Source organism: Pipistrellus kuhlii, unplaced genomic scaffold (genome assembly GCF_014108245.1).
Source record: "Pipistrellus kuhlii isolate mPipKuh1 unplaced genomic scaffold, mPipKuh1.p scaffold_m20_p_1, whole genome shotgun sequence".
Classification (NCBI taxonomy): domain Eukaryota; kingdom Metazoa; phylum Chordata; class Mammalia; order Chiroptera; family Vespertilionidae; genus Pipistrellus; species Pipistrellus kuhlii.
In genome coordinates this window covers 33,586,209-33,656,960 of record NW_023425404.1, presented here as the reverse complement: position 1 = coordinate 33,656,960, position 70,752 = coordinate 33,586,209, and the positions used below count along the sequence as shown (strand labels likewise).

Sequence of the window (70,752 nt, the reverse complement as noted above, 5' to 3'; positions counted from 1 at the left end):
AGAGGCAGGTAAGGGCGGGGCCGCACAGGCTCACCTGGCCGGCAGAGGAAGCGCACGGTGTAATTGGAGCAGTTCTGGCCGGGCCGCTGCTCCCGGTTGAGGCACCAGAAGCCCTCGCGGGGACTGCCGTGGACCACCTGGCCAGTGCTGCCTGCAGGTCTCCAGTCAGTGGTCCGAGCCTCCAGCCGCAGGGGCCGAGCGCACACACGGTCCCCGTAGTAGAAGTGAATGGCATCCAGTCGCTCAAAGTCACCCTGCCCGCCTGGGTGGTCAACGTTGAACCATGTTGTCCACTCGCCTGGAGCTGAGAGATAGAGCCAGGTTGGGGAGGGGCCAGGCCCTGGAGCCCCAGGTGAGCTCCCGTTCCTTTTTCTGCTCAGTTCCTGGGAGTCATCCCTCATATCCCTCATGCTCCCACCCAACGCCCTCTATTGGTCTCAGGGCCCATTGCATCTGTCTCTCCAGCATCTCTCCAATCTCCTGCCCTTCTGCGTCCCTCCACTTCTGCCATTAGCAGCCTGGCTGTACCATGTCAGTAACTTTCTGCCTGGTCTCTCTACTTCAGTTTCTCTCTGACCCCATCCCCAACACAGTAGGCAGGGTGAGCTTTCTTCATGTGGGTTGATTCCACACTCCCAGCATTTAGGGTGGTATGAGCTGGCTCTCCACCCTCATCTCCCCCATTTTCTCCCCACCAGCCTATGCTCTGGCCCCAGCAAGCCCTTCTGCATTCCTGAAACATATCAGGCATATTCATGATTCTGGACTGTTCTATATAGCAAATGCCTCTGCCTGCACCAAGACGTAGGCCAAATGCCTTGTAAACGTGGGTTTCCAGCCTGGCCAACGTGGCTCGGCAGTTGAGCGTCAATCCATGAACCAGGAAGTCACGACTGGATTCCTGGTCACAACGCACACCCAGTTGTGGGCTCAGCCCCCAGCAGGGGGTGTGTAGGAGGCAGCTGATCCATGATTCTCATCATTGATGTTTCTACCTCTCTATCCCTCTCCCCTCCACTCTTTGAAATCAATAAAAACATATCTTTTGAAAAGTGGGTTTTCCTACAACCCGGAAATCACGCCCAAGCTCAGTAAACACCCCCCTAGAGGCCCCTCCCAGTTCCAGCCACAACTCACTCTCCAGGGGGCTCGCAGGCTTGGCAAAGTTGCTGAGGGTCCTCTTCCCAGGTCGGACTCTTCTCACAGACTGGCTGAGCATCATCTGTCTCCCTGGGGCCAGGAGGGGAAGGGAGAGGCCAGAACGGTTAGTTATCAGGGGCCAGAGGGTCCTCTGACTAGCCTCTCAAGAGTGGTGGATGGAGCATAAGCACAGGACATGTGTTCAAATCCCCGCTCTGCCACTTACTGGCTCTGCAATCTCATTAAGAGCTTTATTCCTCTAAATCTGTTTCCCCCACATAATAGAGCTGTATTACTAATCACTGCCTCAGTCAGGGCCCTGGGGCATATTCAGGGCGATAGCGAGTGGAAAGGGAGCTGGCATGTAGTGCAAGCTCAACAAGCGGTTATTTTCTTTTTGCTCTTGTTCTAGAAACAGATCTTTGGAGGATGGGGAGCAGCTCCTATGTTAGGATCCAGCCCCGTCCTTGCCATAAAGAATGGAGGCTTGCTGAAATCGGTTTGGCTCAGTGAATAGAGCGTCGGCCTACAGACTGAAAGGTCCCAGGATCGATTCTGGTCAAGGGCGTGTACCTTGGTTGTGGGTACATCCCCAGTGGGGGGGTGTTCAGGAGGCAGCTGATTGATGTTTCTAACTCTATATCCCTCACCCTTCCTCTCTGTAAAAAAATTAATAAAATATATATTTTTAAAAAGAATGGAGGCTTATTTTTCTCCATCTGCAAGATGAAGATATTAATTCCCACTTCACAGGGTGGTATGACAAGTCTGTGAGGTAACACGTGAACATCTCTAAAGTATATGAAGATTGAGAACATGAGATCCAGAGACTCTGCCACTTCCTCCCTGTGTGACCGTGGCCCAGACACTTAACTCATCTGACCCCTGTTCCCTCATCATAAACTGAGGATAATAGTAGTTCCTGCCTCAGAGGACTGTGGGGATTAGACAAACTCATTCATCAAATCCACTTAGAACAATGCCTCGTACATAGTGCCTGCTGAATAAGCATCAGCAACTCCTCTTAGCTCAATGCCTGGACAATAGATGTCCATTTCCCTTCTCTTGGCAAAGCTGGCTTTAGAGTCCATCCTCCCCCTAAAGGACTTACTTGGCCTAGTTGGGGCAGTAGTTGTCCATGTTTTGACCGCAGGACAGAGGGTTCTGCCTTGGGATGCGTACAAGATAGCTTCCAGCCCCACCCACCTGAGGCCCGGTTGGGGCTCCAGCATGGGGAAGAGAAAGGAGAGCAGAGGGCTGCAAAAGCTTTGAAAGGCAATTAATTTTCAAGTGAGGAGCCAAATCAGAATTCTTTAATTGGGGTGATAGGAGCTCCTTTAATCACACGACTCTGATTTCCCCTCAGATGGTTGAATATTAATCAGCTACAGCAGCAGCTGTCAGGGGGAAACGAGCAACCAGGCAGGCGGTGGCACACAGGGTTTGGCAAGACGCGGAGCTGCCTTTGTTCCTGCATCTGTGGTCACAGCGCCCGCAGGCCATGCAGCTTTAAAAGAGAGGTTTAAGCACTTAAAAAAATGTATATATTTTTTGCTTTACCTGAGTATGTGTGTAGAAATCAGGAGAGAAAGGGCGGGTGGGAGGGAGCATACAGGACAGGGCTAGGAGTTCTGACACTTAAATGCCTTGGAGAGTCTCATAAGCAAATCCTCTCTACCTATTCCTTCTCCTCAGTGTCACCAGAAGATGGAGTTAGAGGACAAGAAGACCAGAAGGGGTTCTCCAGTCTGTGAAATTTGGGTCTAAATAATAGAGCTTTAGACAAAAAAAAAAAAAAATAAATAAAAAAAAAAAAAAAATTCATGAAGCTAAAACCAGATCGATCCTCAAATCTATTTCTGAGAAAATAATCTCCTACAATTTCCATCTGCTTTGGCTGCCAGGAAGCTCAGAGCTAAATTTATCACTCAGGGGTGGTAGCCCTCCTATTTTTTTTTGTTTTTTCCTCCCTCTAAATGACAGCTCGTTCTCCTCACTTAAAATATTCTGTTCTGTGCATTTTAATATTGGGAATGATCTCAAATCCTTTGGAGAAACAATCAGGGAATAAACTTTAAATACATCTATAAACCAGCCTCAGGCCTTAAGGCGGATGCACAGTTGAGTTCCAAACCAGACATGACTTCACTGTGTCAAGTCGGGGACTTGGGAGACAGCAGATACTTAGCCTGTACCCAGCACAGCGGTGAACTCCAGCACCAGGACGAAGAAGAGCACACAGGCCTTGGTCCCCACCATCTTTCCCCCAGGCTCGGTGGGGAGCATGACGGAAGTTGGGTGAAGGAGCTTCACAACGTCAGGTCGTCCCTGGAACGTGGTCCCCTGGGAAGCGTCTCAGATCCGGTGACCTGCAGAAAAACAAAGCTTGCCAGGTTCCATGTTTCTGAGTCACTTCTTATGGCTACAGCAGAAAGCAGAATTGTTTCTTGACCTATCAAGGGTGGAGGAGTGCACGGAATGAAGTCTGTGGGAGGTGACACCTGCCAAAGTTGCAAATGCAGACAGCTACAGGGGTGCAGCGGCTCAGAACCTGGGTTCAGCCGAAACCGGTTTGGCTCAGTGGACAGAGGGTCAGCCTGCAGACTGAAAGGCCCCAGATTTGATCCCTTGGTTGTGGGCACATCCCCAGTGGGGGGGTGTGCAGGAGGCAGCTGATCGATGTTTCTCATCCATGTTTCTAGCTCTCTGTCCCTCTCCCTTCCTCTCTGTATAAAATAAAAAAAAGAACCTGGGTTCAGATGAGGCAGACCCGGATTCACCTCTGGGGTCCAGGTGTCAGGGCCCCACATCGAGATGGGGCACAAGGGAGAGGAGGTTCCTTGCCAGTGAGGAGAGGCCTGGGCTCACTCCCAGCCACTTCTGGGTGACTCATTAATTACTTCCGAGACATGGGTGTGGGGGCCTGTTTTTGTTACCCTTTCGGGGGGCCCCTCATTCTTTCATAAAGAAGCTACAATAGTAAGGCTGTGAAACCCCAACGCCAACTGCAGTGACCTCTCACACGGCAAGCGAGCTGGAGGGCACCGATGCTTCAGACATACCACCTCCACGAACACATCCCCAGATGTTCACAGGCTGCAGCTGGAACACATTTCTGGCCTGTTTGTTTGGGGTCTAGCTGGGAGTTACACCACCAGGAGCCCACTGAGGGAGAGCAGGAGGGCTGCGCTGCGAGAGTCAGGGCTTCCCAGGAACTGCTGGCTGTGGGTCAGGGGCTGCAGGAGTAGGAAGAGGAACGCAGCCAGGCAAGAAGCACAGGGGCCCGTGGGGCATGGCCCAGGCTCCTGATGTCTCTCTCCCCAGAGCTCTCGTCAACCCAGAATCTGGCCAGTTCTTAGAGATTAAAAAAATGGCTCCCTCCAACCTCCCAAGTCCAGTGTACAGTGGGAAGGGAGAAGATTCCTCCTTTCTGGAAAAAAGATCCGAAAGTACTCCGCTGTCCCAGGGGAAGCACAGACCCATCCCACACTGCGGACCGTCTAGCTGTCCCCACCAGCAGCTGTTTCTCAGCCCAGGGAGCAGCGGCCCGGGCCTCCCCACCGTCTCCAGCTCTTGTGTGTCTTACCCCGAGCTCCGGGCCCTGAGCAGGGAGCTGAGCGCTCCATGGGCCTGCCCGGCGTTCAGTCCGAGACCGCTCCGGGGCTGTCTGGGAGGCCAAGGTGGCCGGAGGCACCTTGTGGAAAAACCATTTCCCATCTGGCAGCCCACGGAAGTTTCCTCGGCACATGTCTGCTGGGTAGGCTCCCCATCCCACGCGCCTCGGAACACTCGGACAAAGCAGGCTGGCTGACCGCAGGAAAGAAGCTGGGCGCCCAGAGCTACAGAGATCCTGACTGGGGTCATTTGAGGGCCCCTGACCTCAGACGGGGGAAGGAGAGGACTTTGGGCCAATGAGGGAAAAGAGAACTCTAAAGCAGCAAGGGGGGGTCTTGTTAGGGGAGCAGACGGGGTAGTTAGGGGAGGGCAGGAATAGCTGAGCCGGGCAGGGGGTGCGGGGTTGGAGTGAGGAGAATGGGAGTGGAGCTCACCGTGTCCTGAGTGGGAGTCCTCAGCTGGGGGGTCCACGTCTCTGCCTCTCCAGCGGTCCAGCCTCTGGGCCTTATATAGCACAGCTGGTGGCTCAGCCTGTGGCAGTGCGCCACGGGAAGCGGCGAAACCAGATCTGAGCATAAGGAAGCTCAGCCTCTCTCTCCCCTCCCCACGTCCCAGGCAGCTCCCAGAGGCTGGGATTTCACTTCCAGATCCTTATGGGAAGATGCCGCGGGGCCTGGTGATGGGCCAAGTGGACAGCGGCCTGGGGCTCCGCGGGCCAGAGCAGAGGGATGGGTGGGGAGCTGGGGTGGGCACTGAGACGCACTGGGAAGGGGCCAAGGGTAATTGTACATCTGGGCAGGGTTTCATAGCTCAGGGGGTGGCGTGCTCTTGCCTGAACTTTGCTTGCCGATCCCCCCCACTCCCCTGGCCGTGGCCCACTCATGCTGAGAAAGGACTGTTGGTTTTATCGCATAATCCAAACTCTCTCAGGCACACAGGCCCCCTGACCTTTCGGCCGGGGCCTGCCTGGTTGGAATTGGACAACTCCTCGGCTTCTCTGGCCTCTGAGGGTGCACTCAGAGAACCTCAGAAGGGATAAGGGACTAAGGCATGGTGGGGCACAGGATGTCACCTGGTGAGAACAGCTCTTCTCTGACCCTACCTACTTCCATCCGGGTGCCTGTCTGTGCCCACTGGGCCCCAGACCCCCTGCATGTGGGTTTCTGTGCGGGTCTGTGAGTATGCGTCTGCTCTGGCATAGATACCCACCAGCAACCGAACAGCCTGTCTTACCCACAGGTGGCCTATGCAGCTGCCTGTGCTCAGGACTCCACCCACGTCCCCCTCAGCATGAGTTTGCCTGATGCCTCAGACAGTGCTTCTACAATTTGAACACTTGTCAGAACCCCCTGGAAAGCTTCTGAAAACACCGATTGCTGTGCCCCGTGCCCAGAGTTTCTGATTCAGTAGGTCTGCGTTTCTAAAAGCTCCCAAGTGCTATTGGAGCTGCTGGTTCATGAAGCGCACAAGGATAGAATCCCCATAGGAGGCAGAAGATGGGGAGGGGAGACACACAAGCTGCCAGGGCCTGCCTCAGGGCCTGGGCTCATCTGGCCCAGGTGGTCTTCCTGCCTCATGCCGGGCCCGGAGATGGAGGCCTGGCCCCTGTGGCCTTGCCCCCACCCCAGCGTCAGCTCTCTTTTCCCACAAACCCTCGCTGAGCTCCTGTTTGGGCCACGCTCTAGGCTGAGCACTGAGCGGCCACAGGATCCTTTCACGTCCCCAAGGGGGCCTGAGCTGTGAGATACACGGGGCTAGATTAGGGGAATCTGAGATTACCCCAAACCCCTGCTCCAAGGACTCCTTGGAGGGAGAGGCTGCTGCTCTCCTGAGCCAGAACCCCAGGACAGACAGGCAGACAGACAAGCAGACAGACAAGGCTTGGGAGGCAGCCACGGGTCTGGACTGCCCGGGGCCTGACCTGGATGGGTCAGCCCGAGCCATGAGTGCCCCCCTGGGGCTTCTGCAGGCCAGGCTAGTCTGCAGCAGCTCCAAGCCTCTGCCTGGAACACGCTGAACACCCATCCATCACCCCGCCCCTCTCCAGAGGGTTGGGGCCGGGGGCTTAGAGCCCAGCGTAGCCAGGCCACCGGTGACCTAAGCTTATGGCCAGGGGTTCTCATGCTGCTGACGGGAAAGGAGCTTGTGAACACTGGGAGAGGTCTGGCCTGCTGCTGGTGGCTCTGGAGGAAGATGCTATCTGAGCCCTCTCCCCTGCTCCCATCATCGCCCCCTGTGGCCTGGGGAGGCGTTGCAGGCCTGGCTAGAAACAGGCCACAGATGATCCCTGAGGACTGGGAGACTTGACGAAAGCTCTGAGTGATCCTCAAGGGCTGCCCACCCAGTACCTGGGAGCCCAGAGACCTGGAATCCAGGATAGTGGGAGAGATCTCCCTTCCTGTCCTGGGTACAGTCTGTCTCTGTTTCACCCTGGGCCTTCATGGTTTTATTGCCCAGCTCCCTAAATAGAAATATAGCCCTTCTTCCCCACCAGTGTGAATCCAGGTTCAGACATCGTAAGGACTGTTCTCTTTCCATTTCTCAACTGCTTCCTCTGAGATTGCTTCATTTTCAAGGAGACTATCGCAGTCGGTATTTTCTAAGATGGTCGCAATGATAGCTTCCATTCCAAAATAACTGATTTCAGAGAGGAAGGGAGAAGAGAGAGATATACATCAATGATGAGAATCATTGATCAACTGCCTCTTGTATGCCCCACACATTGGAGATCGAGCCCACAACCCAGGCATATGACCTGTTGAACTGTGACCTCTTAGTTCATAGGTCAACGCTCAACCACTGAGCCGTGCCAGTTAGGCTTTTTGCACATGTTCTTGTCCAATATGACTGCACTATTCCTCCTATCAAGAGGTTGAATCTAGGTAGCATTTTAGATCTTGCTCCCTGGCATATGTCATCAATTTAGCTCTATAAACTCTTATAACAATTTTTTAAAAGAGGCAGCATCCAATTTCCCTTGAATCTAAGCTGGCCTATCACTTGCTTGTATAAGAATGAGGTGGGCCGAAACCGGTTTGGCTCAGTGGATAGAGCATCGACCTGCGGACTCAAAGATCCCAGGTTCAATTCCGGTGAAGGGCATGTACCATAGTTGTGGGTACATCCCCAGCAGGGGGTGTGCAAGAGGCAGCTGATCAATGATTCTCTCTAATTGGTATTTCTAACTCTCTATCCTTCTCTCTTCCTCTCTGTAAAAAAGCAATAAGATATATATTTTTTAAAAGAAAGAAAGAGAGAAAGAAAGAAAGAAAGAATGAAGTGGGTCTCTAAGGTGAGGTCAGAGGAGGTCATGCAGCTTCCACTTGGCTCTCTGGGGACATTTGCCTGGGGAAAGCCAGCTGGCATGGAAGAAGTCTAGCTGCCCGGAGACCACATATGGGGGGGGGGGGGGGAGGCTGCTGCAGGTGTTCCGGTTAGTAGCCTCGAGCCTCTCAGCCCTCACCACCAAGACACTAAACATGTGAGTGTCACCGTCTTGGACCCTCCAGACCAGACTAGCTCCTCTCTCAGATAAGTGCCTCAATCGATGGCACAAAAAGCAGAATTGCTCAGTGAAGCCCTACATAAAATCCTGACCTACAGAATTCATAGGATGTAATAAAATGTTTGTCATTTAAGCCACTAAAATATGTGGTAGTTTTTATAGAGCAACAGTAACTGGAACAGAGGCTGAATCCACTTGGTATTTCTAGAAGCTCTAAGCTCCCTCCCAGCACATCTTAAATCTCCAGTGGAAAGAGAGTCTCTTTCTCATTTGTTTCCGGGAATGTCTCTCACGGCTCATTTTTGACCCAGTCACTGTAACTCTGGGTATGGGAAGCTCTGATTAGCTCAGTTCTGAAGCTGGGGTAGATAACCATACTGGGATCACGTGGACTGATTATTCCCAAAGGCAAATTGTGGTGCAGTCACCAGGAGTAGGAATAATGGATGCTGAGAAGTAAAAAAATGATATGTACCCACTAAAAATACAACCGCAGCTGAAACCGGTTTGGCTCAGTGGATAGAGTGTCGGCCTGCAGACTGAAACGTCCCGGGTTCAATTCCGGTGAAGAGCATGTACCTTGGTTGTGGGCACATCCCCAGCAGGGGGTGTGCAAGAGGCAGCTGATCGATGATTCTCTCTCACGGATGTTTCTAACTCTCTATCCCTCTCTCCTCCTCTCTGTAAGAAATCAATAAAATATATTTTTAAAAAATTTAATTTAATTAAAAAAATAAAAATAAAAATACAATCACAGCCCAGTTGACATGGCTCAGTGATTGAACATCAGCTTACAAACCAAGAGGTCACAGTTCAATTACCCAGGTTGTGGACTCGATCCCCAGTGTGGGGTGTGCAGAAGGCAGCCTATCAATGATTCTCTCTCGTCATTGCTGTTTCCATGTCTTTCTCCCTCTCCCTTCCTCTCTCTCTAAAAACCAATAAACATTTTTTAAGAAGAGTGACCTCACAGTCCCTATGGTGTATTCACCACCGTCACAACCTTATGTTCATACATAGTGTCTCTACTTTTCACCACCCCCAGAGGCATCAGTGTTTTCACCACTGACTATGAGATCCCCTCTGGTCACTATGATGTTCACCAAGCTTGCCTTGGTGTGCTCATAGTCACCATACTTTATAGCTTGCTCACACCCAGTGACATGTTAGTGTTTATTGCACAAACCAATGAGTTCACGTTCTATATATGGACATCGCAGTGTCCCCATGTTGCCCCCTATATTTCTCAGAAACATCCACATTCATAATTTTGTATAGGATTAAAGGTATACACTTATCAGGGTGTCATCTCAAGAGCGTTCACACTTTCCTCCCCTGACTAGTCCCATTCATATGACATGTTTGCCCCAGTTGTTCATCAAATTCATCCCCACGAATTTACCAAACTTGTTTCCCATATTTTGAGGCCTCTTTTCATGACTCCCCGGAGAGGCCGCAGGTGGTTCTGGGTGTGGTGTGGCTTCAAGATGATGGCAGCCCAGAAGAACTCGCAGCACTGACGAAGGCAGCCTTGCTCAGGGAATGGGGCAAGGCAGATGGCGAGTAGACGTCCTCTCTGGTTGTGTGTTTCCGGACACGCGACTGTTTTATGGGCTAAGAGTGTGAGGAACCTCCCTCTTTCCAAGCAGAATCTTTCACCCACACAGCGCGTGAGCCGTAATGGATTTAGTAGTCCAGATGGCCAGGGTGAGCAGGCGGGGAAGGAGAAATGGAGGTTAGAATGGTCTTAGTGAGCAGGCTTAGTCAGGCAAATGGACCTAGGGAGACGCATGTGTGGGCCACAGAGACTGTTCTAGTGGGTTGGCCTTTTGTTCCAGAAGCAAAGCCATGTTCAGAGGGTCTGGGTCAGGCCTTCCTCCTCTCCCCGAGGAGAATGTGACTGTGAGAACAGGATGTTGGGCGGTGACAAGGAAGGCAATGAAAGGGAAGAAAAAACTTGAATCTCACCTCACCCCAGTGAACAATTGAAGTAGTTTTCATACTGTAAACATCACCCTATTGAGTGTACGGTTCCAAGATTTTGGACAAATTTCAACAATCATATAACCACCATACAATCAAGATATAAAATATTTCCATCACCTCAGTAGTTCCTTTTGTAGTCGACCCTATCCCTCTATTCCTAGCTTCTGACAATCACTGATCTGTTTTCTTTCCCTGTAGTTTGCCTTTTTGAGAATGCCATATTAATGGAATCCTTTGACAGGAGCCTTTTAATTCTGCCTTTTTCACTTAAAGTACTCATCCATGTTGTTGAATGTGTTCATGGCACATTCATTTTTTTATTGCTGAGTGGTCCTCCATTGGATGGCTATCCCACAGTTTATCCAGGCACCAGTTGAAGGACATGTGGGTTGCCTCCAGTTTGCTTTTTTAATATATTTTTATTGACTTCAGAGAGGAAGGGAGAGGGAGAAACAGAAACACCAATGATGAGAGAGAACCTCCTGCATGCCCTCCACTGGGGATCGAGCCCACAATCCAGGCATGTGCCCTGACTGGGTATCAAACCATGACCTCCTGTTTCATAGGTCGACACTCAACCACTGAGCCACACTGGCCAAGCTTTCCTCCAGTTTTTAACAATTACAATTTAGCTATGAATATGTGTGTAAACATGTTTTTATTTATTTTGGGTAGATAACTCATAATAAGGTTGCTGGGATATATGTTAACTTTATAAGAAACTGCCGAACTGTTCAGAGTGATTGTACCATTTATATTCCTACCAGCAGTGTATGAGAGTTCCAATCACTCAGCATTCTCACCAATACTTGACATTCTCAACAGTTTGCTTGATTGTTTGTTTTCAGCCCTCCTAACGGATGTGTAATGTGATCTCGGTGTGGTTTTATTTTGCATTTTTATAGTGACTAGTGATGCTGAGCTTCTTTCTATATTCTTATTTGCCATGCAGCTCTCTTCTTTGGTGAAATGTCTGTTCAAATATTTTGCCTATTTTGTAAGTAAGTTATTTTCTTATTATTAAACTTTATATAGACTGGATATAACTTTGTATAGCGTCAATACAAGTTCTTATCAGATATATGTTTTGAAAATATTTTTCCCCAATTTGTAACTTGGTTCTCATTTTCTTAATGGTATCATTTGAAGAGCAGTTTTTTTGTTTTGTTTTTTATGAAGTTCAATTTTATATTTTTAAAAAAATGTTTTTTTGTACTTTATGGGTTGTGCTTTTGGGTTGGATCTAAGAAAATTTGCCTAATCCATGATCACAAAGATTTTCTTCTGTTTTCTCCAGGATATTTTTAGTTTTACCTTCAGGTCTACAATTCATCTTTAACTAGTTTTCTGCATATAGTGAACAATGTGCATCAGCCTTCACTTTTTTGTATGTGGATGTCCAATTGTTCCAGCACTATTTGTTAAAAAACTGTCTCTTTTCCATTGACCAGCCTTCCCGCCTTTTTATTTATTTATTTATTTATTTATAAACATTGTGGCTATTTGAGGCATTGATGCCAGAAAACTAGAGTTTTCTCAGTGCACAAGTCAGTGCATAGCAGGAATGAATGCCTCTCACCTGTTCCACAGGACTGCTTATGCCCAAATAAGACCCAGACTTCTCAGTGAAATATCTTTTAGCTTTTACTCACAGCCGCTCTGCTCTCCCCAGGGCTCAGACTTGAGTCTGCTGAGAACGGCAGCAGAGGATTGCTACGGCTGTCAAGACAATCCTGAGTCCAGAACTGCCCCTCCAATGACTCTCTACACTCAACTAATCAGCCTCCATCGAACAGAGGGAGATGCCCAGGGAACACATCAAAGTTGCCTTTCCCTCTCTGGCTGCCTTCACTTGTTAAGGTTGCTGTGGATTTTCTTTTTAGCCTGATCCTAACCAGTGAGGGATAAGGACACTGTGTGAGGTGCAGGAGACTTCTGCCAAGACCTGGCTTTGGGGGAAGCGTAGGAATTTGATTCGGGCTCAAACCCAGGTTGGATCTCCTAATTTCCAGTCCTCTGATGTTTTCATCTTCTCACAGTGGCTTGTCATACAGGATGGTGGAGAGAGTTGGTGGTTTTCCAGGATGCCAGGAAGGTGAGGGGGCTCCTTAACTGGTTAAGCAGGTCAGGGGACAAAAATGAAAACTCGGGCAATTCTGAGAAAAAGCAAGGATTGATTGATATAGAGATAGCCAAGTCAGGAGTTGGGCTGGGGGACTCATGGACAGGCCCCTCTCTCACAGGCAGCCTGGTATTTCTCCTGTGGTATGGCCTATTTCACTCTACCTGGTAGCTCTCCTTGCCTCTTGCTCCTGACAGAGCTATCCTAGCAGGAATCATCCTGATTGGCTCAGCTAGTTCCCACCCCTTTCCCCATTGGGTGGAGCCTTGCCCGAGAAGCCCTTCACCAGTCACCAGCCAGCCTATAGATGGACTGTTTAGGTCAGATGATCAGCATAAGCCAATCAGTGGCCACTCTTGACCAATTACTATGACAGTACTACTTCCCCAGCTAGGAAGCTGTGGGGGGCACTTACAGCTAGAAGGGGATCTGGGGTGTAATGGTACCATGAGGGTTGTCAACATAATATGAGGGTTTATCCTCACACCTGAACATGCACACATACACCCTGAGCACTGTAGCCTGCACGTATATCCTCCCTCTGATCTGCCCGGCCCCAGCCTCCCCATTTCCCAGTTGGTTCCTGCCTGAGTTAAGAGCTCTATCTTCCCTCACTTGAGCTGCTGAAGGGCGAGGACTATGTTCTTGGCTCCACATCATACATTCATAGATCTTACAGGTGGGAAATAAGCTTTTCTAAGGCCATTCATAGAGGGAGGGGCAGAGCCAAGGCAGCGCCCAGGTCTTCTGTTCCACGTGTAGGCTTCTCTCTGCACCCCGGGAGACTCCCTGACATCTCACCGGGATGAAGATAGGGGATTGCAGCCCCACTTCTGGGTCTGGGAAGGCTTTTGGCTCTGCCCTGAGACACTGAGACATCTTCCCTTGAGGACGCAGGCCCAGACCTGACATCCGGGCAGCGCTGAGTCAGTTCTGTGGTGAAGCTCTTGCTCTGCTGGAGTGAGTCTCCAGGGAAGGCTCAGAGCAGACCCATGGACAGACAGCATGACCCAGGTTCCCAGATGCTGGATTTCCCGCTAGGGGCCCCATGATTCATGAACGCTGGAGTGGTAGGGTCAGGAGGTGGGCCCAGCTGCTCCTGCGTAATGAGGGATTGGAACAGCTTGAAGTGTACGTGACGGGAACCCAGGGGGACAGCGCTTGCAACTGTGGTTGTCTGTGGGCATCGTTCTGAGCGTCATGGAGTGTGCAGGCCTGGTTGGGCGTGTTGTGATATACTGTGCCCACACTCAGCCCTGATCCCCAAGCGCAGGGTAACTTCTGGCATTTCACTTGCCGGCTCTGGACCTCCATTACTTCTACAGCAAAAGGAGAGGATGAGATGGGCTCTAAAGCTCCTTCCTCTTCCGCCGCTCCTTCCACCTTCCTCCTTCCACCTTCCTCCGGACTCTGGTGGGCCTGGGGGGGTGGGGGGGGGCGGCCATCGAAGAGGGAATATCTTCGTTTTCAGCAGAGCAGTTTTCCCAGCTTCTGCAATCCCCTCCCTGCAGATTCCCAGCCGCTAGGGGCCTGGCCTTCTACCCCAGCTCTTGCTGAGACCTCTCTCACACAGAAACAGCTCTCGTGCCTTGCGCACGTGCATGTGCTCCTGAGTATTTGTTTGTGACTACAAGTGTGTCTGCACCTTCGTGTGTTTGTGAGGAGCAGTAGGAAAGGGAGTGATGGCAGGGCCCCCATGAGGAGAAGGAGTCCATTTGCTTGTGTCTCTCTGTCTTTTGTTCCCCAAACACACAGAGATGCATTCCCAAGGGCATGTACCAACACACCAGCTTGGTGCACATTCTCACAATACCTCAGCCAGGTCCCACCTCCTCCAGGAAGCCTTCCGTGTAGCCCTGGGCTGAACTCACGGTCCCTCTTCTGTCTCCTATAAGCCTTGTGCCCTGTGCACTCCTTCAAAAGAGTATTCATTCTATTGACATTGTCTATTTCCCCACCTGCCCTGCCACTACAGCAAAACCCCTAGAGGACAGGGACCGTGTTGTCACTCTCTCAGCATCCCAGCACCCGGACCATTCGGAACCCGTGTGTGGACGGGGCTGGCCTAGCCTTGTGTTCCCTCAGTAAGATAGTCCTTCTTCCGTGGCCCCGCCCCTCCAGGCCCACCACCCCTACACCCAGGATTAGGACAAACTCAACCTAATACCCCCATGGGGCTTTCTCCTGGGAGACACCACACCAAGACTTTCCTGTGACCCAGGAGGGCTTTGCTCTGACCCTGAAGGTGGAGGCAGCCTCAGTACAGGGCGTGGGCCCCTGGCTAATCCCGAAGCCCGGGGGGCGGGAAGGCCACCACAGCGAGCCTTTCTCTTCTCTCCTGAACTTTCTGGCCCTGGCGCGAACCTTGCTGGCGCCCAGGGGCTTTTAATATTTTCCATTCCTGGCTGTCAGACAACATTTCACCTCAAATATGTATCCTCCCCCTCACCAAAGGTCACGCGTTCCCAGTGAGAGGAACCAGTTGTTGGGTGACGGGGTGACCCACCGTGTTCTGGGTTTGGAAGAGCCCAGCCGGGTGCTTCAGGGGGAAAGAGGGGAGACAGAAATGTCTTCACAGCCGGGGGACACTGGCTCCCTGGCCGGCCCTGTGAAGCCCGGACCCATGGCAAGCATGGGCCGCCTGCTCATCCCATCTCAGACTCCAGTCCCACACCTTCCACTTATCCCCTGACCGTGGCCAAGTGGCTTCACTTCTCTGAGCCGCAATGTCCCTGCCTGTGTGTGGGGATGACGGCAGTGCCTGTCTTTCAAGGTCCTTGTGAGGTTCAAGTGCTGCACTTTGGGATCACCTGGGGAGCTTTGAAACTCACCCCGCAGAACGGAGTGGAACCTTTAACATATCCCTGAAAACATGGAGGCCAATGCATTGGTTAGTATGACCACCAGTCCTTCTAACTGAAGCATTTAGTCCATTTACATTGATTAAAATTCTGATACACACACACACATCACATGTACGTATTTATGTGTGTATGTATGTATTTTACCCTATTATTTTGTATTTTCCCCAAACTTTTCTAGATTTATTTTTCTATTCTTTTTTTTTTGCTTTCTCAATTATTTTTTCTTATTAGATTTTTCTCCTTTGCTAGTTTGCAAGTGGTGTATTTTTTGCTATTTTTAGTGGTTACACAAGAAATTTTAATATGCATATTTTACTTGTCTAAGTCTATATCTTTAATTTTTTTATATAAATATATATTTTATTGATTTTGTACAGAGAGGAAGGGAGAGAGATAGAGAGTTAGAAACATCAATAAGAGAGAGTCATCGATCAGCTGCCTCTTGCACACCTCCTACTGGGGATATGCCCACAACCAAGGTATATGCCCTTGACCAGAATCGAACCCGGGACCTTTCAGTCCCCAAGCTGACGCTCTATCCATTGAGCCAAACCGGTTTCGGCATATATCTTTAATTTTTTTTCTTAAATAAAACAAGGACCTTAGAGCTAATTCTAATCTCCCCTCTCCTAACTTATATATTGTTTCCTTTATGTATTGGAATTTTATCTTATGTTTTTAAAACCTACAAGACATTGTTATTATTGATTATACAATATTTATTTCAACTTACTCATATATGTACCACTTTCTTTGCTTTACATTCCTTCTTGTCTTTCATTTCTTCCATCTGGGGTCACTTTCTTTCTGCTAGTGGTGGCAAATACAGTTTTTGTTCATCTCATCATGTCATTATTTTTTCTTATTCTTAAAACAACTTTTCACTGGTTTTAGAATTCTTGGTTGATAGTCATTTTCTTTTGGCACATTGAAGATATAATTCCACTGACTTTCAGCTATTAAGAAATTGGCTATTTCAGTGTAATTGCCACTACTTTGAAAATAATCTGTCCTTAATATTTTTTATTTTTTCAGTTAATCCTCAACTGAGGATATTTTTTCCATTGACTTTTAGAGAGTGAAAGGGAGGAAGGGAAGGGGAGAGACGGGGAGGAGGGAGAGAGAGAAACATTAATGTGAGAGAGACACATTGATTGATTGCCTCCCACATGTGCCCTGACTGGGGCCAGGGATAGAACCTACAAACCAGGTTCAGCAACTCCAGCAAGTGCCCTGCCCTTGGCTGGGAATTGAACCTGCAACCCTTTGGTGTGTGGGCTGATGCTCTAACCACCAACCAGGGCCTGTCTTAATAACTTCTCTGTCTTTGGTATCCTGCATTTTCACTATGATGTAGAGTTTTAAACATATTTGGGGGAAATGTATTGAAATTCTTGAATGTATGGATTGATGGATTTCTGGATGAGTCTCAGCCACCAACTCAGATATTATTTCTGTCCATGATTTCTTTCCTTCTGGACCCTCTAGTTATATATATCTTGGACCTTCTCACATGTCTTTTAATTACTCTCATATTTTCCATATTTTAAAATTTATTTTTATTTATATTTTAGAAGATTTCTTCAGTTCTATCTTCCAGTTCTAATTTTATTGTGAAAGTATATAGTCATTGTGTCTAATTTATCAAATACAACCATTGAATTTGAATATTTAGTTATGATACTTTCAATTTCAAGAGGGACATGGGACTTCTTTCTTGTTCAAATACATTTGATTCTTCTTCAGAGTCTCTTGTTCCCTGCTTAAATTTTCAAGCTTCTCTTTTGTAAGCATTTTATTTTATTTATTTATAATCATATTTTTATTGATTTAAGAGAGAGGAAGAAGGGAGAGGGAGATAGAGACATCAATGATGAGGGAGAATCATTGGTTGGCTGCCTTCTGCAGGCCCCACATTGGTGATGGAGATCGCAACTCTCGCAAGTGCCCTGCCCAAGAATCGAACCGTGACCTTCTGATTCACAGATCAATGCTCAACCACTGAGCCATGCAGGCTGGGCTGAAAGCATTTTAAATAGTTATTTTATATTATCCATCTGATAATTTCAACATCTAGAGTCTCTGCTGATTTGTTACCACAGTGTGTTGTTTCCCTGAATGATTTGTGTTTTTCAACTAGGACCTACTCATTTCTTCATAACTTCTGTGGGGATTCTTGAGGCTTAGGGTAAAGGTGAGTTTTTTCAGGAGGGTTTGTATTTGAGTTGCCAGATACTTCCAGCATCACCAGACTGGGCACTCTTTAAATTAATGCTTGACTTAAATATTTTAGACCACCTATGTAATATGAATTGGGGATTCAGATCCACATGTAAGGCTCCTTATAATGTATTTGCAGGGGATATTTTATTTTCTTCTGAGAATAGGGAAATTAAGGCAGGCATTTTTCTTCTAAGTCTGTTGGGAGATAGTAGCGCTTCTATCTAGTTCATTCATTCACTAAAGCTCCAATCTTGCCCTGGCCGGTTTGGCTCAGTGGATCGAGCGTCGGCCTGCGGACTGAAGGATACCAGTTTCGATTCCAGCCAAGGACACAAGCTCGAGATTGCAGGCTCCATCCTCAGTAGGGGTGTGAAGGAGGCAGCCAATCAATGATTCTCTCTTATCGTTGATGTTCCTATCTCTTCTTCCTTCCTCTAAAATCAGTAAAGACACATTAAAAAAAAAAAAAAGTCCCAATCTTATGTGGGGAAGGATTTATTAGCCTTTCCACCTTAGAGGGGCCCTGAGTTTCTCTCAGTAGAGTGCTAGAACTGGCTCTTAGCAGCTCAGAAGAACCAAATATTCAGGAATTTTTCATGCCAATTCCTAATACAGTTAATACCTTAAAGTTGGCCATAGTGGAATATTTACATCATATAAATCAGCAAACACTAAAAACAGGGTGCTTTGCTTTGTTGGAGAGCCAATTATTAGCACACCACTGGTTTCTCTCAATCCCACCCACACAGAACCATAAATTTTCAAGTTCAAGTTTATTGGGTTAAAAAATAATAATAAAGTTTCAGACGAGCAAGGTAAAAAAGTTCTAGATACCTTCTATACAATACTGTGCTTGTAGTTAACAATATTGTACTGCTCAGTTAACAATGTGTTAAGGGTATATCTCATGTCATATGTTTTTTAGTAAATAAATAAAATAAATAAAAACGTGCTCAAGACAAAATCAGTTTCATGGCTTCGCTTACCTCTTTGGATTCTTCAGTGGTTTGGCCTGAATATTCCTCCCTTTGTTGCCAGCTCATCAGTGTGTTTTTTGAAAGATTTCTTTTTATCCAGAACTGTTTTCAGAAGGAAGCTTATTTAGGGTACCTACTCCACCTTATGAGCAGAAAACAAAATGTTCTCTGTTTTTTAACATAGAAATCAAGAGAGTTTGACTAGATAGGTAGTTCTTACCACTTTGGGGACACATATCTCTTAAGAACCTGATAAAAATTAGATTGTGGAGGCCTCGGCCAGGGGGCTCAGTTGGCTGGGGTTGTGGCACAGGCAGGAGGCACCCAGTGAACGCACCAGATACTTTATTATTATTATTTTTGGGGAGTTTTAAAATATATTTTATTGATTTTTTTTTTTTATAGAGAGGAAGGGAGAGGGATAGAAAGTTAGAAACATCAATGAGAGAGAAACATCGTTCAGCCGCCTCCTGCACACTCCCTATTGGGTATGTGGCCACAACCAAGGTACATGCTCTTGACTGGAATCAACCCGGGGCCCCTCTGTCCACAGGCCAACACTCTATCCACTGAGCCAAACCAGTCATCATTATTATTTTTTTTAATACTCACTTGAGGATATTTTTCCATTGATTTTTACAGAGAGAGGGAAAGACAGAGAGAAATATCGATGTGAGAGAAACGCATCAATTGGTTGCCTCCTGCATGAGCCCTGACCAGGATCCGGGCCAGGGAGGAGCCTGCAACCGAGGTATGTGACCTTGACCAGAATCGAACCCAGGACCCTTTGGTCTGCAGGCCAACACTCTATGCACTGAGCAAAACTGGCTAAGGCAACAAATACAATTTTTAAAAAAATTAAATCCTGGAGATCCTCTCCTCAAGAAAACACACCAACAGAGAAAAATGTATGTTTTTGCTACCTTGAGCCATGTGAGAGTTTGAGAGCCCCCAGGGACAGGAATGATCTCTGCGATTCTTGCCAGACCTCACTTTTGATGGCCTCGGCATGCTCCCCAAGTCTCTCTCCCCTCGAGTGGGTATGGGGAGTGCAGACCTTTCCATTTCTGAACTGAAGTTTTCAGGATCTCCAGGACCCTTGGGGAAGGAGAAGCTGAGAGCTGTCAGTGAAGCCTTGCTCAGAGCTGGAGCTCAGGCAATATCCCTTCATCCAGCGCTCTCCACGGTTATTCACTCGATAAGTATTTATTGGGCTCTGGTCTAGCTATCTACTGTTACATAACGTATCATACCAAAGCTTCGTGGCTTATATAATAATGACAAACTTATTTTTGTCTCTCACAGTTGTAGGAGTGACTGGGCTCAGCTAGGTGATTCTTGCTCAAGGTCTCTCATATGGTTGCAGTCACATGGCAGCTGAGGCTGGAAGCATCTCAAAGCCTTCCTCGGTGCATGTCTGGCAGTGGAGCTGGCTGTGGGCTAGGTTCTCAGTGGGGCTTTTGGCTGAAACACCTACATGTGGCCTCCCTATGTTCCCTGGGCATCCTCTCAGTGTGGCATCTGGGATCTTGAAAGGGAGCATCCCAAAGGAGAGAAGGCCAGGAGGAAAAAATGACCTTTTATGGCTTAGCATCATTTCTGCCACATCCTGTTAACTACATGCAAGTCATTAGACCAGCCCCTAGTTAAAGGGAGCTCATATTAAACTCTCACGATGGAAGGACATGTTTTTACAGACAAGCTTTAAAGCCACCACACGCTCTTTCTGATGCCAAGCACTGAACAAGGCACTTGGGACAGAGTGGTGAGTCATACAAACCTACCCTTATGGTACTTACGGCCTAGTGGTGGAGATAAACACCATTAAAACACAATTACAAATATGTACCCAATTGTAAACTTTGATAGTGCCTTGAAAGATAAGGAAAAGGAGCCATAAGAAATTATATTATACATTTTTATGACCTGATCAGGGACCCAAGGAAGAATTTTCTCTCTCTATTAAAAAAAAAAAAAAAAAAAAGACATTTGGGTTGAGAGCTAAAGCGTTAGTGGATGCTAACTCTGCAAAGCAGATTGAATAAGAGAATCTTCAGATACAGGGGGCAACAGACCATGGCCTTGGGGCAGGGGGAAGGTAGCCTGAGAGGCAGCAGGCATATCTGGAGGCACATAGCTGGTGTGAGTCAAGGCTGCAGAGATGGGCCAAGGCCAGTCCCCACACTTTGCAGGCCAGGTGAGAATATCATCTTTGGCTTAAAAGCTGTTGGAAGCTGTTGAAGGGCCACTCACTGAAGAGATATGAACAGGTCTGCATTCCAAAGATCACTTTGGCTGCTGTGTAGACGGCCCTGCCAGGTGCTGAGTCAGGCCTGGGAGGGCTGGGAGAGTCCTGTCTGCAGTACTTCCCCTCTCCATGAGACTCCCACACACATGTTCAAGCCAGAGCAGCCTATGTCCTTTACCTCCACACCAGGCTCCTGAAATTGATTTATTTTTTAAACATACTTTTTTATTTCAGAAGAAGAGAGAGGGAGAGATAGAAACATCATTGATAAGAGAATCATTGATCAGCTGCCTCCTGCAGGCCCCCTACTAGGGATCGAGCCTACAACCTGGGCATGTGCCCTTCACAGGAATCAAATAGGCTCCTGCAATTTATATCTGGCCTTCTCAGTCCCTCTTCCCAGGTACAAGAAGTCCTGCCATCTTGCATTACTCAATTAGTCATTCCTTTCATCTATCAGTCAGTGTAGTGGGTTGAATTGTGCCCCTCCTTAAAATATATGTCTACATCCTAATCCCCAAAACATGTGAATGTGACCTTATTTGGGATATGGGAGGTAGGTCTTTATGGATGTAATTACGTTAAGGACCTCAAGATGAGGAGATCATTCTGCATTATCTGGGTTATGACAAATGTCCTTATAAGGGTGAGGCTGCCCTAGCTGGTTTGGCTCAGCATTGGCCTATAGACTGAAGGGGTTCGATTCCGGTCAAGGCAAATGACCAGGTTGTGGGCTTGATCCCCAGTAGGGAGCATGCAAGAGCAGCTGATCAATGATTCTTTTTCAACATTGACATTTCTCTCTCTCTCTCTCCTTCTCCCTTCCTCTCTGAAATCAATAAAAATATTTTTTAAATGCCATTTATTTGCTAATACCTTTTAAATTTTGTCTCCCTCCAGACTCTTCTCACAGAGCCTAGCCATCATCACAGGAAGATGGAAAGAAGACTTCGGTTCCACACCCCACCACCCACAAATCTCCTGGCCAGGCACCCCCAGCCACTCTGAGCTCGTTGGGAATGTGATAGTGTCCTAGATTCCTCCATTTCCCTCATGCCTCATATACAACTGCTAGTGAGTTTTGAGTGTAGGTCTCAAAATATTTCTTAAATCTCTCCTCTCCAATTCCTCTGCCACCACAGCCAGCCTCTCTCATCCAGATGACTGAGACATTCTCCTAATGACTCCCAGCTTCGCTCTTACCACAGTCCCTTCTCACGGCAGCCAAGTTTAAAACATTAGATCAGGTTTCAGTTTTTGAACAATTTTTATTGAAGTATAGTTGACACACTAAAGTGTACAATTGAATAAGTTTTGACATATGTATACACCTGTGAAATCATCAGTTCAATAAAAATAAGGAACATTTCCTCATGCTCCTGTGAAATCCAATCCTCCCTCCAACCTCTCATCCCGAGGCAACCACTGATCTGCTTTCTGTCACTATAGACTAGTTTGCATTTCCAGAATGTTATATAAATGAAGAATATATCATAGGATGCACTCTTTTTTATGTGGCTTAATAATTTTGAGATTCATCCATGTTATTCACTCTATCAATAATTAATTTAACTGTATTGCTGAGTAGTATTCTGTTGTATGGATGTACCACAGTTTGTTTAACCATTCACCTGCTGATGGACAGTTGATTCCAGTTTATAGCTATTACTAGGGGCCCAGTGCACAAAATTTGTACACTGGGGGTGGGGGTCCCCTCAGCCCAGCCTGCCCCCTCTCACAAACTGGGAGCCCTCAGGGGATGTCCTACTGATGGCTTAGGCCCACTCCCCGCGGGGAGCCACAGTCTGGCCTCCCTCTGTGGGAGGCAACTGGGATGATCAAGGGGAGGCACCAGCCCCATCTCCCTGCTGCTGCAGCCACTGCCAGTCACCACAGCCACCAAGGTGTTTGCAACACGGACTCCAATCCCTTCACCATGAAAAAAATGACAACTTTCTTTAGGCATTTTCAAAATATGTCTTCCATAGGAATGACCTTTCTTGCTTTCCTTTTTTATCCTCACCTGAGGATATGTTTCCATTGATTTTTAGAGAGTGTGGAAGAGAGAGGGAGAGACAGAGAGAAGCATCAATATGAGAGGGGCACTTTGATTGGTTTCCTCCTGCATGAGCCCTGACCTGGGCCCTGGCCAAGGAGGAGCCTGTAACCTAGGTACATGCTCTTGGTCAGAATCGAACCCAGACCCTATGGTCAGCAGGCCAAGGTTCTATCCACTGAGCCAAACCGGCTAGGGCAGGATAGGACATTACTTAGCCCTCCAGCAGCAGACCTCTGTTTTTTCCTCCAGGAGTGAGGTAGAAAAACCCTAGATCACCTTCTTGGATTCTTATTACCCAAGTTGCCAAAAACACTGCAAGTGGCGGTGTACAGGGAGCTTAGCTAATGAGCTGTCAGAAAAGGTGTTTATGCTCAAACTGGTTTGGCTCAGTGGATAGAGCATCAGTCTGCAGACTGAAGGGTCCCAGGTTTGATTCTTATTAAGGGCATGTACCTTGGTTGGGGACACATCCCCAGTGGTGAATATGCAGGAGGCAGCTGATCAATGTTTCTCTCTGATCGATGTTTCCGACTATCTATCCATGTCACCTAGTCTCTGTAAAAAAATCAATAAAATATATTTTAAACAAAAAGAAAAGGTGTTTCCTCTGCAGCTCACGTGCAGAGGACCCCCTGCGTTGTGTCCACTAGGCTAGGGGCATGTCCCCATGGCCTGGGGGGACACACCACTGAGGCTGGCAGCCAGCCCCACCTTGTGGGTGCTGGGCTGGGAGGCATGTGAAGACCCCAGACAATGCTTGGTGCTTGCACAAGCACAAGCAGCTGCCCCACCCCAGCTGCTTGGCACCTGTGCCCTTAGACCTAGAGTGGCTGGGGGTGTTCTGGGACCCTGGTCACTCAAGGCCTAAACGCAGGCCTACAGGCTAAGAGTGGCCTGGGTCCCAAAGATGTTCCCGGGACCCAGGCCGCTTGGCATCTCTGCATGCAAATTAACCCACCATCTTTGGGTGGGTTAATTTGTATACACACTCCTGATTGGCTGGTGAGCATAGTGGAGGTACAGTCAATTTACATGCTTATCTTTTATTATATAGGATATGTAAAGACTTGTATCCTACTAAAACAGGTTTGGCTCAGTGGATAGAGTGTCGGCCTGCGGACTGAAAGGTCCCGGGTTTGATTCTGGTCAAGGGCATGTTCCTTGGTTGTGGGCACATCCCCGTTGGGGGTGTGCAGGAGGCGGCTGATTGATGTTTCTGAGTTTCTATCCCTCTCTCTTTCTCTCTGTAAAAAAATCAATAGAATATATTCTTAATTAAAAAAAAAAAAGACATATCCTAAAAGTCTTCATAAATAGGTGTTTGTGTAGACTTATGCTGTCATTTCTCTTGGGTAAATACATAACAGAGGAATAAGTGGGTCATACAGAAGGTATATGTTTAACTTTTAAAGAAATTGCCAAACTGTTTTTCCAAAATGTTTATATTACTTAACATTCCCAACAGCAGTCTAGAAGGGTTATATTTGCCCACATTTACTATAATCAGCCTTTTAATTTTAACTTTTCTAGTGGGTGCATAGTGATATCTCATTGTCTTTTACTTTCCATTTCTCTAATAACCAAGAAGCATTTTTTTTATCATGTGCTTATTTGCATATTTCGTTAGGAGAAGTATCTGTTCAAACTTTTTGCTCATTTTTATGTTAGTTATTTTTGTCTTCTTATTGAGCAGCATATACTTTAAAAATATATCCTCAATAGAAATTATTTGTTCTTTATATATTCTATATACATAAATAGGTTTTAAATATATATATTTTAGATACAACTCCTTTGTTGTACATGTTTTGCAAATATTCTCTCCCACTGGTAATTGTCTTTTCATTTTCCTAATGATATTTTAGAGAACAACAGTTTTAAATTTAATGAAGTCTAGTTTATCAATGTTTTCTTTTATTGTTAGCACTTTTTGTGTCATATCTAAGAACTCTTTGCCCAATCCAAAAAAAATAAAGATGTTCTCCTATGTTTTCTTCCATAAGTTTTGTAGTTTTTGCTTTTACATTTAAGTTTGTGATCCATTTTGAATTATTTTTTGTGTATAGTGTGAGATAAAGGCAGATGTTCATTTTTTCCCTACACACAGATATCTAGTAGCTCCAGTGCCATACGTTGAAAAGCTTATCTTTTCTCCAAGGATGCCTTGGCACCTTCCTCAAAACTCAATTGGCAAGCCCTGCCAGTGTGGCTCAGTGGTTGAGCATCGAACTCTGAACCAGGAGATCAGGGTTTGATTCCTGGTCAGGACACGTGCCCAGGTTGTGGACTCAGTCCCCAGTAGGAGGGCATGCAGGAGGCAGCTGATCAATGATTCTCTCTCATCATTGATATTTCTATCTCTCTCTCCCCTCCCTACCACTCTGAAATCAATAAAGATTTATTTAAAGGAAGAAAAAATAAATTGGCAATACGTGTGCAGCTTTATTTTTGGACTGTCTTTTCTGTTTCATTGATCTATGTGCTTATGTTTACATCAATACCATACTGTCTTGATTACTGTAGCTTTATAGTAAGTCCTGAAATCAAGTAGGAAAAAGCCTCCAACTGTATAATTGTTTTGCTATTTAAGGTCCTTTGAATTTTCATATACATTTTAGAAACAGCTGATTTCTAAAAAACAAACAAACAAACAAAAAAGCCTGTTCAGATTTTTATTGGAATGATTTTGAATCTATATATCAATTTGGGAAGAATTGCCATTTTGAAAATATCACCTTTCTCCATTTATTTAGGTCTTCCTTCACAACTCTTAGTACTCTTTTATAATTTTCAATGTAGAACTCTTACTGAGCTTTTGTCAAATCTATTCCTAAGTGTTTCATATTATTAATGGCATTGCTTTTGTAATGCCCATTTCCAAGAATCTGTTGTTCATATACAATTGATTTTCATATACGGTTGACCCTTGAATAACTCAGGTTTGAGGATGATGACCTCTGCCCCACCCAAGCAGTGGAAAATCTGCAACTTAAGATGGCCCTCTGATTAGGGATTCCCAATCCTGGATCAGACACAACTACAGTGGACCTTGAATAACACTTACTAGTGTATGCAGATAAATCCTTTCTTCCTTAATGTTAGGTAGAATCCAGCAGGCATTCTAGGCATGGAATTTCCTTTATAGGAAGATTTTTCACTATAAATTCAATTTCTTTAGTCGTGATAGGGCTATTCTGGCTACCTGTTTCTTCTTAAATGTGTGTCACATTTTTCCTTAGAGCCACTCAGGGTCTTCCTCTCACACTTACTGGGGCTTACAAGGCGTTGTCTGGTCTACTCCCGCCCATCCCTCCAACCTCGTCTGCGTGCCACCTTCCCCTCGTTCACTCTGTCCCAGTCACATGGGTCTTCTGGTTATTCCAAGATTACGCCAAGCTCTTTCCCAACTCAAGGCCTTGGCGTTGCTTTTGCTTCTATCTGGAAAGCGTTCCACAGGCTCTTTATATGTTGTTGTTTGCCCCCTCCTTCTCATCCGCCAGGTTTCAAATTATATGTCAGGGAGGTCTCTCCTGACCATTCCCTGACCATTATATCCTTCATAGTACATAACCACACTCGTTTGTTTCCTTCATAACATATAATCCTGTTTACTTCCTGCATAATGTATGATCACACTCTGTGGTCAGTTGGTTTGCTTATTATCTGCTCCTTAAGGGCTGGGATCGTGTCTGTCTTGTTCACTGCTATAACTCCTGCACCAGGCATACGACCTGGCACAAACAAGGCATTCGATTACTTTTTTTTTTTTTTTTAACAAGTAGACTAAATTAGTGGGTTGACCTATTGGTCAGTCAGCGGTGTATGAAGAAGTCAGTGAGTCTTCTGTGAGCCTGCCGGTCAGCCTGAGGTTTTTGCTCAGCCTGGAGTAGGTCGGGCAGGCATTGAACGGTCTGGTTGCTGTGTGGAGTGGGTCTGTATGACTGATAAGCCCCCTGTAAAGTCAGCCAAGGATTTGGGGAGACACAAAGAAGGGAAAGGCTAAGGCCCACCACCCAGATGCAGCAGCTCTGCCTCAGGGCTGTCAAACCCCATAAAAGTCTCACCTGGTGACCGCAGTGCTCAGGGAGAGCCTGTGCAGGAGGCACAGAGAAGGCTTTGTGACTTCGTCCCCACCCACCTCTCAACTTCCCCTGACCCGGTTCCTCTGCTCATGGAAACTCCCCAACTGGTCCCGGTAGCCTGGCCCAGGAGACAGGCTGTGGTGCACGTTGCCGCTGCCCGCGCTGCCCCTGGGGCAGGACCTGGGCCTGTACCTCCAGGGACTATTCTCTGCAAGAGGCCTCTGGTTGGGGAAGAGGTCTTGCATGGGAGCTGGCAACTTCACAGTTAATCCCAAGCTTCCTCAGGAACACCCTTGGCTATGGGGTCATGGATGTGGCAGGAGTCCCATCACAGAGGAGTATATGTAGGAGGGTGTCAGAGCCACTTGTGTGGGAAACAGCTGTTTGCAATAACCAGGCAGCAGCACCCAGGCTGCCGGCAATCACTGAGCCTCCGTCCCGCTCACTGACAAACTCCATGACCAGGAGGCCCTGCTTGGTGACATCACCTTCCTCACACAGTGCTGAGGGAAATGAGCTCAGGGAGGCCATCAGAGGCGGCCTGTTTACTTACAGAGACCCTGGCCGTCAGCAGTCCTTTGACCAGACATTCCCTGTCCTCGCCAGCATGAAGCAGAAATTTCCTTAAACACATTATTTTGGCCTTCATCCATTACTTGCTCCCTTGCTTTGAATTTTTTTTTTTTTTTCAAGAGGAAAATTCCCAGTTCTGGCCCCAAATGGAAAAGCCTAGAGATGGGGGGGGGGGGGGGGCGGTGGATCACAATGACCCCCAAAAGGGCCTTTTGCAGTTTTAGTTGCTCCTACCTCCCCAGTAACCCCTGGAGCTGGGAGATCATCAGACCAATTCTCAGTCACCCATGTGGGGAGGGTGGGGGGATGGCCAGCACGACCCCAAGGCAGACCCTGTCCTGCCTCACTCAGGGCATCAGCCATCCTGAGCTCATACTCACAGTATTTTCCAACTCAGCAACCCTGGCTAGGCCCCTAGACCTCTCCCTCAATCCTTCTGGGTCACAGATATTTCAGGACATCCCAAGAGCCGCCAGTTTTCACAGGTTCTAGGGCAGTGTTTCCCAAACTTTTGACATGTGTACCCCTTCTATAATTTTTGTAACACTGAGTACCCCTCGTACTCATGAGAATGTAGAAGTAGGCACAGCTAAGCACGGTGCAGTGCATATCCTCACCAAACTCCGGTGCAACGCGTACCCCCACCAAACTCTTCCCGTACCCCTGGGGGTACGCGTACCACACTTTGGGAAACACTGCTCTAGGGGATTCCCAAGATGGTCACCCCCACCAGCCCTGACTGAGAGGTGCTGTCATCTGCCCTCACCCACTCTCTTCATGTTGTTCCTGCTGGAACCGGGCCATTCCATCGGCCTTGATGGGGGAGGGGGCATAAAGTTCTCCTCAGTCTCCCTGGTGCTCCAGGGTCCTAAGGCCACCTATGCCAGCAGGAGAGCGACGTCCTCCCAGGAAGACCAGTTATGGGAGACAGGTGCCCGCTGTGCCACTGGATCTGCCCTCCATTAGGGCCTGTCAGGCAGGCTCAGACATGTTGGGAAGCCTCAGCTGACCCAGCTCTGTTCTCTGGCCTGATCCTACTTAGCGCAGCCTCCTGCGGCACCAGGGAGGGGCTCCGGGGCAGAATCAGGTCAGAGGAGGGCATTGAACCTGCGTTTCATGCGCTTTACAGGAGACTGAAAAAATGTCAAGGGTCCCCAGTGAAGAATGGGGGGAAGAGAGAGGCTCACACAAGACACTGAAAAAGGGGCTGATCCTGTCACCTAACTATCCCCGCCCCCACAACAAACAAGGCCAGAACTCCCTAAACATTGGTTCCAATGATTTCAGTTCAGCAACATGTCTATTGAGCCCAGAATGTGTAAGTTATGAAAGTTGGAAAGACCCTAGCTAAAGACAGAAAGTAATACTTACTGAACATCTGTGAGCCTGGCTCCACACATTACACACATTATCTTATTTAATCCTCACATGTCTGAGGGGGATTAAGCAACTCTACCGGAGACAAGCTCATACCTGGCAGAGCTGGGATTCTATAATTAGGCATTTCGCCCCCCCTTCCCCCCACTCCCTCCCTTCTGCCCAATTTCACTTCTAGGAAGTAATGAACTCACAGAATCCTACTCCTGGTAAACCATGCGAGGCCTACAAGTTAAAGACATGGTAATCCAGCCCTTTCATTCTACAGATGAGGAAACTGAGGCCAGATCACAGAGTTGAGCATAGAACCGTTGCTCAGACTCAGATCAGTGCCCCTTCCACCACCCCAGCCGGTCTCCTAGTCCTAACTCCATCCCGGTGAAGGGAGGGTGGGAGAATAGCTGTGGACTCCACCTTCTAGAACAGCGGTCACCAACCTTTCGGACCTCATGGACCACCAGTGGTCCACAGAACCGCTGTTCTAGAAGGTAATTCAGACAATGAGCAGAGAAACATACACAGAGACACATATAGATATCCACACAGGTGGACATGCAGACAGGAGGATACTCAGGCAAAGGTACACACACAGGGGCTTCTAGGCGTGTATTCTGTTGTTCTCTTTTATTTAATGTGTGGTTTCTTTCCAGATGGCAAGCTCCATAAGGAAATAGGCAAAAAGGGCCCTGACCCTGAGCCCACCCTTTAGGCAGCCACACCCCACCCTGCCCTCCTCCTGGATGACAAACCACATACACGGGACCCTATTCCTTCCTACATGGAGTCGTTTGGGTGGACTTTGCCAACGATATCGGCACCTTTAGGCCTAAAAGATGACCAAGGGGCAGTTATTTGTGGGGTTCAGCCAAGTAGTTTGGACACATGTGAGGAGTAACACATGTATGCAAGGCCCCTCAAGATTCGGGACAGAGCCGGGAAGGAAAGAGAGAGGCTGGCTGGGGCCGCTCTCCCTGTGCTGCTGAGTTCCAGCACACAACGCGGAGGAGCTGAGAATCCAAAATCAAACCCAGCCTTCTGGGTTATTAGGATTATGTTCCTTAAGAGTTTGTTGCTTTGGCTTAATAACATTTAAATATTTAGACATGAAAATATAAGCCTTCATTTGTACTCTTGCCCTGCGTCTTGCAAATGTTAGGAGCTGTGCTGGACACCTCTTTACATTCCCCCAGTAGGCCCGGTCACAGAGAGAGCACTCTACAGATGGCTGTTAGCAACTGAGCAAATCGCTACATGGATGAATGAGTGAATGAATGCTTCTGCACAAATGTAAACAGACAGGCTTACATGCTTCCTGGGACTCACCAACATAATATTGATAAATATATGCTCATGCTTCCAGTGACACACACGCCTAAACTTATGGCTAGAAAGACAAGTATATGTTTACACCAAAATAAACCAAAGCCGGTATGGTTCAATAGTTGAGCGTTGACCCCCGAGCCAGGAGGTCACGGTTCGATTCCTGGTCAGAGCACTTGCCGTGTTACAGGCTTGGTTCCCAGGGCAGGGAATGCAGAAGGAGGAGGAGGCCAACTGATGATTCTCTTTCATGATTGATGTTTCTCTCTCTCTCTTCATCTCCCTTCCTCTCTCTGAAATCAATAAAAACATGTATTTTTTAAAAAGTAACCTAAACGCTCACATGCACACTCCCATGGCCCAGATAAGCAGGAGTAGACACACTCATCTATGCAAAGACACAGACACACACACTTTCCCTTAGACATGAGCTTCACAGATGTGGATACAAACATATGCAGGCAAGCACATGAGTACACCCTTTCCCACCGAGGAACCCAGCTGCAATGAGAAATGCAGCCGCCTACACATACAACCCACACTGACACACACCGCTAGACAGAGACAGAGCTGGAGCCCCGAGACAGATGAGAGAGAGGAGACACCTGTCCACAGACCCCTGGGGCTGCCCTGGGCTCCCACACTGTCTGCCTTCCCCGCCACCCACCCTGGCTGTCTGCCGCCAGGGGGACTCCTAGAGGAATTCCCTTTGCAGACTGGCTATGGCTGCTCTCTCCTCCCCCGCAGTCCAGGCCAGAGTCCCAGGGCAGAGAAGCAGATGGTGTGGTCAGTGGGGGTCGGGTGTGTGTGTGTGTGTGTGTGTGTGTGTGTGTGTGTGTGAATGGGGCTCCTGAGCCTTGCAAATGTTAGGAGCTGCCCTGGACACACCTCTGATGTCCTTTGCATGCTCGTCCCCAAGCTCTCTGTTCTCTGTCCCATCCGCCCCACGGCCTGGCCAAGCCCAGACTGGGCACTGGTCTCTGGACAGCGTAGAACGCGGCCCTGCTGCCCCGGCTCTGGCCCTGACAGGATGATTTAGGAGGAGCTGATGAACAGCGCTTTTCCAGAAGCCTTGCTTCCTCAGGAAATGGCCCGGCCTCAAGCCTGATCTCCAAAACAGGCGCAGGATGAAAACACCTCGGCTCCTCGGCAAAAACACAGGCCGCCCTCTCGCTCGGAGCCCCGAGCGTCACGGTGGCGCGCCATCCACAGCGCCCCAGGGCAGCGGACAGCCATGGCAGGCCTGGGCCTGGCCCTGCTGTCGCTGCTGACTCAGGGTGTCCACCTCCATTAAATGCGCCATTTGGGTGTGATCACTTCAGATCTGGCTGGAATGATGTAGGAGCCTCCAAGTCCCTGGGCAGCCCCTGGGCAAGGGGGAAGGGGCTTGACCCCAGGACAGTGGCCTGGTGTGGGCCTCCTCCTAAGTCACAGTCTGTGTTACAGAGCTTGTGTTGGGAGTGGCTGGAGGCTGAGACGCCTGGCGCTGGGGAGAAACGGGGACTCGGGGAAAGGAATGTCCTCTGCCGTCTGGAGACAGACAACGACCTCTCCTCTCCCGTCCTCCCATTCCCCACGTCCCCCAGGCCTCCGCTGGAGGTGGACACAGGCCTGCAGCCCCACCCAGGCGGGTGGGGCAATAGGAATGCTGCTCGTCACAGCTGGCTGGCCAGGGGAGACTGTTTATTCTCTGATGTCGGGAACATCTCAGACAATCAGGGGGATTTGGCTGCTGGCAGCTCCTCGATGTGAGGCTCAAAGAAGTCAACTTAATCAGAGCAGGCTGATGGCCTGAGCTCTGAGCAGGCAGCGAAGGGGCGCGGTGCCAGGGAGGGCCGCCCTCCCTGCCCCACATTCAGTGCCCTGTGTGCCTCTGAGCTCAGCAGCTGGGTCTGCCCTGATGGGGCTATAAAGGTAATTGGAGCCCTCGCTGGTTTGGCGCAGTGGATGGAGCGTCAGCCTGCGGACTGAAGGGTCCCGGGTTTGATTCCAGTCAAGGGCACATTTGCAGGCTCGATTTCCAGTGTGGGGCGTGTAGGAGGCAGCTGATCGATGATTCTCTCTTATCATTGGCGTTTCCATCTCTCTCTCCCTCTCCCTTCCTCTCTGAAATCATAGAAAATATATTTTAACAAGTTTTTGTTGTTGTTGTTGTTTGTTTTTTAAAAAGGTAATTGGAGCTGAACCCAGAGCTCCTGTGAGCAGTGTGGGCGCCAGGGAAGCCTTCCCACGGCCTCCCTCCCAGCATCCCGGCGCCCTCCGCCTTACAGAGCCACCACGCCCAGCCTGGGAAGGGGGCTCCTTTTGCATCGCCTGGTATTGAGTTTGACTCCAGGGCCCCAGCCTTCCTTTTCTCCTCCCGCCCCTCACAAGGTCAACAAGCCTCTTACCTTTGAATCTCCAGGGTTTCTGACTCTCTCCCCCCCAAAACTCATTATGAAAACCTGTTCTTAGGAAAGGCAGTCATCAGTCTTGAAGAACCATGAAACCAATCGTGTAACCTCTCAGGACCATTTGCATTTTAAGACTGAGCCTTGTCAGCGAAACCAAGCTCTGTCCTGCCCACCCTCCACGATTCCCAAAGGAACTTCTGGTGACAGAAAGCACAGGGGACTCCCTGCAATCCAACAGCAGATGTTCACAGCCCTCTCTGGAACCTTCACCCACCCATGCTGCCCTGCCAAGTCTAACTTCAACCCCATTACTGATGTTCAGTCATTACCTTCTATTATGGCAGGGAAGTGTTTTGCATCCTTTCATCCATTTTACTCACCCAACAAACTTTTCTTGAGTATCCACCATACCTTAGATACTCGGCTATGCAAAGGCAACCGTTAGCAGCTTGCAGAGGAATTTTAATGCAGGAAGCATCTCCAAGCAAAGCCTCGCTCACCAGCTGGCACACAGTAGGCATTCAATAAATGCTGGCACACAGTAGGTATTCAATAAACGCTGCTTCCCCTTCTCGGGGCTGCACGATATGGACACTGCGATAGAACTTCAAAAACTTCCTACAGGCCCTCGCCAGGTGGACGAGAGTGCCAGCAGGGGTGGGTGGTTTCTATCTGCACTCAGAATGTGGTGATCTGTTTGGGATGTTCCTCACATGAGATCGGAGAGGGGCTTATTCTAACCAGATCAGGGCTAGGGGCAGCCCAGGACACTGTCTCCATGGTGCAGAGCCCCAGACAGTTCGGAAACAAACAGAAACCCATCCAGAGGAAAGAGACTGACAAAAGCAAAAACAAACAAAGGCCAAGAGATGGAAAACTCAGGAGGTGGGGCAGGGTGGAGATGAGCAGAGTGGGGAGACGGGCGGGGGCCATGGAGGGGCCTGAGGGAGGGGTAGGGTCCTGGGATTTTGAGTATGTGAAGAACTGAATCCAGTCCTGCACCTCCCACCCAAGAATCGCCATGGCAACTGGGAGGGTAAGTGCTGCTGATTCGAAGCCAACACAAACCTCCTGGGTCTAGCAGCAGGAATGGACTCAGATGCCTGGGGCCATGTTCTAAAGAAAATATCTGAATTGGGCTCTTTCAATCACAAATTCCCCATCCACCCCTGGTTTTATAGGCAATTGGGGTTTAATAAAATGAATTAATAAGGAACAACAGTGAACCACAACCCTACTTCTGGTCTTTCTCACATACACGGACACTTGTCCAAAAGCCCACAGAACAAAACCGCTGCCCTTTTGTGGTGGAAACTGGCACTTCACAGGATTCCTAGCTCTTCCCAGGAGCAGGTGCCTCACCTGTGCGGGTTCGCCTGCCACCCCTCCCCAGGCTGTCCTCCCTGACAGTGACTTAGTGACGGAGGCTCGACGGGGTTGTTTTCACAAGACCAAGGCAGCTGGAGCCCCAGTGTGAGGTGGTTCCAACTGAACCACCATCTGGTCTTCTCTGCCTGGGGAAGCTCTTGGCCCAAGAGGGGTGGGGTGTCAGCAAGGACACTGTTTCTTCCTCCTCCACGAAAAAGCATCTGCAGCATGAGCCTCCTTAACGCCCAGCTCCCAACACCACATGTGCCTTTTCCTTTAGCTGGCCTGTAGGATCTGCCTTAGATACAGGGTCATGCTAAATAGAACTGAGTTCTTAGGGCTTGTCTCCTTCCTACCTCTCCATTCCTAAGCACCCAGAGATCTCACACTGTCCCTCATTACCTTAAGTCCAGGGCCGGCTCATCCATTAGGTCTTGTAGGGACAATGCCTAAGACCCACATTACGAAAATATCTTAATTTCTTTTACAATCAGAAGGGGGGGGGGGATTAATGAGCTTATAAGTGGAAGAGAACATTTTAGTATATAATAGTAATATATTCCTCTTTATACCGATGCAATCATAAAATGTAATTTTAAATATTTTTTATTGAGTTGAGGGCCCATGAAGGCAAAGGTTCCTAGAGCCTGTGAAAACCATCACGTGGCCCTGCTCTAGTCTTCCCTCCTGCCCACTGCAACCTCCAAATTCCAGGGATTTCTCTCCCCATATCAAAAGCTATTTGTCCAATGGCCCCCTACCAGTCTGAGAGCATAGAGGGCAGGACCATTCTTCACTCATCCTCAGTGTCTGTTTCACATTAGATAAAATGCATTGCCCCCCTCTTTTTGGGGGGAGGGGGAAAGCTTCAGGAAAAAAGGGCTAAGTTTTAAATAAATATTGATATTATCTGAGAACCCCTGGAAACCATGCACAACATTTCACATTTGTGCCATCGGACTTTGTCCAAATCCCTTCCAAGCATATCAAACTCTTCGCCCACAGGCTGCATGTGGCCCAAAATGAATGTTTTTGTGGCCCAGACAATATAACGGTATGTAAGAAACATTTTAATAAAAATTTTGTAACTTAATTTTTACAGTATCCCGTTACACATAATCTACACTAATAAAAGAGAATTATTCAAACTGACCATCACTTTTTGACGCCAACCAGCCAATCAGGAGTGAGTATGCAAATTAACCCAACAAAGATAGCAGTGACCCCACCCCCAGCTGCTCCAGGCCTCTGGATAGCATGCATGCAGGCACGGAGTGGCCAGGCAGGGATGCCTGCTATGAGGGGGAAGGGGGAGAGCAGAGGGAGCTATAGGAGCAGTGCTCAGGCTGGAGTGAAGATGAAGACTCTGGCCAGAGCAAAGACTCCAGCTGAAGCAAAGATGGAATGCAGCGGCCAGAGCGAAGGCCTGGGTCCCGGGTACTAGAGGAAAACTGGTGCCTGCAGCCAGAGGAAGGAAGGCCTATTGCAGGAATCTTTGTGCAACAGGCCTCTAGTTATTAATAACTACAGCATTCATTAACGACTGATTACTATAATCATGTTGCATTCATTTCCCTCACTTGTCTTACGTGCAGGCACACCATTTCTCCCCACTAATACCAGCAGCAAATATTTTTGCAGTAGATTGCCACATCATTAGTCTTGTACTGACTTGTTTGGTGTGTGCAATAGGAAATATTTACTTTTGGAGAACAAGAAAAATAGGTTTATTTGTGTTATGCTTATTACCGTATTTTTCAGACCATAAGACGCACTTTTCCCCCCCAGAAGTGGGGGGAAAAAGTCCCTGCGTCTTATGGTCCAAATATAGCCTACACATATACTTTAAAAAAAAAAGTTTTTTTACTTGCCCGGCTCTGTGTGGTCTCTGTGTGCTTGCCCGGCTCTAAAATGGTTCTAAATGCTGCTGTTTACAGGGTTGATTACATGTGTTTATGACTGTGATGTTGGGTTTTAATGCACATAAAATATTTTAGGACACTATTTGTTTCAGAATCTTTTTTTCTTCATTTCCCTTCTCTAAAAACTGGTGCGTCTTATGGTCCGGTGCGTCTTATGGTCCGAAAAATATGGTAATTTGTGCAGCTATTCAGTGTCTGGTAAGTTAATGTTCAAGAAAAATATTAATTTTTATTAAAATGTTCTACTATTTTATGTTAATGATTACTCATTTATTTCAGCCCTTTGTATTCAGCATGTCTCTATCAAAATAAACCTAAGTTTCTATGAAAATCGAAGCTTTTGTTTATTTGCAGCCCACATAAACTTAAAACCTTGTTTATTTGGCCCATGTTAGCCTTTGAGTTTGACATGCTTGCCTTACACTGAACTCCCACCAAATTCACCAGTGAGCTCCAATTCAGTAAATCCAACAGATACTTCTCAGGTATAATCTTGACTACGCAGCAGCATTTGACACTACTCATCAAGCCTTCCTTTTTGGCTTCTATGAAACTGTTGCCTTGGTTTCCTCCTATTTCCCTGGATATTCCTGCTGTCTCCTTTGCATGCTCATCCCCTCTACTGAGCCATTAAAAATAAATAGTGATGGTGATGATGATGATGATAGTAGGTGAAACATACCAGGTTTTACTCCGTGCTGGGCACTACTAGAAATTATCAGTTCTTTTAATCCTCAAAATAATCCCAAATCCATTCTCTAACCACCCACCAGAGTGACTTTTCTCAAAACCCCATCTGATGTCCCACTTAAAAGCTCTGCCAAAAACCTTCTAACGGTGTCCCCTACCCACAGCTTGTAAAGTCTTTCATGATCTGGCTTCTGCCCACCTACCCAGCCCCATTTATCACCACAGCCTCTTCCTAGGACCCTCCTGCTGTTAGCTTCTCCATTAAGAACTCGAGGTCTTTGCGTGTGCTGTTCCCGCTGGCTAAAACACTCTTCTTCCACCTCTTAGCCTAATACTGACAGCTCCTTCAGGTTTCAGCTGAACATCCCCTTTTCTGGGAGCCAGGGGTGGGGTGAGGGGGCTATGAGACCCACAGTCTGAAACCCGTCTACCTAGTTCAACTCCCAGCCCTGCCACTTCCTGGCCAAGTAACCTTGGGCTATCTAAACTCTTTGGGATTTCAATTTTTTTTTTTCTTAATCAGTCATGAGAATTAAAGAAATCACACATAAGGCACACTGCAGTGCTACATGTGTCACTTCCACAATTCCAGGCCAGGATAAGACATTTTGTCAAGTATTTCCCAAAATCCCTTTTTATAATTACACCATATAATGTCAACCTCTCTGCTGAGAGTGTCCACCTGCCCATCTTGCCAGACTGTCAGCTCGATGCGGACAGGGACATCTGGCCTTGGTCCTGCCCTATGTCCAGTGCCTGGCACACAGTAGGTGCTCATATTTAGTATATCAACACCTACCAGGTGATGTATATGCTTTCCAGCAAACAGCCACTTCAGACAAAGAAGGAAAAAGAGGGTAAGATTTTGAGCAAAAGGGCACACAAGGCAGACGGGCTGAGGCTGATAGCTGTCACAAAGGCGACGTGGTAATTAGGAAAATACCTTTATTATTTTTGAAATGTTCCAATAGTCAATGTAAAAACCATGATAGTGGCTTTTTCACTTCACAAATTATAGAAAATTACTTCCCCCGTTCCTTACAGAAACCTCTGCCCCCATCCCCACCAGTAAGACAGCGCTCCATTATGGCCGAAGCAGGCGGGGAGGAGGGGCAGAGAATATGGCAAGCAGAACCAAGGCTCTCTGGGCAGCCAGAGGCTTTGAAGACCTGCGACCCCTCCGAGGGAGGCTCAGTCCACGCGCACCCGAGTCTTGGAGGCCGAGTGGCAGAGGGACTGCGGCGTGGCACCGGTGGCTGGCAGGCCGCGAGCAAGGCAGCTTCGTGAGAACGAGAGAGGAGGCAGGCCCGCAGCTATAATTAGCCGTTGGTAATTTTTAGAAAAAGACACTTGAGTGGCCCGCTGTTAGGTTTGTATTTTTTAATCAGATCTCTGACTCCTTCCTTTCTCATCCGTGGTCGGGCACGGGGTTACAGCTGCAGCAGAGTGCTGTTTGTTGACTTGAGAAAACTGAAAATGTTTTGTACTTACAAAGGTGGATGGAATTCAAAAACCGATCCCCACCGATTTTTTATGAGAAACATGACTATTCCTCTTGAGTGTCTCAAGTCAAAACAAGGCAACTGCCTGGTGATTTATCGTCCCCACTACGCATTTTCCGCCTTCCAGAAGGCATTAGAGAAAGGGCCAGCGCCCGCCAGGAGCGATTGTAAACATACCGCTGACAGCTTGGACACTTTGTTTTCAAATGCAGCAGGACTTTTTTCCTTTGGCCCTGATGGAAAAGCCAACTCCCTTAGGGCTGCTGGGGCAGGAGCAGACAGGAGGGCTCCCCGAAACCTAGGAGTGAGGGTCCAGTGGTCCCCACTGGCTGGAGTGTGGCTGGAGCATCCGCACAGGCAATGGAAACATTTATGGCATATGGAAATTGTCCTGCGGCTCCCAACCGGCCCCCAGGCTCGACCTGGCTGGACGTGGGGCGTGGGAGGTACAGAAACAAGGCACGTGGTTGAGGTGGTCCCCGCACCAGGCCCAGGAAGATTATCTCTTCGCGCGGTTCCAAAAGTGTTGGAAAGAGGAGGAGTTGATGACACTCACGATGAGCAGCAGCAGCAGGTACAGGAATATCATGACCGTAAACCAATGGCTGGAAAACCAGGACAGCTGGCTCGAAGCCCTGCTTAAAAGGGAAAAAAGAGTGATGTTGGCAAAATGAGAAGAACATTTTTTTTAAGTGTATGCAACAACTTCTGGCTCCAAGATGAAATGATGAATTTCATCCTCTGAGTGAGCCATGAAATGAAGCTTCGTGCGTTCTCCTTTGCTCGAGAAAGCCGAGGCTGTTTGCCCTGGCACCGGCACGCCTTTCACCAGAACACGTTCTAAATGTACAAGGACAGCTATGCAGTGAGCTCATCCTGAGCGTCTCTTTTATAGCTGCTCCTCTTCACCCTCCCCTGCCCCACCGTTCCTCAGGCAGGGCTTCGGTGTCTAAAAGAATGGCCTCGCTCAAGGGGTCTGCCCAGATGGCAGCAGGCGGCAGGTTACTTAGCAAAAGCCGTTTCACTTTTAGACACCTACAAGGTATGGGTCTGTGCCGGGGAAGTCCTCTCTGGCCCGCTGGGAGATGATCTCAACGGGCCAAGTGTGCACTACAGAAACATTCCAAGGAGAAGTGGGGAGGAATGGAATTTTCAAATACAAAGAGCCAGATGATTTTAGACCAAAGGATAATGTCCACCAGACTCAGGAATGTTATACGAATTTCCCAAATTTGAGGGGAAGAGGGTTTTTTCCTGAAGCATGGAAACCACTGACATGTACAACAGGGGTGGGAAGTATTAAGTGATCCCCTTTTCTGTCGTACTTGCTCACCTGCTGCTCATCCCCATGAAAAGCTGGACCCCAACAATACAGCAAGACCTCGACCCTGGAGAGCCCTGTACACACCACCACCACCACCACCACACTGCTGAGATGGGATAAAGCATCTACCATGGCTTTTAGAAGTCAGAGGCCTCATCTGCCATTGGGTTCAACACTTCCACTTTAAAGATGAAGATGGGCCGAGACTGGTTTGGCTCAGTGGATTGAGCGTCGGCCTGCGGACTGAAAGGTCCCAGGTTCGATTCCAGTCAAGGGCATGTACCGTGGTTGCGGGCACATCCCCAGTAGGAGGTGTGCAGGAGGCAGCTGATCCATGTCTCTCTCTCATCGGTGTTTTTAATATTAAAAAAAAAAAAAAAAAAAAAAAAGATGAAGATGGCCCGGCCTACATGGCTCAGTGGTTGAGCATCGAACTATGAACCAGGAGGTCACGGTTAGATTCCCAGTCAGGACACATGCCTGGGTTGCAGGCTCGATCCCCAGTAAGGGGTGTGCAGGAGGCAGCTGATCAATGATTCTCATCATTGATGCTTCAATCTCTCTCTCTTTCCAGCCCCCTTCCTCTCTGAAATTAATAAAAATGTATTTAAAAAAAAAAAATAAAGATGAAGATGAAGTATTTCAGGTCCAGAGAGAAGATGGTGGTTCAACATGGAAAGTGACTGAGCTGGGCAGCACCCAATCCCAGTGTCCAGCCACCACCCTGCCTCTCAGCTTAATCTAATCAATGTGTTTCAGAGTGAAACCAGGAGCATAGGGCTGAGGGGCCCCATGGTCTGGGGCAGCCAATTTGGCTTCATTCAGTCCCTCATGTCACTGTGTTTACGAATCTGTCTTCTTCCCCTAGAATATACAGTCCTCAAAGGGCCAGGACATCTTTTTTATTAATGAAAGAGAGAAGGGGGTGGAAAGGGGAGAGAGAAAGAGAGAAGTGATGAGAGCGAATCATTGATCAGCTGCCTCCTGCATGCCCCCCATTGGGGATTGAGCCCACAACTCAGGCATGTGCCCTGACCAAAAATCCAACTGTGACCTTCTGGTTCATAGGTCGACGCTCAACCACTGAGCCATGCCAGATGGGCCAGGACCGCATCTTATACAACCTTATCCTCACTCGTCCCCATGTCTAGCACAGAGCTTTCTATACTTTACACAGAGCTGAGGACAAAAGCTGGAGGGAAGGGGGTGCTGGTAACAACGGACCCAGCACTTGAAGGCAGCCTTAGCTGTCCTCCTGGGGCATAGGCAGGACCGGCCTTACCTCTTGGCCTGCTTCTGCGAGTATACCAGCAGGTACTTCACTCGCAGGAGCTGGTTGTTGGTGACCACAAAGTACTTTGGAGGGATGTCTCCCCCTTCACTGTGCTTGATTCTTGCTCTCCTGCGATCTATCTCCTTGGAATCTGAGTAAGGAAAGGAAAGCACCACTTTACTGGGGGTGGGGTAAGGGAAACAATAACAAAAGCAGCAAATTATGAATGTAAATGGGTCAAGCCTCCTGGTCTTTGGAATGGAGAAGCCTCAGCAGGCTGAGGAATAGGTGTGTGTGTGTGTGTCACAAAAATAAAATAAAAAACAAAACAGAACAGGAGAATCAGTATGGTTGAGCGTCAACCTATGAAACAGGAAGCCCCGGTTTGATTCCTGGTCAGGGCACATGCCTGGGTTGCAGGCTCCATCACCAGTGTGGAACATTCAAGAGGCAGCAGGTCGCCAAAACCAGTTTGGCTCAGTGGTAGAGTGTCGGTCTGTGGACTGAAGGGTCCCAGGTTCAATTCCGGTCAAGGACATGTACATTGGCTGCAGGCACATCCCCGGTGGTAGATGTGCAGGAAGCAGCTGGTCGATGTCTCTCTCTCATCGATGCTTCTAGCTTTCTATCCCTCTCCCTTTCTCTCTGTAAAAAATCAATATATTAAAAAAAAAAAAAAAAAAAAAAAAAGAGGCGGCCGGTCAATGATTCTCTCTCATCATTGATGTTTCCATTTCTCTCCCCCTCTCCCTTCCTCTCTGAAATCAATAAAAATATATTTTTAAAAACACACAGGAAAATCAACAGAGAGACAAATAGGATAAGGAGAAGGAATAGGAAAATAAAAGAGATACGAGGTGGGGAAAACTTGGCTGAACAAGGAGAGCAGAGAAAAGCAGCAGATTGATGTTCAAAACAAAACAAAAAATAATCTGGGACGAGGAACAGGGATTGATCTGAGACATGTCTCTTAGCAGGCATTTTAAATTAGCCATTCTGGATTCGAGCTTCTTAGAACACATCTCCTACTCTTTGTACCAAGGCTTGTTTAAACAAACAAACAGAAACAAAACTTTTAGTACCACGAAAATCTTTAGCAATTTAAAAAAAAGTCAAAGCTTGTGTGACAGCAGACGCTTCAAGGTTTTGTTTTGATGTTCAATGTCACGGTTTGCAAACTTCCTAAGAATTATAAATGCAAATATTCATGCTGTCTGGTTTAAGAGGGCGGCGTCGGACCTGGGCCCCGATTCTCGGTTCCAGTTGTTTTACATTAAGAGGCCAGGAAGCGTTTTCTCAATTTTCCTTCTCTCTTTGGAACCTACGGGCCAGTTCTGGAGACCAGAATGACAGTTGTGTGACTTTTCTGCCTTTGCAGGCAAAGCCGCAGGGGGTACCGGGCAGACAATCTGAGGGACACATTAGGGAAGTAGACTGAGGCGGACTGCGAGTCCTCTGCTTCCTGGAAGCCCGGGGTTTCCTGTCCGCGGCCTCAGTTGCCTCTCCCATCCTCCAAGGGCTCCAGCACTCACAAGAGCATCCCGGAGAGACAGGTCAAAACACACGTATTTAGCTTCAAGTTGGCAAACATTTACTGAACATCAAGTAGGAACCATGCCGAAAACGGTTTGGCTCAATGGATAGAGCGTCGGCTTGGGGACTGAAAGGTCCCGGGTTCAATTCCGGTCAAGGGCATGTACCTTGGTTGCGGGCATATCCCCGGTAGGAGGTGTGCAAGAGGCAGCTGATCGATGACTCTCTCTCATTGATGTTTCTAATTCTCTATCCCTCTCCCTTCCTCTCTGTACAAAATCAATTTTAAAAAAATTAAAAAAAAAAAAAAAAAGTACGAACCAGGCTCCCTACCGACACCAGGTGCCCAAGACTGACTGAGTCCCACTCCCTGCCCTCAGGAGCCCACACTCCGGCCTCGCACACTCACTTCCAGCTGTCGCGTCTCACTTCCTCCCCAGAGCTTTCTCTGAGCACTGGAACCCACCGGTGGCTCCGTCGTCTGATCGGCCCAGTGGATCCCCTCACCAGACACTCTCTACCTATCCCTGATGGTAAGTGACACCTTTTACACTGTGTGTTCAGTACCACTGTGTGAAGGCAGGCCCCTGTCCTGCATTGCTCTGGCCTCAGGCCGCCCCTCAGCACGCCATGGGTGCCCCGTCCAACAGCAAGAGCCTCGGCCCCAGGCCTGCAGCCCCGTCCGGGCCGCGCGCGCTCACCTTTCTTCTTGGTCTGGCACTTGACATCGGGATGGTCTATGACCTCACACACGGCCACGCAGCTGAGCACGGGGCCCAGGAGGCTGCGCTGCCACCCGTAGCCGTGAGGGCTGTAAAGGAGGGCCAGGCTCAGGTCGCTGGTGAGGTAGGTCCCTTCCCCAAACAAGGACGTCTGGACGGCAGAGCCCACCGGAAAGGAAACAAGGCCGGGTAAGTATAAAATGGAACAGCAAAGCGGCACAAGCCTTTCTTCAACGGAACTGTAATCCCAGAATTTTCAAGCCTTTTCCCCCCAAAATGAAAGGCATAAACTCAAATGAGACTATGACATCATTATGGGGTTAACACTAAACACATTCCTATCTGACGACAGGTCATCTGTGTATATACCTGAGTAGCCTGGCAAACTAGTAGTTACTGTGGTCAAGGTTGAGTGAGAAAATCATATTAAAAGTCCAGCCCTAACCGGTTTGGCTCAGAGTGTCGGCCTACGGACTGAAGGGTCCCGGTTCTGGTCAAGGGCATATATCGATACTTTGGTTGTGGGCACATCCTCAGGAGGGGGTGTGCAGGAGGCAGCTGATCTGTTTCTCTCTCATCAATGTTTCTAACTCTCTATCCCTCTTCCTTTCGCTCTGTAAAAAACAAACAAAAAAAGTTCAGCCTGGTGAGTGTGGCTCAGTGGTTGAGTGTCAACCTATGAACTAGTTCAATTGTGGTCAGTGTGGGGCATGCAGGAGGCAGCCAATTGATGATTCCTTCTCATCACTAATGTTTCTATCTCTCTCTCTCCCTCTGCCTTCCTCTCTGAAATCAGTAAAAATATATATTTTTTTAATTAACAGGTGTTAATTAAAAAAAAAAAAAAAAAAAAAAGAGTCCAAACAGACCTGAGTTTAATTCTGCCTATACCTCTAGCAAGTTATAAAAACTTTCTGGCTGGGGGCTGGGAGTAGCCAATGGGGAGAAAAGGAGACATATGCAATACTTTAAACAATAAAGAATTTAAAATAAATAAACAAACAAGCAAACTCTCTGGGTCTCAGTTTCTATGCTTATAAAATGGTGATAGTAGTGTCTCCTTCCTAAAGTCATGGATGAGGATCCAGTGAGATAATGTGTCTAAACCATCGATCAGGACTCCTGGCACATGAGCGGGGTGGGCACTCCAGCACAGGATCTTACGTGGTAGCACAGGTAGTAATTCCTGCTAATTAATGCATTAGCATGGCTACCCTGATGGGCTGAGAGAAGCAAAATCATACTCACATGTACTAGAAGGGGGTCCGCACCTAAAGGGGGAAGTAATCTGAGTCACTCCTTAGAAAAGCATCTCTCAGACCAGAAACTATAACTGAATGAAGAGGCCCATAGGAGGGCCAGGGTAAGTTTTACTCTTTGTATTGGTGTTGACCTAGAAAATGTCCAAAAATCTAGTAGGCAGCTCCCTGGGGGTGGTGCTAACGTGGTGCCCTCCATGAGGAAGCACGCCAGGTGAGAGGCAAGGATCTCAGGTTAAACACCTCCAGTGAAGCCTACAGAAGGCACGGCACACAAATCCTTGCCCATGGTGGACATCAATAATCAACATAAAAATATCATTGATGGCACTCATTCACACTGGCTCAGAATCCTTCTCAACTCTACATCCAGGTAGCTGCTACCCAGAGCAGCTGCTATTCTGGGGCCACAGCATCAGTATCATAAGGCAACGAAGGGGACTCGAACAGCACACCGAACATCCTATGCTTGGGAACTGAGAAACGTCTTGTTTGGTGGCACCAGACTTCCAAAATTCTAAGCCAATTAAGTGACGCTTAAGGGATATGCAACAAGCCTTCGCACGGCCTTTGGAAAGCCCCTTGCTGGGTTAGGCAGAGTTCCCACGTCTTAAAAGCCTACACAGACCTCTCCAAGGACACTGGATGTCCTCTGACCTGACCCCACACCTCCCCTGTGCCTGTATAGATTCCCCCTTCTGGGCCAGAGCCGGAGCCTGGCTGCGGTGAGCAGGAGAGTGGGACACTTGGGGTATCTCTCCCACCAGAACAGTCTCATAGCTTCCACTGGCAGGCGTCTCACCGAAGACCCAGACGGAGGAGGTAAGAGCAGACACTTGAGCAAAGGACTTTGATGAGATGCTGCTAAGCAGCCAAGTCCCTGGGGGACTGAAGCGAAGATCTGGTGTACAGACTGGAATCCGCAGGCAACTTCAGGCCGGCTCTGCTGTGAGGGGAGGCGGGGGCTCCAGCAGCCTGGCCGAACTAGCCAGCTGAAAGCCAGTGTAAACAAGCCCGTCGTCCTCCACAAACCGAACTGCACTAGTCGCTAATCTGCTGGGCCGTCTCTCCGCCTCCGGGCTGCCTCAGACACGGCGGGTGCTGCATGCCCGGAGGACAGGCTGCAGCACAGCTACCACCCAGACTCCTAGGAAAGCAGTGTCCTCGGTGCTCGGCACAGAAAGAGCCTTTGCACGCATTAGCTGTTTCAACCCTCTCAGCACACCGGAAGGGGGTGGCGGTGCCCTGTGGCACGGAGGACACTGAGGCTCAGAGAGTTTAAGTCCACCGGCACAGGCTGCAGAGCTGTGATCTTTCCGGCTAAGGCGGTCTTTCTGGCTCCTGCCTGCACTCGCCTCCCACACTTCCAGAGAGGCAAAAAAAAAGTGCCGGCGGAGCCCTGGCTGGTATGGCTCGGCTCGTTGACCATCGTTCTGTGCACCGAAAGGTTGCCAGTTTCGATCCCAGTAGGGCACATGCCCGGGTGGCGGGCTCAATCCCCAACAGGAGGCAGCTAATCGATGCTGCGCTCTCACATTGACGTTTCTCTCCGTGAAAATCAATTCTGCATTTTCACAGGCTCCCAGTGGCTGCTGGTCTGGGAGCCACACTTTGAGTGGCAAGGACTTAGGGAACCTACCCCTTGCCACCCCTTGCCCGCTGACCCGCCAACCCCCCCAGCCCACCCCAAATGCCAGCAGGCCTGGGCCCCACCTTGTTCAGGTGGCAGTGCAGGCCATTGTGGATGATGGAATGGAAGTTTTCCAGGCGGCTCCCATGGAAGGCGTAGATGAGGTCTCGTTCTCCTTTGGTCTCATAGAACTTGGCGTTGGCTGGGTCGGAGTACTCGATTTCGAACAGGAAGTCCGGCACAGGGACAGGAGTGTGAGGGGCACCCGTCAGCTGTTGGATCTTTTCAAACTTGAAAACATGAAGGGAGTCGAAATTTTATTCGGGAAGCTGGTAAACATGCTGCCAAGATGGCCTCCTAAAGCCCTGGCTTAGTGTCTAGTGGACTCTGTTCATGAGAACAACTGATTTCATGAGAATGAAGACATCAATTTATAAATAAGCTCAGAGCTTCCAGCTCCACACGGCCTGCCTCTGATGTTTTTCTCCTACAATAGGCTGAGAAGCACGCATTGTTCCTTCTAACTAAAGATCACTTAATTCTAATCCCTTTCACATCGATTCCCTATATTCCGTCTTTACAATCATCTCAGGAGGTAGAAAAGTGTGATAAATGGCAAAAAATGGCCACATATTTTTCCTCCCAACCCTCTGCAATGTGACTTTGCAGGTGGGATTCCACCAAGATTCCATCACGAGGTGGACACTCTTTCACCGCCCCTTGAATTTGGACTTGGCCATGCGCCTTGCCAATGGGATCTTGGTGAATATGTGGCAAACAGAGGCTTGAACGAGCTCTGCTAGCCTCTAGGAGGAAGAGTGCCCCATGGAGGAAGGCCCAACCTTCACAGCCATCCCAGCTGAAGTCCCAGACACATGAGTGAGGCCACCCTAGATCTCCCAGCCCCAGGGGAGCCAGCTCCTCCCAGAAGGACCACCTGACCAACCCACAGAATCATGAGAAATAATCAGTATTGTTTTAAGCCACTAGGATTTTGGGGGATGGCTTGTTATGAGGCAAAAAAATTGATACAAAAGGGCGAGCTATTTCTTAAGGGGCAATAATCCTCTTTAGGGTAGAAACCACATCATTTCAGTGATTTCCAAACAATAAGTCACAGTCTATGGAGAAGGTGAAATTTTCTCTGGGTTGTGATTAAATAAGAAAAATTAGGGCAGCCCTGGTCCATAGCTCAGCTGGTTAGAGCATCATCCTGAGACACCAAGGTTGCAGATTCAATCCCCAGACAGGGCACATATAAGAATAAACCATCCACCAGGCATGGCTTAGTGGTTGAGTGTTGACCTATGAACTAGAAAGTCAGAGTTCAATTCCCATTCAGGACACGTGCCCTTGTGGGCTTGATCCCCAGTAAGGGGGTGGGGGGGCGTGCAGGAGGCAGCCGATCAATGATTCTCTCTCATCATTGATGTTTCTATTTCTCTCTCCCATCCTCTCTGAAATCATTAAAATTACTTTTTTTTTAAAAAGAATAAACCAATGAATGCATAAATAAGTTGATCAACAAATCAATGTTTCCCTCTCTTTTTCTCCCCCTCTCTCTCCATCCTCTTTCCAAAATCAATCAATAAAATGTTTAAAGAGAAAATTCAGATCAATGTAATAGATATATATATATATTTATATATTTTATACACACACTGCTGTAAGGTTGCCATGACCCTGTCTTTGGAAGAACTATTCTCTATTCTAAGGTCAGGACCACCCTCCTTTTTTGTGTTAAAACACCCTTTTATAAAACGATGATACATGGTAGGCTAATGTCCTTGCTTGGGTCAATAAGAAGCTGACATAATCCTGGATGCCAACACTCCATATTTTAATGGACGTTAACTGGTGCATAAAACAAAGTCAAGGAGCTATTATCTCATCTACTTTACCTGCAGTTTTATGACACATTCTGTTATAGCGCTCCTCTGATGCACCTATTAATATTCTCAATTTACAAATGGAAAAGGGAAGATCCAATTATGGGTGGAAGTGAAATTCAGTTTTCTTAAATTAATTTTTACAGAGAGAAGAAGGGAGAGGGAGAAACATTAATGATGAGAGAAAATCATCAATGGGCTGCCTCTTGCACACCCCCTTCTGGGGATTGAGCCCACAATCCAGGCATGTGCCCTGACCAGGAATCGAATCAGCGACTTCTTGGTGCATGGGTCAACACTCAACTATTGAGCCACACTGACCAGGCATGGTAGAAGTGGAATTTAAACCCAGAGCATGAGGTTTTCCAATATTTCAGGCTCTGCCTTTCTGTTTCCTAACACCTGGATTAGGCCCATGTTTCTTAAGATGTGGTCAAGTGTTCGCCCTTATCAGAATTACATGGGCAGCTTGTGATACCCAACATTACAGAGCCCTTTGCATGTGCCCTTACACATTGTTCTAGGTGTGACAATTCATTCAATTCTCAAAGCCATTTCCCTGATGGAAGCATACTATTCGTATCCCCATTTTAAAGATGAGGAAACTGAAGTACTGAAATGTACCAAGAAACCTGCTCAAGGCCACACGGCTAGGAGAAGGAAGAACACAGCTTTGCATTGCCAGCGTGCAAGTTCCTGGGCTCCACTACAGACACAGAATCAGGATCTCTGGCGGCATCTGCATTTGCAATCAGCTGCCTGGGTTATGTGGTGCACAAGGAGGTCCCTAGGAAGCTGCGATCCTATGGATCCAAGTCTCACCTCTGACTTCCCTGCACTGTGGACTGTCAGGGCCTTTGAGGATAAAATCCAGCTCAGCAGGTCGCAGGCCCGTTTGTCTTTATCTTCAGGGGACTGGAGGAGCTCTTTCAGGTTGGGGAGCTTGCCGGCATCTGCAAGCTGAAGGGAGGAAAACCTCCATTAGTAAGGATCCTAGGCAAAATGAGAACCAGGGGCCCTCTAGCGGTGAGACAGCAGCCTGCACTTCTTTCAGGGCATGCGTTTCCTAAGAGGGACATGCACAGGTCTGTGATCCCCTTTCCAAAGAATACCCAACTCCAAGTGCTCCAAACACCGCAAGGTTTCGTAACTCTAACTCATTTGGTACAAAGCCTGACCTGAGCTGATGTGAGGATCGTTTAATCTCTACGTATCCCACTTCATGTTACATGTTGCTGTAGGAATATCAATTCTGATTATGAGATGCCACCTCACTGGAGGTGTTATCAAATACATGATATATACGCCAGTGGGTAAAGGGTTAGCAAAGCATGAGAAAAATGACCAGCAGTTAATTTCCTGTCAGCCTGTTCCCCTGGACACTGGATAAAGAAAATATGGCAAGTGCATATATAACCAGGTAAGGCTGCTTATGTAGAAATCACCCAGAATAGTAAGCTGCACCTACACTGGGAGAAACTGCAAGTCGGGACCCATGGTTTGAGGTTTCCCTGAAAGCGGTGATGTTCTGTGAGGCCCTGGCAGCTGTCTATGGCGTTCTTACAAGAGACAGTCTTGGGGCTTCGTTAGGCCAGAGCAGTTCCTACACCCACCCGACAAAATCTCTTTTTACCAGTGAGCGGTCACCCTCGGGACAAAGACTAGGTCCTGGAACTCTGTGTGGACTGCTCCAAGGACTTCCGTAGAAACAGAACCCCTGTGAGTGGCAACCTGTCCCAGGGCCTTTAGGCTGGTGCCCGTGTGGCCCGCTGTAGCTGCCACTTTCAATAGGTCATTACAACAATTTACTGCCTTTGTAAAATTGGGTACAATCCGAATTCTGAAACACATTTGATGCTAGCTGTTCTGTTACGGGCCTGGGGATCTGGACCAACAGATATAGCGACAAGGTAACCGTAGCTTTTGCTCAGAAGTTATGACTAGAAGCCAAATCTCCCTAGATGGTTTTTAAAACATCACCGTACACAGGGGCCATCTGTGAGCATGCCTTGGGTTGCACCACCTCCAAACTTTGCTCACTCAGTCCTCTGGAATGCCCCTTCCCCTACTTCTACCAACCCAGGCACCCCTTTCTCTACACCCCTACACCACTCATCCCCTCTTTCCTCTCCCCAGTAAGGCCAGGGTTCCTAGAGGCCGGAGACAGTATGTATTTTTCTCATCCTCCTCTTTCCTGGACATGGGGAAAAGCAGAGAGATCTGGGTTTGAATCTCTGCTCCTTTTTTAAAGAATAGTTTACTGGTTGTTAGAGAGGAAGGGAGAAGAGAGATACATCAGTGTGAGAGTGTAACATCCGTCGACTGTCTCCTGCACACCACTTCCTTACTCTCCAGCCCCCCTCCCCAGCGTGTCCTTAAACAAAGCCTGGACCTGGCTGAGCCTCAGTCTCCTCTCTCACATGGGAAGCCCACTATCTCCATATGAGGTTGACGGGAAGATTAAAGAAAGTAACAGAATATCAGGGCTTGGTGTATATAAATTCGTTTCTTTTTTCTTTTCTTTTTTTCTTATTTATATTTCTCCCTGACAACACTTCCAAACACGTTTTTTATTCGGGATGTAGCTGGTGCTTCATGAATATCAGTGTGTGTGTTTTTTTCCATTTACAACCACTGATGATTTTTTTTTTCTCACTCTGTACTTGAAAATGAGAAACATTTCAGAGCTGCTTTATTCCTGTCTCTTCCAAAGATCCAATCAATAGCTTCAGACTTCTAATAAAACTATCTGTTCATGCCTTGTGAGCATTCGTTTTTAAAAAGCATGTGGGCCCTAGCTGGTTTGGCTCAGTGTCAGCATGCAGATGGAAAAGTCCTGGGTTCAATTCCAGTCACGGCCACATGCCTAGGTTGTGGCCCGATCCACGGTATGGGGCATGCAGGAGGCAGCCGATCAATGATTCTCATCATTGATGTTTCCCCCTCTCTCTCTCTCTCTCTCTCTCTCTCTCTCTCTCTCCCTCCCTCCCTCCCTCCCTCCCTCCCTCCCTCCCTCCCTCCCTCCCTCTCTGAAAACAATAAAAATATATATTTTAAAAAGCACATAGGTGCACAGATAATTTAATTTAAAAAATTTAAAAAATAAAAATAAATTTTAAAAAGCACATGGGTATGTAAATGCTTCACGAGTGCTGGTGCTATTCAGTGGGGAGGAAGAAAGGTAAGTAACTGTGACTTGAACCTCCATTGTCATAACAAAGAGGCATACACGCTACTAAGGAGACCTAGTGGGACTCGTGTTGGGTAGAGGCTGAGGGACAGGGGTGGTCGGGGAAGGCTTTGGCAGAGGAGGTGCTGTGTGACCGGGGAGTGCAGCCTGAGGTCGGGGCAGTGGATGGGGACGTGGTTGCTTGTGAAGGCTCTCCTCCGAGGCAGGGCAGCCGGGGTCTAAATCTGGGTTCTCCTATGCACTACGAGCTGTGTGACCTGCTGAGTGGTTTGATTTCCTGTGTCTTCGTTTCCTCCAGTACATAACTGGGATAATATCAGTGGCCACTTCCCGCGGTCTCTGTGCAGGTTAATCAAGTTAAACAAGTGCAGTGCTTGGAGCAAAGGGCGGCATCAGGCACTCTAACGGTGGTGGGACTGCCATGGCTGTCGTCATAATGAACTGCAGGTGCTGGTGTGGCTGGTGTGGCTGCGCCCACAGTGTGGGGAAGGAGGAGGAGAGAGGAACAGGAGTCAGGAGGTGAGGTCAGCCATCGAAGGCCTTGGAGTCTCTGGGCTTTGTTCTATAGGCGATACAGAGGTGCTTGACGCTGTGCTGCCTGCCCAGTCCAAAGGCCACCTCCCAGCATCCTGTGACCTCACCCGTCCTGCTTGTCCACTCCTTGGACCACACTTATTACCCCAAAGCCAGGGCTGAGTCTTCTCTCCCACAATCTCTGTCCCCGTCATGCCTGTTCTCAAATCCCACCTGTGAGCTGCAGCCCTTGCCAACAGCCCAGAGCTGGGTACAGGGAGCCCTACAAAACGACGGTCAGCTCAGCCAGTCAGCCTGGGGAAGGGGCAGAGACTGCTCCCAGCTCTGAGGTCAGCCCCAGCCTCGCCTTAGCGCCCTCACCCTCACCCTCTTCCGGGGGCCAGGCCCTCCCACTGCTGCCTGCCCTGTGTGTCCTGCCGGGTCCACTCTTTGTCCCCCACCCCACCCCCCTGCTATTTAACCCTCAGCGGGCCTTCCTCAGGTCCTATTTCTCTTTTCAGGGTACTCTGAAAAATAAATCTGCTCCAACAAGTTAACAAGATTCTTTTTCTTCTTGTGACCAAAACCTGTCTGCATTTTAGCAGTGCCTTTTGGGGACCAGGCACACAAATAGGCCTGTCCCATCAAATACAGGCTGCCCCGCTGAATTTGAATTTCAGATAAATAACCAAGTAAAACTTTTACTAGAAGGATAACCATTTAATAATTAGAGTATACTTCACATTTTAAAAATTATGTGTTGCGTCTCTAAAATTCAAATTTAAATAGGTGGCCTATATATCTTTTTGCTAATCTAGCAACTCTGTCCTTCACAAGGCCCTTGGGGATCTGTTCTGGCTTCTCTGCCTAAGAGGACCTCCTGAAACATGCTTCTCACCTGCACTCCCTACACCATTCCTCAAGTGCCCTATGTCTTTCCTTCTCTTGCTTCTGCAGCTGCCCAGCATGAGAGCCTACTCAGTCTTCAAGGTCAGCCTAAAGTCACTGACCCTGACCCTGACCCTGACCACTCCCAATCCCTAGGCTCCCTGTGCTCCATGCTAGGTCAGGGGTCACTGCTCAACACAGCCCTCAACTGGTACTTGACTCTCTCCACACGTGTTACCCCAAAGCCACAGCTGAGTCTCCTCTGGGGCCACATCAATCTGGCTGGGCAAACGCTTCCTGAGGGCCACCTCCATGTATGTATTCTGGAGCCAGCTGCAACCTGGCCCGGAGAGCAGGGCAAGATGGCGAAAACTGATTATTTATTGAGGCCGCATCACATGCCAGCCACTGGGCTAAACGCTGTGCACACGGCATCTCATTTTATCCTCACAACAGCCTATTTGAGAGGGGAGAGAACGGGGGCCCCTTACCTAGGGCCTTGCAGCTCTTCGGGAGCCAGGCCATGAAGCCAGGCAGCCTGATGCTAGGGTCTGTTCTCTGGGATCCTCTCCTACCAATGGGAAATTTATAATGGACTACATATCTTACCCAAGGGAGCAATTCCCACAGAGCTACAAGAAGCTGCTTGAGAGCAGAAACCGGTTTGGCTCAGTGGATAGAGAATCGGCCTGCGGACTAAAAGGTCCCAGGTTCGATTCCGGTCAAGGGCACATCCCCGGTAGGGGGTGTGCAAGAGGCAGCTGATCTATGTCTCTCTCTCATTGATGTTTCTAACTCTCTATCCCTCTTCCTTCCTCTCTGTAAAAAAATCAATAAAATATATATTTTTTAAAAAAGAGGTAGCTGATCGATGATTCTCTCTCATTGATGTTTCTAACTTTCTATCCCTCTCTCTTCCTCAATAAAAAATATATTTAGAAAAAAAAAAAAAGCTGCTTGGGAAGCCAATCCCGTATGTTCCTGGAGTCTCCCACCCCCACATAATCAATCAAGACAGCTACCGGCTGTGCCGAGGCCCTGTAGGTAAGGAGAAAGATGTCTGTCAGGTGAAGTATGAAGCAGGGTCAGGAGACACAAAACCCTCCAGAGAGACAAACATTACAAACCACTGCTCATGGCAGTGGAAGGCACTTACAATAACAGGATTGAGGAGAATAAATGTTCAGGAGGAAGGCAGGCATTTCTGGGGGGTGAGGAAGAAGGCAGAGGGAAGGGTATACAGGCCAGGCAGGAGAGAAATGGGACCTGGTGTAAAGGGGAGGATTTTGAGAGGCTGAGAGAGAGAGAGAGAGGGAGGGAGGGAGAGAGAGAGGGAGAGAGAGAGAGAGAGAGAGAGAGAGAAAGAAGCACTCCCAGTGGAAAGAAGCTTAGCAGCGTGAACAGCACCCTCGTCCCAAAATATGACCCCAAGCTCAAAAGCCACCAGAGACAGAGGGGCGATGAAAATGAGTAAGGAGCCGAAACCGGATTGGCTCAGTGGATAGAGCGTCGGCCTATGGACTGAAGGGTCCTGGGTTCGATTCCAGTCAGGAGAATGTACCTTGGCTGCAGGCACATCCCCAGCGGGGGTGTGCAAGAGGCAGCTGATCAATGTTTCTCTCTCATCGACGTTTCTCGCTCTCTATCCCTCTTCCTTCCTCTCTGTAAAAATCAATAAATGAAAAAGAAAATGAGTAAGGGGGGAGTCTAAGAAAGCGATGTTGAACAGGGACCCCTGGCCTAGCACAGGGCCCAGCCACCAAACTCCGGTTCCAGCTGGTTTCTGCCCAAGCCGTGGCGTCTCAAATATCTTCTCATTTTTAACAGAAATGAGCAAGCTGCGTTTCTTTAACTTCCCAATTTCTAAAAGGTAAAGAACAGCCTGTCATCCCACGGAATATGCTCGCAGCCTCTGCTCTGGGGAACAAGGGAGGATTCAGGTGAAGCCGTGGCTCAGGGACCTGAGCGAGGCCTGGGCGCTGGGCCATGCTGGGCAGCCCCAGGTTTAAGAGGAAGTCTCTCAGGAAAGAGGTGGTTTGCGTGCCAGAAGCCAAGGGCAGGAACCAGCAGGGGAAAAGCAGAGAAGAGGACTAATGACCCTGGAAGGAGACAATTCAACCTCCTGGCTTCGAGTCACGTGATAGGATAACCCAGTGGACACTTTGCAACCACCCAGGTCACGTGCTCCCGGGAGGAGGCGCAGGCATGTAGGTCAGAAGTTGCCACAGGTGCTTCGTATCACCGGGCTTAGATGGTAAGCAATGCTGTCCTGGAAGGGCTGGCAGCAGGAAAGAGAGAACATCTCCAAAAAAAATCCTGTGGTTTAGTTGTTTGAGCATTGTCCTGTGGTTGCTGGTTTGATTCCTGGTCAGAACACATACCTGGGTTGTGGGTTCAATCCCCGGTCAGAGCACATACAGAAGGCAACTGATACCTCGCTCTTGCTCTCGTGTTCTCAGGTGAGGATTAAAAAAATAAAAAATAAAATCCTTGTCTAGGAAGATGCCGGAGGTCATAATTACCAGATGTGGGTGGAGGTGCTGGAAGGAAATGAACCAAAGGTACAGCCACGGTCACCAGCCTCAGGACCAGTGACACCTATAACAGTGGGGTGGGAGGGACGGATGGAGCCAACAGGCTGCCAGGATGAGGCTGGAAAGGCAGACTCTGCAGTTACATACGGGTGCACCTGGCTTTGCCCAAGCCTAAGGTATGAAAATCCAGTCACTAAAACAGAATGAGGTGAGAGTATACATATATATATGTTGATTTTGTACAGAGAGGATGGAAGAGAGGGAGGGATAGAGAGTTAGAAACATTGATGAGAGAGAAATATCGATTCAGCTGCCTCCTGCACACTCCCTACTGGGGATGTGCCCGCAAACCAAGGTACATGCCCTTGACCGGAATCGAACCTGGGACCTTTCAGTCCACAGGCCGATGCTCTATCCACTGAGCCACACCAGTCAGGGCTATAGGAGAACTCTTCACAAAGGAAGTCATCATGGGGACCCTTTCCAGGAGTCCCCACCCTGGCCACACGCCAGCAACACCTGGGAGCTGGAGAGTGGTCTGCTCCCAGCACATACAGATTACCTGGTATGTTACATCAGCACATACACTGATTACCTGGAAGATTAAATGTGCTCCACAGAGAAATAGCTCAGAACAGTGCCCAGTGAGTGGTAGGGGCTATTCGCATTAAATAAGTGTTAGGGACTATACTATTATTATTAATCTAATGTCCCTTTCCACTGCTCACCCATCTGCAGAGAGAAGGGCGTACATGTTTGAGATGGCTGAGGAATCCTTCTAGCCACACACTCTCTGCCAGCCACATCACATCATATCTGTGCCTGTATCCTTATCTTGTCACATCTGTATATTCCACTAACCTCTTCAGATATCATCTTTGAGAAAAGGGAAATAAAAAGGTAATCTGAGAGACTGAGAACGTTAACTTGAAATAGCAAGTACGTACCTACATTGACACTTATTGATTGGACTAAATCTAATTGTTATCATTTCCTCACTACTAGTAGCTGGGTGCTCATGAAAATGATCAATTAATAGCAACATTTTTAAACTATACATTTTCTGCAAATATAAACAAACAAGTCCCATGGCCCCGGCTCCACCTCAGATCAATTAAAAACAGAATCTCTAATGGTGGGGCCCAGACAGAAGTATTTTTTAAAGCTTTCTGGTGTGAGCCAAGGTTGAGAGCCTTGCAAAGAACAATCTCCGTCAGTCAATGTCAATTCCATTTCTAATCTGGAAATAAGCATCAAAAGCCTTCATTAGAAAGTTCTGTTAGCCTTTGAGGCTGCAATTTCACCTTTCAGAATTTACCTCAAGAAAATAACTAGAGCCGAAACTGGTTTGGCTCAGTGGATAGAGCGTCGGTCTGTAGACTGAAGAGTCCCAGGTTCGATTCCGGTCAAAAGCATGTACCTTGGTTGAGGGCACATCCCCAATAGGGGGTGTACAGGAGGCAGCTGGTCGATGTTTGTCTCTCATCCATGTTTCTAGTTCTCTATCCCTCTCTTTTCCTCTCTGTAAAAAAAAAATCAATAAAATATATATTTTTTAAATAAAATAACTAGATATATAAAAAAGAAGAAAAAAATAACTAGAAATATAAACAATGATTATGTGGAAAGATGTTTGTCATGGTATCCTATATAACAAAACCTTAATATGCAAATTGACCAAATGGTGGAACTGGTCACTATGATATGCACTGACCACCAGGGGGCAGACTTGTTGAAACTGCAGAGCCTGCCCTGGCCAGGTAGCCCACTTGGTTAGAATGTCACCCCTTATACCAAGGTTATGATCTCCAGTCAGGGCATCTATAAGAAGCAACCAGTGAATGAATAAATAAGTGGAACAACAAAGCGATGCTCCTCTCTCTTTCTAAAATCAATAAGAAAAATTGATTTTTAAAAATGCAAATTAAAAAAAAAATCGTATACTAACTGGGTAGGTCTGAGAGGGGAACCTGGCATTCTGAATTTCCAACAAGCTTCCAGGTGATGCTGCTACTGATCCTCAATCCCACTTTTAAGTGGAAGGGCCCGGAATTAAAATCCAGGAGTTGCCCTAGCCAGTTTGGCTCAGTGGATGAAGCATCAGCCTGTGGAACAAAAGGTCCCCGGTTCGATTCTGGCCAAGGGCACGTACTTTGGTTGCAGGCTCCTCCCCGACCCAGGCATGCCCTCCATGGTCAGGGCATGTACAGAAGGCAACCAATCGATGTGTTTCTCTCTCATCGATGTGTTTCTCTGTCTTTTCCTCTTTCTTCCACTCTCCCTAAAAATCAATGGAAAAATGTCCTCGGGTGAGGATTAACAAAATATATATATAAAGGAGCCATTACCACCCACCTACCACCCACAGAAAGGGTCTGCAGACTAATGAAGAACCAGGACATGGGGTTCCTAGGGGGGGAAAAGCAAACATGAAGTTTGAGGGTCAATGGTCAGGGCTACAAGACATCCCAAGAACACTACAGGTTCTCTGACCAATAAGGCTCAGCTAGCCTTTGTTCGAGGAACAGGCAGAAACCCTCCACTGGGCGATCGCACACACCCAGTGAGACTCCTCAAACATCTGATAAGCACCTCCCAGGCCAGGCGCTGGGAATGCAAAGACCTCCGGGTGTAAAATTGAAGTGTTGCCTCAGAATAAAAAAAAATAGCCTCAAAACTAGGCACCTGAGAGATGATTTGGGGGCTGTAGATGGAGAAAATTAATTTAAAATGGTTAAATATGACAAACTGTTTCACATTACTTCTAAGTGCTTTTAGCTAAACAAATAAAAGTGACAGACTTTCTTTTTTTATACGGAGATGCTTTACTTTGTTAACCTCACCCAAGAATATTTTTCCATTGATTTTTTTTTTGAGAGAGAGTGGGAAGGAAGGGGAGAGACAGAAAGAAACATCCATGTTACATCAATTGGTTGCCTCCCACATGTGCCCCCGAACAGATGGGATGGAGCCTTGACCGGAGGTACGTGCCCTTGACCAGAATCAAACCCTGGACGTTCAGTCCACAGGCTGATGATCTATCTACTGAGCCAAACCGCTATAGCAAAATACAAGAGTTTTTAACAGCCCACACCTTTCCTCTTCAGGTAACCACAAAATGACCCAGAAGAAGGAATCCAGACCTCATTCCCGTTTTTTTCAAAGTCAATCACTGACTCAGATACAGGCCCGATGCCAAATTCTCCGCATTTTCTTCTGTAACTCATGTAAACTGTGGCAAAGGGAAACCTGAAGTGTGTTTATCTAAGAACATGTGCATGCTCTCAGAGGTCATACCAGGTCCTGCCTGGTGAGCTGCCTTCTCTTGGGTAACTGCTCCTTAGAGCCATGCCTCCGGACAGCCAAGACTGTCTGGTCTGGACCAGTTTCCTTACGGGGCGCAATAAGGAATATGGCGACAGAATGGGCTGGTAAGAATCTGCCTGTGTATCCCCAGGGGCACAATGAGCCCCATGAGAGAGACAGTCTGTCCCTCCAGAGGCTATCTGAAGTCGCCTAAGGCAGTGATCGGCAAACTGCGGCTCTTTGGCCCCTTGAGTGTGACTCTTCCACAAAATACCACGTGCGAGCGTGCATGTCCAGTGAGATTGTGGCCCACGCGCAGAAGTCAGCTTTTTTTTTTTTTTAATATATTTTATTGATATTTTACAGAGAGGAAGGGCCAAGGATAGAGAGCTAGAAACGTCATGAGAGAGAAACATCGACCAGCTGCCTCTTACACACCCCCTGCCGGGGATGTGCCTGCAACCAACGTACATGCCCCTGACCGGAATCGAACCTGGGAACTTTCAGTCCGAAGGCCAACGCTCTACCACTTAGCCAAACCGGTTTCGGCAGAAGTCAGCTTTTGACTCTCAAAAGAAATTTCAATAGTTGTACTGTTGATATTTGGCTCTGTTAACTAATGAGTTTGCCGACCCTCCACCAGCAAAAAGGTTACAATTCCCTTTCTTACTTACAGTGCTCTGGCATTGAACCTGCAAAATCTCCGAGGGTGCCCGCATAGGGCTTACCCCACGGCACCGCTGACCTCACTGCTTCGCCTGCACCCTGGGCACCTGGCCCACCACCAGTGCTCCGTTAAAATCTATCGACAAAATGAAGGTATGTCATCCCCAAGGCTCTGCTATTACAAACTCACAAAACTGAGCATCTCAATTTGCAGAACAAACTGTGGGGAAAGTTAGTTGGCTTATCTTTCTCTGACCGCCCTGAGCCTGAGACACCTGTGTACGATGCCCTAGGCCTGAGATGCCCTCAACACATCCCTCGCCTGGATCTCAATGGACCACGTGAGAAGCAGGAGACTGGCCTTTGTCCTTCTACGTCCCAAAAGTGAAAGCAAAGCGGGAAGCGAACCCTGACCACCTCATCAGACCTAATTCTAGACACTCCCTTAAATCTGTTCATGTGGTTAGTGATATTAAGTGATGTTCAGATGTTGAACTCACTTTGCATTCCTGGAATAAACCCAACCTGTTAATGAGGAGTTGTTCTTTTTAGACATTGCTGGATTCAGGAACCTAATATTTCATAGAGGATTTCTACATTTATACTCATGAGTGACACTGGCTTATAATGTTCTTGTGTCATTTTTATCAGATGTAGGATCAAGGTTATACTAGCCTCTTTTACATTATTTGGAAGAATTTGTACGCAATTGGAATTACGTAGTACCTCAGTGATTGGTAGAACTCACCAAGGAAACCTGTTAGGCCTGGAACTTTCTTTAATTCAGTGTCTTTATTGGTTACAGACTATTTCAATTTCCTATTTCTTATAAAATCTATTTTGGAAAAAATTATATTTTTCTAGGCAATTCCAAACATTTGAATTACAAAAATAACTGGTATCTGTAATGCATGCCGACCCTAAAGTGAACTCTGCAAGAAACTAAGTGCCTTGTGAATCATCGAAGAAGCAACAGCTCACACGTGTACTGTGTGTTACACTTTATAGGAGCACTGCCCCTGTATTACCTCATCTGAAGATCAAGATATGGGGGTGGCTTTGGTTACTTTTGGTGGCTGTGTATTTGCAAAGGGAGGAGTAAACTTGTATGTGGCTGAGTCCGGTGATTCTGACCAGCACCCATCTGCTGGCCACACTAGGAAGTCCAGTGGAGGCCGAACTGCTGAATTCCTCCCTTCACTCTGGGTAGCCACTTGTCATGAACAAGAGGAAGCAGCCACAAATGCCTCGGGAGTGTCCACAGCAGGGCTTAGGGAGTGTTCTTAGCTCCTTGAAACCCTCCCCAAGGCCGGGCTGGAAATGAAGTCTGGGGGCTCTGTCCTGTTTACTGACCTGGGTCCACAGGACATGTGGCCTGGAAACAGTGGACAGCCTGAGGGAGAGTGGGGGGAGGGGGGGAAGAGCACACTCACCAGGGCCTCAAAGTCCTTGCAGTCGTGGCGGGCGTAGGACGCGGGGAAAGGCCGCAGCGCCGAGTCCCGCTTGTAGCTCTGCAGGGCCGCAGTGAACAGGCTGCAGCGCAGGTCCGCCGCCGGCGTGTCGCGGGCCGCCGCTTCCCGGACGGCCGCCCAGCCCGCGGGCCGCATCCCGGGGGCGCGCGGGGCCTGCGGGGACGCGGCGGTTCAGGAGCGGAGGCTGAGCCTGCGGTCGGCGCGGGGCCGGGCCGGGGACAAAGGGCCCGGCGGGACTGGGGCTGCCAGGCCTGGGGTGGAGCCGGCGGGGTGACCGGGGTGAGGCCGTGCTAGCGCGCGTCTCCTGCGGGGTCCCGGCCGGCGGAGCAGGCGGACGGATCCGCGCGGGGGGCTGGGGATAATGGGGCCCCGGGCGCGGGGAGGTCCCAGCCCTGGGGGAGGGAGGGTCTATGACATGCGATGAGCCCACAACGGCGGCGGAGACGCGCTGACCCGTGCCCTCCGCGGGGGCGTGGGCCGGGGGCACACCCCGGCGGGCCGCAGGCGGAGACCCTCCCCGTGCCGCACCGGCGGCGGCGGCGGCGGCAGCGGCGCCTTCCTGCCCCGCCTCCGGCCCGGCGCCGCCGAAGCCCCGCGCGCCCGGCTGCCCTCGGCGCCGCCTGCGCTCCGCCAGCGGCCCGCTCCGCTCCCCGAGCCCGGCCCCCGAGCCCTGCCCGCCGGAGGGGCCCGGCGCCCGCGCGCTCGGCCTACCTCCCCTCCCGGCGCCGCGCTCCCCGGGCTGCTCCGCGCTCCTCCCAGCCCCGCGGCCCGCCCCGCCCCGGTGCGGGGTGCCCGCCCCCCGCGAGCCCGGCTCCCCAGCTGCCAGGTGTGCGCCCCTGTTCCCCGAGACACCCGCGCTGCTGCGTGCCACTCTCACCGAAGCCTGGATCGCGCCCTTTTGACCCGCCCTTGGACTTGCCTTTGTGACTTGTCTCTCCTGGGGAATTGCTACTACCTACTGCCTCCCTCGTGAATGATTTCCCTCCAAAAAACTGGCCATGCCAAAGGAGCCATTTACCACCCGGGGGAAATGAGTGTCAGAGTGCTGCGGAGCTGGCCCAAGGTCCCACAGCCGGACCAGGTGCATCTGGGATTCATACCCAGATCAGAAAACCGAATGACCCTCTCTCTCTGCCGAGCCCTCTCTGAAAGGGAGCCTGGGGAGATTCACCTAATTGACTCAAGTCCCATCCCTCTCCCAACTTACAACCCTATTAGAGAAAAACAACAACAACAATTTGGCCTCATGGTCACATGGAAATCTAATCACAGGCCATTGCCAATAACCTGCCCACATCCCCACACCCCAGCACCTTCTGAGGGAGGAACTTCCCCTCCTCCTGCACCCAGGCTGAGCTGGGCCCTGGTCTCTGAGGAAAGGTGGTCTGTGCCATTGCATTGTATGAGTTTGGGAGGAAGAGCAAGACTGGATCCCCAGACACCACAAAGCTTCCCAGGCCAGGCAGTGAGTGCTGGCTGCTCCAGGCGTGCTAGTCAGACCTCTGGTTGCTCTGAAGCCGGGACCGGTCCTAATGGACCCAAAGTGTCCTAATGGACCCAAAGAGCTGAAGGTCACGCCCAGAAAGGCAGAGCCCATAGCAGTGGGGCAGGAGGCCTGGCACTGATACTGTTACAATAACATGGTTACTAAATAACAGGAAAGAACTAAAAGGGAGTCTAGATAATGTAGATATGACATTTATACAGCTTTGACAGAAAGCTACAGTTAACTGTTAGGTCTGATCAAATAATCCATTCCACGTCCCCTCCCCTGGGAAACTGATCTTTAGATCATTTCACAACCAACATTCCCTTTTGCTTAGACCTCATTCCATTTGCTAAGACCAGTAACTTTCCCCTCCAGACCTGCCCAGGATCCAGATCCGCCCAGAGAATTCCCTGCCGAAAAAGCCAGCCTAGAGTCCTTTAAAATCTCTGACTCCCATAGCTGGGTGCTGATGCCATTTGGGGGCTCAGCCCACCTGATTTCCAGGTGACCTAAAAAGTTCATAATTCCTTACCCCTTTCAGCCTTCTGTGTACCTCCTTTGGCGACCCTGACATTAACATTTTCCAAGTCTGTTCCAATAGATCGCTGGTGGAAGGGACAGGACAATAGGGGCATGCCAGAAAGGTCTGGGTGATGTGGGAAGGTGATTACTTCTCACTCACACCTGGGAATGGGGCATTGGCCAAAGGAATGTGTAGGCATGGCCACTGCAAGTGCCAGAAGATTTCGTATTTACTAGTAGACTCTTGAACAAAGGAAATCTCTATCATTGCTCCAGCCTGCTTCCTGGCTCCTGGCTGTTAGAAATAAGACGAGCCCCCCAAGTCAGTGGTTCTGGTAGAATACAAAACACACTCGGGAGCCAGGCAGCAAGGCAAGCATCTTTACTTCTACGTAGAAAGGTGCTCACAGATGGTCTGGAAGCCCATGCACACTGAGCAGGCAGTCTGCTCAGGTTTATAATCCCTGATGCACCTGTCCCTTGCTCTTGATTGGAGCTCAGGCACACAGTCTTTCATGATTGGCTAATTCAAAGGGAGGGGCTGGCCTTTGCTGTTTCAAGATGGTGGCCCCAGGGGAGCTACAAGCCATGTGGCCAACATGGTGGCTGCCAAGTCACAAAGTCCAAAATGGCAGCTGTCTCAACTGCTGTTTGACAGAAAAGATGACTTGTTGATTCTCACATGGCCAAACAGTGGACTGATGGACCTATTGCAGGTGCGGCCAGACCAAACCTGGGGTCAGCAACCTTGGTACTTGGGTTCTGGCTAAGAAGGAACTCAGAGCCAAGATCCAAACTGTAAGAGAACATTTATTTGGTAAGTTATACTGGAAGAAAAGTAATTCTTGAAAGAAATGGGAGAGCAGCCTGGGAAGAGGAGCAAGATGGTGGACACCGAAGAGGGTGTTTTGCAGCTGGCGGGACTCTCTACTGCCCCAATTTTGTTTAGCTTCAGTAGTAAGGCCGCCCAAAGTCAGCCGGCCGGCCAGGGAGACAGCCCTGGTGCAGCTCAGGAAGAGGATTTCTTGAAGACCACAGAAGGGAGGAAGCTGCAGAGTGCCAATAGCCCAGAAGCCCCCAGGCACTTGTCATCTCCTTGATCCGAGTGACCACCAAAGGCAGCCACCAACACTGAGGCCCAGGCCCATCCACAGACACTGAGGCCACTGGGGACGGGATGCTGTCCCAGGCTATGAAAGAGTTCCTTGAGGAATCCAAGAACTCTCTGGAAGAAAGAGAGAATGTGAGTGTTGACCCCGTGATCCAGAAAAGATGCACCCACAGGAAAGGGGCAGGCAGCGAGCCCTGAGCAGAGCAGTGTCCAAGGCAGCGGATGATGAGGCAGTCCTGTGAAGGCCTACGGGCTGTCCATGTTGCGGTGCCTGGGTTGGAAACCTGGCTGGGGCATCGGCCACACCTTCAATCAAGTGGTGAAGCCCCATATAAACTCACTAAAGGGTTTGGGCTGGGCACCAACTTGGCTGAGGTCCAGACCCTGGTGCCCCCACCGGCCCCCCTCACCTATCAAGGCCAGGTGAAAAGCAAGAGAAGCATAAGGAAGACCAGCCTCAAGGACTGGTATCTGGAGAAGCTGTGGTGGTTCCTTCTGGCCCTGTCAGAAGACGCTATAGAAAGGTGGAAGGCCTGGACCCGGACAATGTCTGGGCCATGATTCATTTGGCCATGGGAAGCCACGAGGTGACTTAGTGAATGCTGCCTGTGGCCTGTCTCCCAGCCCTTCTTGGATCCCAGACAGGTGAGGGCAACAAAGCAGAACAGCCTTGTTACAGAAGGATCTTCGCTACCGGTGGGAGCTGAAGAGAGGAAGCTGAAACCCCTTCCAGACCCACAAGAGGAGCCTCCATCCAAGAGTAAGAAAGCAGCCTCTAGGGGGCAGCACCAGTTGCACAGGGACCTGCTTGTGTGGTTTGTGGACAAACTGTACTACTGTGGTCAGTATTACAGCACCAAGAGGATAACAGAACACATCCTCAGCCCAGACACTTGTGTGTGTTGGACAGATGAAGGCCAGGTCCTGGAAGGCATGCTGGACACCCTCATCCCCAAGGTCCAGGGCAAACGGGTGATGGTGGTGCTGGGGCCACAGGCTGGAAGGGTGGGCCACCTGCTGGGCTGGCACAGAGGGCAGAGCCAGGCTGTGGTTCAGCTGTGGACAGAGAATCGGCTGGTGGAGCTCGCTATGATGCCGTTTGTGAGTACATGGGCCCCACGGACTCACAGGCGGACTGACCCAGGGGCCCATCCGTCCCCCAGGCAGTTACCAGTTCTGTAGTGTGCGAAGCCTGTCCCTGCCAAGCAGGAGGTCACTGTCCATCCTGCACCTGCCATGCTGCCCTGGGACAGGGCAGGGCATGCAGTGGGTAGACCAGAAGGGAGGCTGGACACACAGCTAGCATTTGCCAGCAGTTAGTGGAAAATAAAAACATTTCCAATAAAATATATAAATACCAAAGAAATGGGCTTGGGAAACAAGTTGCAGAGGTAAAGGAAGCCACTTAGAGCTTGGGAGGGAGGAAGCTAATGGTACCTGCCTGGGCGGGGAAGGCAGAGGGAAGGGGAAGGGGGAAGGGAAAGCAGGGGTGCGCTCCCAGGGGGAGCCAGGGGGACACTTTCGCCAGGAAGCTGTTATGCTATGCCCGGATTTCATGATCCCCAAAGACCACCAGGGAGCCGAGTCTGATGCAAAAGCAAAAGGGCCTTTTTATTTCGGGCTAGCCCGAGCAGTGGCAAGGTGGAGGAAGAGAACGGGTTTCTCTAGAACAGTGTTTCCCAAACTTCTCTCGTGATGAGAATCACCTGGTGGAGTTGTTAAACTACAGATTCCTGAATCCCAACTAAGAAGTGCTAAACTAGAATTTCTGGGAACATATAGGTAAAATTGTATACTAAACTAGTGCTTTAAGACATTGCTCTAACAGGGGTCTTCAAACTACGGCCCGCGGGCCACATGCGGCCCGCAGAGGAGTCTGATCCGGCCCGCCAGGTTTTTTGGGCAGTGAGCGCAGCCGAGGTGTTACAGTAGGAATTAGTAGTTCATATAGTCCGGCCCTCCAGCTCTCTGAGGGACCGTGATCTGGCCCCCACTTTAAAAAGTTTGAGGACGCCTGCCTAGAACAATGGATTTCTAGGGGTGGTGAGGTCACTGCTTTGGCTGACCCTGATTGGCTGGGTGAGGGCTGGGGTCCAGTTACATAGTGACATAGTTATACAAAATGGAGAGGATGTAGCACAAGATGGAGTCAGGAGCTGACCTGTCCAGCTCTCAAAGCTACAGCGTCACACCCCAGGGGACTGCAGCTTTGTGGCTCCAAAGGGATTACCTCCCTTCCCTCCCACCCCTCTTCTGGGGCGGGGAGGGGGGGAGGATATACGAAATGAAGTAAAAATGGCGGCGCAGGGGGCGGTGCTGGGCCTGAGAGGCCTGTCAGTCTAACGGGGAGGCGGAGCCAATGGAAGCCCGGAAAATTTGGGAAACTGATTAGGAGTTATTTGGAATCAACATCTGGTGCCTCTCAATCTTATAGAACTGAGGAACAAACTCTTTTCTTTTCTTTCTTTTTTTTAAATATATTTTATTGATTTTTTACAGAGAGGAAGGGAGAGGTATAGAGAGCCAGATACATCGATCAGATGCCTCCTGTGGATGTGCCCGCAACCAAGGTACATGCCCTTGACCGGAATCAAACCTGGGACCCTTGAGTCCGCAGGCTGATGCGCTACCCACTGAGCCAAACTGGTTTCGGTGGGGAGCAAATTCTTGCCCCCGACTTGCACATCCTCTCTCCTTTGCCTCAGTAGCTGGGCGGCTGGTGGCCTGCGGACTCCACACTCCAGGAGGTACTGTACAAAGCCACACACCCCCGGCTGGGGCACAAGCTAGGCTCCCGAAGGCTCCCCAAAGGCACGGGCCTCTGCACATCTCAGAGGTGAGATGGACAGAGATGGGACGTTGGGGAACTTCTTGAATTTTACTTTGCGACTAAATTTTGTCACCAAGCCTCATCCTGTCTGGTGGGTCTCGGGAAATCTGTTTTTCCTCACAGCAGGGCAAGAACACCACTTCACTGGCAATCGGACCACGACTCTGAAGGGATGCACCTGCAGAAGCTGATGAGTATTCTCTTGAGGTCCTTCCCTAAGACTCCCTACACTCCTGCCCTTAGAGCCCTCGGGCAGCCCTGGCCTGTAGTGTCGTCCAGATTTGCCAAGGTTGCGGGTTCCATCCCTTGTCAGGTCACCTGCAGGAAGCAACCAAGGAATGCATAAAGAATCAGTGTTTCGCCCTAGCCGGTTTGGCTCAGTTTGTTAGAGCATCGGCCTGCAGACTCAAGGGGCCCAGGTTCGATTCCCGTCAAGGGCATGTACCTTGGTTGCAGGCACATTTCTGGTAGAGGGTGTGCAAGAGGCAGCTGGTGGATGTTTCTCTCTCATCAACGTTTCTAGCTCTCTATCCCTCTCTCTTCCTCTCTGTAAAAAATCAATAAAATATATTTAAAGAAGGAGGAGGAGGAGGAGGAGGAGGAGGAGAAGAAGAAGAAGAAGAAGAAGAAGAACAACAACAACAACAACAACGGTGGCAGGGCTGGAGCTAAGGCAGAAGGTGGCTCCGGCCAGAGTGAAGACCCCGGTCCCAGGTGCTGGAGGGGACCTGGTGCCGGCAGCAGGGGAAGTAAGGCGTATTCTTGCAAGAATCTTCGTGCATCAGGCCTCTAGTATGTTGATAATAGTTTGAATCTTTTTTTTTTCTTTTGATGATGGAAATAAAAACCCTTTACGATGTTGTTTTCCTGGGGTGAGAGGAGGCAGGGAAGCAGATCCATGGTGTAACAGGAGAACAGAAGCTTAGGTTCCAGTCCTGGCTCCCGGCCTCCTGCCTGGGGTCACTGGAACCGTTCTGGGACTGCTCAGGGCCTGCTCCGTCACCCGGGAAGATGGGGTAACAACAGGTTGCCCTGGCGTGCGGTGGAGGGCTGGCTGAGCACCCGCAGAAGAACCTGTGGCCTCACTTCAGCCAGCAAGGCGCTTGGCAAACGGCTGTGCTAGAAGCACGGGAGAGTCAGTCCCTTTGGGGGCCTGCTTCCCAGGAGGGAAGCAAACCTGGGGGCCTTGCATTCCTCCCCCCTCCCCCCAACCCCCTTCCATTTCCCAGCCAGCCCCATAATAGGTGCTCCCAGCAAGATTTCTCCGCTGCAGGGTGCAGCCTGGAAGCACGGCTTAGATCCCCTTTGTTGCTTTCAAGCAAATTAAAATTTATCTCTCAGGGAGGAAATGAGGGGTCGGTAGGGGTTTGTGGGGGTTTTTTTTGCTGCTTCTTCTTAATGGGCCCTGATGAAGGAAATGAATTCCGGGAAGGGAGCAGAAATACGATCCACTGCTAGTCTGTTCGGGAAGGTCTGGGGGCTCCCTGTGCCCTCAGAGGGGGCAGCTGGGCACAGTGTGTTTTATTATATAATTAACCTTGACCCTCCTGGGTTCAAAGAGAGAGGGAGTTGGAAATAAATCAATAGTCTGGTCCGGTCACTTCAAAGGCTTCAGAACCCGCTGGAAAATTCCATGTTGGTTCAGTGTGTAAATTGGAATAGGGTGTTCAATTTTTTTGAAAGGTGGGTAGGGGGCGAGTCTCAAATTGAAATTAATTGTGTATCCGCTTCCTTTAATCAAGCAATCAGAAGTCTTTCTTGTGGATCTTGTGGGGGTGGGCGGGCGGGCAGGCCCAGGAGGACACAGGCATGACCTTGGCTGGGCCGGGCACTAGGACGAGAGGCCTCTCTCCGAGCCTGGCAGGCACCTCCCCTCCCCGGCAGTGTCCAGCCCTTTGTTGGGATGCGTCTGGAATTCTTAGAATCATCAAACTATCACCATCATAACGAAGCACATATTGAGTTCTCCCTATGGCGCAGGTGCCAGGGACCTTCCAGGGACTTTCTTATGGGAGCCTCATAACAACCCAATTAGATAAGTCCAGTCACTATCTCTGTTACAGACGAGGCAACTGAGCTTCTGAGAGGCCACAGAGCAAGCCCCGAGACACTGTGAGGTTTCCAAAGCCGGCCCAATGCCACAGCTCAAGGAATAAAAATAAGACCCCTGAGGACTTGCAAACTACCCAGTCTCCATGCTCTTCTCCCCGAAGTTAGAGTGAGGGCCGGTTCTCTGCAAGTCTCTCCCGCCATCATCTCTAATTCACGTGCACCTCTCTCCTTTCTTTTAGTCTTTCTTACTCGTGCCTCCTCCTCTCCCTTTTTGCTTTCCTTTTTTCTTGCTTTCTTTCACCACAAGCAATTTTTTTTGTGTGTGTCGGGTGCTGCTCGGGGACAGCATTGGTGCGTCATAAAGCGATCAGACGCTGCCTGTCCTGAGGGAACTCGCAGCCCCAGTTCCCGGAGCAGGGACGGCGGACATACATCTTGTGTGTATTAAGCTGCAGGTGGAGACTGAGGGGCAAGCCAGGTGTACGGGAGAGGTGGTTCCCGCTGGAGAGGACCAGAAAGGACTGGGAGGAGGGGGTGCGTGGAAGGATCTGGAAAGCAGGAATGGTGGCGCCGCATCGTTCCCGGCTGAAGGAACATCTTGCAGAAAGACTTGGAGGCAACACTCTGCCGAAGCCCAATCTCAGCGTGGAGGGTTGGAGGCAATGGCAGGAGCCAAAAATTACTGGTAGGCTTTGTTAATAATGATAAATAATAAATAATAGCAAGCATGGTCCCGAGTTCTTCCCCCTTCACACACTAATTACTGTCATTTACTTAGTGAAATTCTCTAGAAGATAAAAATTTAGTTCAAATTGAGTCATTATGACTGTCTTTTCCCCCCCATTATTTTTATTTCAAAAAAAGGATTTTAAATATGTTACATGCAATAAACATTACTATCTCAAGAAAAATTATCTTACATGATAATATTATATACAACAAACGCCATTATTCAAGACAAATGATCTAAAAAAAAGAAAAATGATCTTACATGCAATAAACATTAATATTTCAAGAATAAAAGGATTTTAGGTATAATAATATTACCAAAACGGTACTAACGTAGCATGCTATCACAAAAGTTGTAGGAAATATTAAAAACCTGCAAATAATAGGATTTCTTCTATTATATTCTAGAATATTTTTTTCGCTTCTGGCTCTATTTTTGTTCATCCGTTTATGTTGTTCATTATATTCCACAAATGAGTGAGATCATGTGATATTTATCTTTTTCTGACTGGCTTATTTCACTTAGAACGATGCTTTTAAAGTCTATTTTGTTGGGTATAAGTATTTCTACTCCAGCTTTTTTTCTTTTCTTTTTCATTTGCATGGAAAAATTTTTCTCCATCCCTTTACTTTTATCCTGTGTGTGTATTTTGCTTTGAGGTGGGTCTCTTGCAGACATCATATAGCTGGGACATGTTTTTGTATCCATTCAGCTACCCTATGCCTTTTGATTGGAGCATTTAATCCATTTACATTTAGGGTTATTATTGAGAGGTGCTTATGGCTAGTTTTCTCTCCCTGTTTCTTCTCAGCAATCTCTTAGAGCAATCCCTTTAGCATTTCTTGTAATGCTAGTTTGGTGGAGATGTACTCCTTCAGCCTTTCTTTGTCTGGGAAGCTCTTTATTTGACCGTCTATTTTGAATAATAGTCTTGCTGGGTATAGTAATCTTGGTCTCAGATCCTAGCTTTCCATTACCTTGAGTACATCATGCCATTCCCTTCTGGCCTGCAGGGTTTCTGATGAGAAGTCATGTGTCAGCCTTATGGGAACTTCTTTGTAGGTAATTGTTTTCTCTTGCTGCCATTAAGATTCTTTGTCTTTAATTTTTGGCATTTTAATTATGATGTATCTGGGCATGGGTCTGTTTAGGTTCTTCTTGCTTGGGGTTCTCTGTGCCTCCTGCACTTGTCTGACTTTTTTCTTTACCATGTTAGGGAAGTTTCCTACCATTATTTCTTCAAACACCTCTATTCCTTTATCCCTTTCTGCCTCTTCTGGGAACACCTGCTATTCTAATGTTGTTATGTTTCATGTTGTCCCACAGCTCTCTTAAGCTGTCCTTCTGTTTTTTTAATTGTTTTTTTCTTCTTTTTTTCTTTTTGGTCCTCTGAATGTATTTTCATCTCTGTCTTCCAATTCACTGATTTGATCCTCAGTGTCTCCTAATCTGCTGTGTTCCAATGTGTTCTTTATTTGTGTTATGTCATTCTTTATCTCAGACTGTTCTTTTTTCATAGTTACTATATTTTTTCTCATGCTGCCGAGCATCTTTAGCATGATTACTCTGAACTCTGTTCCAGATAAATTTTTTTTAATCTCTGCTTCATTTATCTCTTCTTCTGGAGAATCTCTGGTTCTTTTATTTGGGGGTTGTTTCTTTGTTTCCTCATTTTGGTTGTCTGAGTTTATAACTATGTATTAGGTAGATCCTCTACACCTCTCAGTCTCGAGTACAGGACAGATTAAAGGCTGTTTCTCACTAATTAGATCAGGTAAAGATTCAAAGCCTCCAGAGACCACCTAGGTAATAGGATTCTGGCTTGAATTGTCCCCAGGCAATGGTCCTCAGGT

General features: G+C 48.6%; 2 protein-coding genes and 1 pseudogene across 9 annotated transcripts in view; 1 reads left to right on the top strand and 2 right to left on the bottom strand.

Moving 5' to 3' along the window:
* The window catches only part of LOC118719246 (cartilage intermediate layer protein), a 16,064-nt gene extending 10,718 nt beyond the window's left edge, over positions 1-5,346 (bottom strand). The window contains exons 1-4 of the mRNA XM_036438441.2: positions 5,190-5,346; positions 3,336-3,509; positions 1,138-1,230; positions 35-304 (exon numbers count right to left, since the gene is read on the bottom strand). Coding sequence (XP_036294334.1) covers positions 35-304; positions 1,138-1,230; positions 3,336-3,426 — 454 coding nt within the window. The 5' untranslated portion in view covers positions 3,427-3,509; positions 5,190-5,346. The remainder of the gene's footprint in view (positions 1-34; positions 305-1,137; positions 1,231-3,335; positions 3,510-5,189) is intronic.
* A 32,046-nt stretch (positions 5,347-37,392) lies between these two features.
* On the bottom strand, positions 37,393-60,947 carry PARP16 (poly(ADP-ribose) polymerase family member 16). 8 transcript variants are annotated; one of them, XM_036438841.2, is made up of 8 exons: positions 60,877-60,946; positions 60,127-60,318; positions 55,541-55,597; positions 48,419-48,559; positions 45,791-45,997; positions 42,798-42,969; positions 40,573-40,714; positions 37,393-38,604 (listed from the first exon to the last, which is right to left on the bottom strand). In XM_036438841.2, exons 2-8 carry the CDS (start codon positions 60,298-60,300, stop codon positions 38,466-38,468), a joined length of 1,032 nt encoding a protein of 343 aa, XP_036294734.1. In that variant the 5' UTR covers positions 60,301-60,318; positions 60,877-60,946; the 3' UTR covers positions 37,393-38,465. The 8 variants fall into 8 exon arrangements, with proteins under 8 accessions (XP_036294734.1, XP_036294742.1, XP_045437479.1 ...); XM_036438849.2 differs by having other exon boundaries at positions 37,393-38,601; XM_045581523.1 differs by lacking the exon at positions 40,573-40,714 and having other exon boundaries at positions 37,393-38,601; positions 60,877-60,947.
* A 1,739-nt stretch (positions 60,948-62,686) lies between these two features.
* LOC118719379 lies at positions 62,687-64,746 on the top strand (annotated as a pseudogene).
* Positions 64,747-70,752: the final 6,006 nt, after the last annotated feature.

Excerpts from the sequence above, each read along its gene's own strand:
- PARP16 (XM_036438841.2), bottom strand. The coding sequence starts at position 60,300 with ATGCGGCCCGCGGGCTGGGCGGCCGTCCGGGAAGCGGCGGCCCGCGAC. Across the intron at positions 42,970-45,790 it reads TGCACTGCCACCTGAACAAG|ACGTCCTTGTTTGGGGAAGG; the intron begins GTGGGGCCCAGG and ends TCTGCCGTCCAG. Across the intron at positions 38,605-40,572 it reads TCGCAGAAGCAGGCCAAGAG|CAGGGCTTCGAGCCAGCTGT; the intron begins GTAAGGCCGGTC and ends TTCCCTTTTAAG.